Genomic DNA, 72,089 nt, shown 5'->3' with positions numbered 1-72,089 from the left:
GTGATGATGGCAGAGCAACTAAACAAACAACTCGTCGATCAAGATCTGATCCTCGAAAGCATTGACACGTTGGATATCGACTTTGATGGAAACACCAATCCCTACGTTCCCGAACCATTTGATCTCATTGATACCGATAACGAGTTCGAAGAGAACGAATTCAAGAAGAACGAAGATATCGATGATATCGGCAATGATCCCGACTATATTCCTGATCCCGAGCCAAGGAAACTTCGTATATTCAAAGAGACCTTTCCTCGATGGAAATGGGAGAAGGCTTGCCGCTACTGGACCAGACAGGACGATTATAGTAAGCTCATCATTATTTTCCGTGAATACGTCAAAACATTAGGAAAGCAAAAGAGAACCGAAATCAACGTCAAGTCCCAATTTCCCAATATAGTCGGCGATAGATTGCAATGTCTTCGCAAATGGGCTGAAAAAATTGAAGACAGTGGCTATGGCTCGGCTAGAAGCATCAATCTGCAAGTGTACGAGCTTTTCTGCGAAAAGAGAGATAAACATGGAATTGTCAACGATCTACAAATCAGAAAGTGAGGCATTCAAGCAAAAAATTAAATCAATCCCAACATGAAGTTCAAGGCATCCAGTGGTTGGCTGTTAAACTTCAAACGCAAATACAATATTGTGTCTCGAAGTATCACTCATAAAGTTGGCATAAACTTCTGGAAGAACTGATTGGAGTTGGAAGCTAAGGCAGTCCAATTCACTGATCTAGTCAAGAAGACCATCAAGGAAAAGAACTATGAGCTTCATGAAGTGATCAATTTCGATCAATCGAGATTTGATAAGGAACTACATAGTTACCGCACTTTGGCTTCAAAAGGAACCAAACAAGTTTTTGTAACTATGGGTTCAAAAAATGCAATTACACACTCCTACATGGTGATGGGCAACATGATCGACGCTTCGGGCACCGTAATAGATTTTCTCTATTTAAAATTTCAAGAGGCAAACGGTAGGTTTCCCGAGATCATTAAGCCTGTCATTTCAGATTCTATCAAAGTGTATGCGGGAACCAGCGCGATGATGACCAACGAAGATTCGAAGATTTATATGAACTTGCTGTTTCAATATTTAATTAGCAAAGGCATCAAAAAATGGCTTTTGCTTGCCGATAGTTGGAGCTCTAACAAGAACACCAAGCTGCTTCAAAAAACTCTTGCCAAGTATGAAGGCCAACTAACTGTCGAGAGATTGCTCATTCCCGAAGGAATCATTGGCATGATCCAGCCTCTCGACGTGTACTATTGTATTTTCGGCTGTACAAACAATTTGTACGACATATATCGGATCTTGAAGTATGCGATAAAATTTAGAAGCGAGACAATTATTTCAAATTACAAGCATTGGCTCATTTCCAATTCCAAGCGCCTAGATTTCGTAATATGATCAAGTATGCCTTCTATAAGGCTGGTTATCTAGACGAGCATCCGGAAGCGTTCAAAACACCAATCCAATTCTGTTTCTCATTTGAAAAATTTTCTATCTGCTCACATTCTAACTGCGGGAAATTTTCTGACTTCAAATGTGCACACTGCACAAAATGCTATTGTTTCAAGCATTGTTTACTTGAAAATTTACATATTAGTTGTACACATAATTTATAAACACACACACACACACACACGCATACACATACGGACGCACACACATACACACGCACATCTGCATATATACATACATGTGTTTTTTTTCTCTTAACTAGTAGGTCATTTTCATGTGATTTGACTGCGTATTAGTGTGTGTACACTGGTCTCCTAGCGATGGGCTCTGTAAAACTCACGCACGGGTAGCCAATTTAGGCAACTTTGGCGGCCCGAAAATCCGATAATAGACGTTACATTAGCAAATGGCTTTCATATATTACTTTTTGAAGGGTGCTTTATTAGATGAGCACAAAATCATTACCTAACTTTTGTATCATTGTATGACGGTCCCTTGTCAGCTTAACCTACTCTATCTGCACCTGACGGGTGGTCCGCGAATTATGGAACACCCTGTATATATGTATATAGATATATATATAGGGTGGACCATTTTAATCCATCCAGTCGAATATCTCGAAAACCAAGCTTGGGAGAGAAAAATGTTTCAGACAAAAGTTGTATGGTTTCGAGGGGCCATAAGATGGTACCATTGGTTTGACCTTGAAAAGTCATTTGAAGGTCACGTGAAGGTCACTTCAAGTTTTTTAAATGGAACACCCTATATATTTTTACATATTCTTGTAGCTCATATCGAGAGCTTTCCAAAACACTTATGACAAAGTATTTTTCATTAAGTATTTTTGAGTTATAAGGCTTCAAAGTTGCAGTATTTTGACATAAAATACAAGATATCTCGTAAAATATTCATTTTTTGATTATCTTACTCTAATACTTTTATGCACAGAATAACGAGACGAATCAATTGGCATAATTAAAACACATAATTATGTTAAAGTAAAAATCTGAATTTGCAACTAACACATTTTTCTCTCTCTCTCTCTCTCTCTCTCTCTCTTTCTCTCTCACTCACTCATTCACTTATTCTTACTTTGTAGAAATGCTTGATGTCTTCTGATGGATAATTGTATACGACTGGAGTAGACGTCTCGCAACAAGACGTTGACACATCGTGACATACCGAATAATAAACAAATTTTTTTTCTATTAGAAATTGTATCGACTTTGACAAATACACTCACGCACACAGTTAAGAGAATTTTCTCTTAGAATTTACCCTGAGAATCATGGTAAACGTGGAACAATATGGTATGAAAGAAATTTTATGAAAATGTTTTTGATTAATATTTATCACGATAAAAATAATAAGTAAATATCTAAAAAAGGTCACACCTCGCCGATGTTGACCTTGATATATGTTATAGAGAGAAAAGGGTGAATATCCTGTTTAGAGGAGGATGCTCCAATGTTCTTGATCTTGACATATGTTGTCAAGGTTAGGTTAGGTTAGGTTAGGTTATTTCCTTGAGTAACGCTTAAAAGGTTTTAGCCATCGCACGTTGTTTACTAAAAAGTTACAAAAACTTTTTAAAATTAACGTTTTTTGCAATTATTTTATCAAATACTGAAAATTAAAAAAATGTTTCAAATAAAAATTATAAATCCCTTCAATATACACATTTTATATTTTATTCATTTTTACTATACGAGTGATAGTTTTTGAGAAAAACAACTATAAAGACTATAAACCTTATACAATATTAATTATAACATAATATATAATATAGTCCCACTGTATCCTCGCATACACTTTCCTATCCACCCAACAAATGAGTTGGGTTAGGTTATTTTTTTGGAAGTGGAGCCCCCCGTAGGGGAGCGGAACTCGCTGTATCCGCGCATACACTTTCTACAAATATACTTTTCTACCTACATAACAAATGGGTTGAATTAGGTTATTTTTTTTGGAAGTGGGGCCCCCCGCAGGGGGGCGGAACCCATTATGCCCGCGCATAGACTTTTATACGTGAAAAGTGTATGCGTGAATAAAGTGGGACTATATTATATATTATGTTATAATTAATATTGTATAAGGTTTATAGTCTTTATAGTTGTTTTTCTCGAAAACTATCACTCGTATAATAAAAATGAATAAAATATAAAATGTGTATTTTGAAGGGACCTACAATTTTTATTTGAAACATATTTTTAAATTTTCAGTATTTGATAAAATAATTGCAAAAAACGTCAATTTTTAACAATTTTTGTATGTAACTTGTTAGTAAACAACGAACGATGGCTAAAACCTTTTAAGCGTTACTGAGGGTGATAACCTTGACAACATATGTCAAGGTCAAGGACATCGGAGCATTCTCCCTTAAACAGAATATTTACCGAGAAAAGTACTGATCAACTTTTCCTAATAACTTAAATGGCGGTCTCTTATACTTTCCGAGATATTTAATGGTAAAGGTTTATTTATAGGGAGCCACTCCCGATTCCAATGACCTTGACATATGTTGTAGAGGGTACACTCCCAAGTAATGCATACTTTGAATTTTGCGGCGGTTTCGTTTAGTTTCTGAGATATGCGACTTTGAAATATTATAATTTTCCTACATACATGTGCAATAGTACTAATAATTTTCATTTTTATTCGTATGGAATAATATACATATGACTGAGGGAATATTTTTATAACACACACACACACACACACACACACACACACACACACACACACACACACACACACACACACACACACACACACACACACACACACACACACACACACACACACACACACACACACACACACACACACACACACACACACACACACACACACACACACACACACACACACACACACACACACACACACACACACACACACACACACACACACACACACACACACACACACACACACACACACACACACACACACACACACACACACACACACACACACACACACACACACACACACACACACACACACACACACACACACACACACACACACACACACACACACACACACACACACACACACACACACACACACACACACACACACACACACACACACACACACACACCACACACACACACACACACACACACACACACACACACACACACACACACACACACACACACACACACACACACACACACACACACACACACACACACACACACACACACACACACACACACACACACACACACACACACACACACACACACACACACACACACACACACACACACACACACACACATACACACACGGGGGGGCAAGGGGGGCCTTTGGCCCGCCTCCCGCATTTACCCCATCCATCTCGTTTCGCGTAGAAAGTTGCAAACTCATGTGAACTTTGCTTTGTCTTGCAACGTACATGCGAAGCGAGGTGGACGGTGTGGGTGTGGGAGGGAGGGAGTCGAAGGCTCCCCTTGCACTCTCCGTGTGTGTGTGTGTGTATAGATTGTATCCTTTCGTATTGTTGTTCACTGAGAGTATGGTCGTAAAGAGGAACATTCTAATCATTATTTAGCAGAGTTTATATTTAAAAAGAGATTTGATTTTGAAAAACGATTAGATGCTTTCTTCGAAGTAATGGCTATTAAATATTCTCAAAGTGAAAATGTAAATAAATAAATAAAATAAATTAAATAAAATTGTACAATATACAATAAAAGATATTATATAAGTACTCCTACGAACGAATAATAATATCCTATTTGTCAAACTTTCTTTGTTAATAACTTTAATAAATTTGTTAATAACTAACTTTTTAAGAAATAACGAGTGACGGCTAAAACCTTTTGAACATTACTCAAGACAGTAACTTTGACAACATATGTCAAGATCATTGGAGCTGCCTCCCCTATAATAAATAATTACCCAAGTTAACTTTAAAATTGTTTTATTATGGGGATAAAAATTGTATAGCCAAATTTATAAATACGTATTTGTATAATTACATATTTACAATTGTGTTTCTACAATTGTATTTAAAAAATGGTAGTTTTAAATAAGGCATTCTTTAAATGCATAAGACATTCTTTAGTAAAATCATTACCTATTTTGTTTTGAATGTTCATTTTATAAAATATATCTATGAAAGACATATTTTTTTTATCATATGGTTACACATTTTTATGTGTAATTCGTAATAAGTATATAATAATATTAACTTAATAAAAAACTTTAATATAAATTTAAATATAAATTTAAATTTATATTTTTATCACGTTTTGGCTCTGCTAATTTCAATAATTATTGATAGTTCTCAAAATAGTTAAGCTGTATTTTCGGAAATATTTTTCCCGAAAATATGTACTATTTTAAATTTTATATTAAGTAAAATAAAAAAAAACTTTTCAGTTTTTTTTACTACGTTCTTTTTCTATTCTGTTTTCTATGTTCTTTATATTTTTTATATTTAATATCTGTTCTTTTTATTTACTTTAGCTATTCTATCCTTTCTACTATCCTATCCTCTGTTCTATCTACATTTTTTGGAAATGTAAGAAAAATGATTTTCTTTAATATTACTAAAGGACTGTGACTTGTGAATTATGAATGGTGAATGGTGAATGATTTGTGAGTAATGACTGCATCGTTCCCTAAAGTCTTTCTTTTTATATCAATTTTTGAAGACGTGTCGGGGGCGGGAATACGCATTAAAAATTGTCGATGGGCGGTATCTTTTTCCGCCTTATTTGATTGTTGCCGATTGGTGATAATTCCCGATAATATCTGATATAGTTCGTCAAAATGAGGATATTCTTAATATACCTAGTAATTCTATCGAGAAAAAATATATAGCAGTTCCATACATTAAGAGTCTATCGGAGTCGTTTGCAAAGTATTCAAAAATACTGCTTTTTTTCATGGGTTTTATATGTTTCAATCGCTTAAATAAATTCGTTAGAGTACAAAAAAGCACAACTCCAAAACTCAATGAAAATAAAGTTATACAGAGTATTAAAAAAGTGTCGCATACGCTCAGTGCCATTCGATAGAGAATGAGAATCTAAGAAAAAATGTCTAATACTATTTTTCGATTCGATGAATAATTTCGCCGCAATTAATTATTGCAACATATGTAGGATAGACAAAGAGACACTTAGGACCGGTTTTTCAATAATATTAAACTAAAGTTTAATAAAACGATCCTGGATCCTTAAACATAATTTTACTAAAGTTTAATGAAACGATTCTTGATCCTTAAACTTAGTTTTATATATACTATTCGTTTTTCCATTGTACAATGAGGATAGATTAATTAAATCTTAGTTAAATTTCTGTTAGCAACTGATCACATGCGCGAACTCGATGTGCAGTCAATATAACCTCAAAATAAGTCTATACTATGCGTATCAGTGCTTCAACCTCTACATTTATTAATTAATTTTTTCATTTCTCTTGCAAACTGTTGATTTGTTTGTCACAACTGATTTATAATTAACAAATATGGCAACGATAGTAGTGCTTCATCAAAACGTGCTTCCAATTTTACAAAAACCGAAGAAGAAATTTTGGTAAGCAACCTGATTTGATAAATAATTATCACTGAATTGTCTATAATACAAAATTATTGTTATATTAGAATTATTTCTATTGTGTAAATACATTTTTATGTTTTATACTATAACGGTCCTCCGTTAGTTGAACGGTATCTGGATAGTTCGCCAGGATCAGGGTTCGTGCAAAAAGGGAGAGAGACAGTAGTCGGTTATGCTGAAATGTAGTGTCGTTTATTTTAAATTGGATGAAAGTATTTACAGAATGTATTGTATGCGTGTGTGGTGAATGAAAGCGTGTGTACAATGTGTGTATGTGTGTGTGTTGTGCAAGTGCACCGGGCGGGAGATCGCACGCATATTCTAAATCTCGAATCAATCGAACCGCGTTCGACATTGAGCGCGACAGTTTCGATATGCGCGCGGGCGCACGTGTGTTGACGGTTGTTTTTGTATGACCGTTGTGACGGATTGAGTTCAACGGCTCGGGCGTGTTTATGTTGGTGCGCCGTGGCCCTTTAAATTCGCGTATAGTAGGATATCGCTTATTCTGTCAATGGCTAGGAGAGGATTCGCGGAGAATGGTCGGTTGAATACGAGAACCCTCGTCGGAAGCGGCTCACTCTCCATCCCGAGACTAGAATGTCTTCCATTTCTGGACGGTCGGAAAAAGAATGATTTTATTCGGTGCAGGTTTGACTGTTGAGAACGCTCGATCGAAGCGGAGTACTCTCCACTCGCAAATCGTTTCTGCCTCGATATCAGTGAGGATAATCGAGTAAGTGCCGAGAACTCTCGGCAGTGGTGGAGTACACTCCACCGCTGTTGCTTTCTAGATTTTTTTCGGGATCGGGAATGCTCTCTAAGGCGAAACCCATCTTGGATAGCCGGATGCGGAGATCTGGTCCTGATTTCGGCGTGTTTGCTTATTTTATACGGCTCGAATTTCTCCTTCCTCTAAGACAATAGCGCCTAATGGTTTTGACAGTTTTACTTTAGAAATTCGCCTTGATCGGGCGTCTCCGCGCTCGGTCGTCGGAGTTCGATTTCTCGGCGTGCTTCGAGACTTACACCGTTCAAATTGTATTCATGGAGGGAGCACTTCCAATCTCTTGCAGAGAAGCAGATCGATGCTGATTTGGTAAATTAAAATCTTCAATTAATATACAATGTGTGATCTTTTTAACAAATTATATAAATAATTCGTGAAATATATTTGAATATTTGTAGATACATGCCGAATTTTGCAAAGTACAAGCAGAGGCATCTAGAATGCATGCGGTTGCAATGACTGAAATTGCATGCTATACAGAAGTTAGCAGATACTGCTGCTGTACAGGCCGTTAATGACAGTGAACGGATACGAGTATTTGAAAAACTTACAAAAATTGTAGAAAACATATTGCCCACTTATTTGCATGAATAATTTTTGTAATATCATAGTTCATTATTTGATATAATTCCTAATCTTATCTTGTAACTATTATTAAATTTTAATATACTATACTTTTTCAGAGACCAAACAGTTCCTGGAAAATTCAAGACTGAGTACCTGCCAAATGTGAGTTATCCTACATGTGATTTATTGGTACCTTGTAATAACTATAATCTAATCTCTTATTTATAAAAATTATAACTTTTATTTTATTTTATTCTAAATTTTATTTTTGTTTTTTCATTTTAAATTTTATTTTGGTTTTTGTGGGAATTTGCGTACTCGTTATTAGGTAGAGGTACGATTATTTTCTTTGCATGCTCCCGCGCTCTTTCTTAGTTTATGATATCATGCATTGTACTCACGCTAGCGACATCTCTACTATTTTTAAGGGAGTTAGTTTAGTATGCGGAGGCATTTTGTCACACGCATTTGTGTATTAACCATAAAGTAGTAAAGACAGAGTATTAAAGGAATCCATATATTTTTGATATACCCAACATTAACGGTAGAAGAACGTGGTTGCCGAAACGGAAAAAGAAGCTGCCGAGAGAGCGTAAAGCCGAGAGGAAACAAATTCTGAGCAGTGATCGAAGTAAGAAGAAACCACCGGACAGGAGAGAGCAAAAAAAAGTGGACAAGATACCGATGAATTCTGTTCCGCTACTTACAGCTACAAACTACTATGTGTGGGCTATGAAATTAAGGAGTGTTAGGTCTGAAAAAGGTAAAATATGTTCTCACAACTAATCGACCGGAGACGGATAAAAAAAGAGAAAAATGGAATAGCGATAACGAAGACGTCGTATCCATTATAAAGTTAACCTTATCAGATGACCAGCTATGCAATTTGCCGACGAAACAAACGCAAGGAACCAATGAACAAAAATCAAAGAAACTTACGTAAGACGCTTTGAAGATTCTAAAATTGATGCAACTGTTGAAATACGTAGCATAAGAATGAATGATAAGGAAAAGGCTGCCGATTACGTTGGACGTGCACGAGATTTAGCGTCAAAATGTAAAGGTCTTGGTATTAATATCACAGATCGTGAACTTGTATACTATGTTGTGAGAGGTTTGAATGGTAAATTCAACAGAATAAAAGGTACACTTAAAACACAATGGGACAAAAAACTCGACGACGTATTAGAAGACTTAAGAAAAGAAGAAAGAGAGTTGAATAATCAAAAGAAACGTAACGATGCAGCCTACACAGTAAGAGATGGAAAACGCAGCACCGGAAAGAAATGTTATGTCTGTAAAAAGCCTGGACATCTAGCAAAAATGTATTGGCACAGAAAATCCAACAACGACAACGACGGCGAGAACAACGATCGACAACAAAACAAGGGGTACGGAAGCCAGCGCCGCAACACACAGCAACAGGATCGTTTACACCAAAATTGTCAGGACGGACGCAACGATCGAAACGAAAAAGCCAATGAAGCCACGGGAATATCCCGTTTGGACACGGAACGATTAAACACCAAAACACCAAACGATTAGACACGTAGTATTGGACACGTTCAGATTGGACACCGCACGATTGGACACACATTCTGCACGATTGGACACCTCGTTTCGCATGTACATTGCAAGACAAAGTAAAGTTCACATGGATTTGCAACTTTCCACGCGAAGCGAAATGGACGGGGTGGGTGCGGAAGGGGGAGGGCCGGAGGCCCCCCTTGCACCCCCCCCCCCGTGCGTGTGTGTATATTATGAAAATATTGAAAATATATATCAAGATAAAGTTTCCATATACGGTGTCCAATCATGCGGTGTTCAATCGTGCAATGTCCAATAGTGTAAAATGTGTGTCCAATCGTGCGGTGTCCAATCTGAATGTATCCAATACTATGTGTCCAATCGTTCCGTGTCCAAACGGGTGTCACCCGAAGCCACTGATGACTATGCATTCGAAGCATGCAATGAAGACTTTGTAAACGATAATTATAGAATAATTTGGATATTAGATAGCGGTTATAGTAGTCATATGATGAAAGAGAAATTTGTATTTAATGAGTTTAATCAGATAAGCGATGACGTTTTTCTAGCAGGTTAAAGATACAAAAGTCAAAGGTACTATGACAAAATTAAAAGGGATCGGTACGATTAATAGTAAATTTGAAATAGATAACAAATACGGTACTAACGTATGTTTTAAAGATACTCTATTTGTACTTGAATTGAGAAATAACTTGCTTTCCATACGAAAATTAGATGAAATGGGTTATAAAGTAATATTTGGTAACGACCGAGGGGTGTCTCACTGTCGCAATACGTGTACATTTCTTCTGGAATTACTTACGCATTACTTCGCATTACTTACGCGTTACTTCGCATTACTTCGAATTACTTACGCATTACTTTGTATTACTTCGAATTACTTACGCATTACTTCGAATTACTTCGAATTACGTTGCATATGTATATTATTTCGCATTACATATTGCTTCGTATTGATTTATAACAATTTTTCTGAGAGTTAAATTTATGATTATTTATTAATATTTCAGAATAAGAATAATAATAAGCTAAATAAGAATAATAATCGCAGGAGATAATTTTTTAAATTTAATAAAATAAGTTTTGTGTGTGTCTAAAATTAAAGTTTATTCCGAGGTTTATTCTTTTAAACTGCGTAAATATGCACTCATTGCTTCGGTAGTAGTGTACATGTACGCGTTCTCGCTTGTTTCATTCGTCATTTCTTCCACCAGGCTTGCGCATAATCGAGAAAGAGAGATAGACAGAAGATATGTCTGTCTTCTGCGCGAGTGTAGACACAGCACCGCGTAATTCGTCAGGTTTGTGCGTATACATACGCGTATTCCTTTGCGCATTTATGCTTAATTTGGTAACTAGTGACGACAGTTTCCTTACTTCATGATAATCGAGTGAAGTGTGAAATAAAATTGATCAAAATTCAATTTTTTAATTACTGAAGACCGATAAGAAGTTTATTATTAACTAAAGCTGATTCTAAAAGATAAGTTCTAATATTATGTGTTTATTCTATAGTCATATGTAATTTACATTTTTAATAAGACTTAAAACAGTTTTTACACAATAACAAGTATTTTTTTTTAAGTTAAACACACTAGTATAAGTATGTACACAGATTGTGTGTGTGTGCGTCTGCATATTCTAAAGGTAGATGTTGCATTTTATATATAATTTTATCTTAATATATAATTTTTATTTTTGAATTTGAAAAATCTCTACAATAAGTTTTATAGGTTTTACCTAAAAAACTTTTTAAAAATTATACTCAAATAAAAATTTAATTTACAAATTAACTACATTACATAATATAATATTATATAATATATAAAATTAATTATATTATAATTAATTTTTAAACTAATGTTTTATTTGAGTATAATTTTTAAAAAGTTTTTTAGGTAAAAACTATAAAACTTGTTGCAGAGATTTTTCAAATTTAAAAATAACAAAAATTATATATTAAGGTAAAATTATATATAAAACATCTATTAAATTAATTATAAAATCAACATCTATTAAATTAATTATAAAATTATTTATATTCAGAACAAAATTGAAAAAAATATTTATTAAATTAGGTAATGATTAAAAATAAAATTCTATTTTTCTTTTTAACAATTTCATATTTATTTTTTATTTGAAAAGAAGTAATAATAACATTACTAAATTTAGAAAAAATTAATAAACTTATAGAAAAGCTCAATTTTCAAGATATTGAGATTCCTGATTACTTAAAACAACTTTTTCTTTTCACTGGATATGATAATATCATATCAGTATCTAGAATTAATAATAAAAGTATAAATAACATGGAAATTTTTGCTAGACAAAAATTACCTTTATTATTAACTCCTGAACAAAAATAAGATTTTTTTGGAATATATGCAACAAAAAAGCAACATTTTGAAATTTCATTCGGCCATAAAGAATTATTATATGCATTAATGGAAAAAAGTAAAAAAATTATTGAATGTACAGATCAGGCTCAAGAGAAAACTGTAGAATGTTTAAGTGATGTTTCACAACATCAAAGTACATCTAATATTAAACGCAAATATGCAACTAAAGACACAAATAAAGATACAAAACGTAATAAAAATAATTTTGAAGACACCACCAGCACAATTACACCTAGAAACGAATCTTCCTTTTTAAGTGAGGATAAGAAATCTAAAGCTATTAATCATATTAAAAAGGTGATTTTAAACTATATCATTAAACTTTCAGAAAATATTGATTACAAGAAATCTAAAAAATCAAAAATTCTTTCTAACTTAAATAATATTTGCGTGGAAATTAAAAATCAGACCGCTTATATAAGTTGCACAGAGTGCAACTTTATTTCAAAAACATTTATACAAATTGAAAATAATAAACATAAATGGGTTCTTTCAAATTTTAATAAGCATTTTAAAACACATTTAAAAAATAAAAAGCCTCAAAATATGACAAAAAATTCTAGCATTCTAAATTTTGTTCAAGTAAATCCAAAATCTAATATAATAGAAGAAAATATTAATGAACCACCTGATTGTATAGCTAATAATGTCATCATAATACCGTATGACGATGTATTCGACACCACTCAAAATAATGTATCTCCAGAATCTGAAGATATACATGCAGAAATTGGGGTATCAAATCTCTCATTAAGTCCTTTGTTAAATATTGATAATTTGTTTCAAGAAAAAATTAATTTTATGGATAACATGCTAGAAAAAGTTCTATTTCTGTATGTACTTAACTTCATACGGACGATCAACTATCACAAAATACAAGTTTTTCCTTGGATCTTTCTTCAAATTTGTTTAAAGATAAAGGAATTACTGAGCAGATAATACAAAGCGATAATAATTCTGATGCAATTGTCCAGCTTCCACATGAAAAAAAATTTCTCAAACAGATTAGATCGAACAAAGACAAAAAGAAATCTTGCTCTGGATATGAATCAAAAGAAAATCACAGACTTTTTTGAAATTTGTGAACGTATCGAGCAACATATAAGTGAATGTGAAATAATTTCTAAAGAATTCATTTCTAATTTAAGATTTCTGGATGAAGAACCTTCAACTTTAATCGAAACTAAAAATCCATTAAGCTTTTTTGAAATGCTAAAAAATGCGGCTGTACAAAATTCTAACATTAAATATCAATGTAATCGTTTTTCGGACGAGTTGAAAAAACTATCTCTTTACATCTTTCTCACTGCAGGACGTCTTGCATACGAAACGTTAATGGCAAACATGAACAATTCTTTACCATCAATAACAATATTTTATAGAAAAAAGATTTTCCAAAAACAATAGAAGGAGATTTAAAATGTTCTGAATTAAAAACATTCCTGCAATCAAGAAACTATCCAATGAAAATATTAATATCTGAAGATCAAACTGCAATAATGAAACGAATAAGATATAATTCAACTAATCTAATAAAATGGTCGGCTTTGTTTGTCAAACTTCAAAAACATCAGGATTTCCATTGCAAAATCAGTATGAAGTTAATTCAGTTCAACATATTGAACACGTTTTTCAAAAATAAAGAAATTTCTCAAAATGCATATGTTTTTATGGCCTAACCATTAGTTAACGGAGCACCTGCATTTTGTTTGGCCATTTTTGGTTCAAATAACAAATTTTTTGCAGAAAATGTTTTAACACGATGGAATTATTTAAAAAATAAATTAAAAAATTACGGAATATCTGTAATGGGTTTTTCATCAGATGGAGATACAAGATGCTTAAAAGCAATGAAATTGAAAACAAATTTCCCAAACATGTCACAAGATATACCTTATGCGCCGTATTTTAAAGTAAGTTTATTAATATATATGTTTAACAAATTTTATTCTTTAAATAAAGTTATAAAAAGGCAAGTTTCTTATGGTTTCAAAAACATAATTAAAAAAAATAATGTTTAATCTTTAGAAATTTTGTCTCAAAAATGCCATATATATATTACTTATTTATATTTATTTTTATATTTACAATTTATATTTATTCAGTAATTTCTATTTACAATATTTTATATTTACTTATATTTTTTATAGATACTATTTTCGACAGAAGATTCAATTATGGTCCAGGATACAATACATATTTCCACAAAAATTAAAACAAGATTGTTAAAAAATAATATAATGCCAATGGGAGAATATTTTGTTTCGAAAGAACACTTAAAAGAATTAATAGAAAAATATCCGAAAACGTCTCATTTTTTAACTTTGTATCATTTAGACGGTGAGTAACTAATCTTTTTTTTAGCATCATTATTCTTTTTTAACATTATAATAATTTTTTTTATCGCTTTATTTTCAGAAACTGATAAAATGAATTTTGATACTATTAATAAAATGTGTGATCCAAAAGTATTAGAATTATTAAACAATATTGACAATGCAAATGCAACTAAACACCTGCTTTTAATAACGCATTATATTATGGATTTTTATATTGATAAATCTATAAGCATTGAATTAAGAATTTATTATATTTGGTATGCAACTTTCTTTTTGCGATTATGGAGAGCATGGCTTAAAAAACAAGATTCTTTTACCTTGTCCAAAAACTGGTTGACTTTAAATATATATACATGCATAGAGTTAAATGCTCATGCTATGCTATTGATATTAGAACTGTGTAGAAAAGACAATTGTCCAGAATTATTTTTATCTTGGTTATTTAGCAGCTAACATGTGAAAAATTTTTTCGTCAAACTAGAGCCATGTCGTCAACTTATTCCACAGTTACAAACTTTGACATGTTAGACTTGCTGAACAGAAATGCAATTCAATGTTTGAATAATATTTCAGCTGATTCAGGTTAGTACTTTGTCATATGCATATTTTTAAGTTATAAAATATTAAGTGTCTATTCAAAATTAATAATATTAATTTTTAATTATTTCAAGTAATCATTTCACATTTCCTAGAGAAGAAAATGTAAAGGTGGGAAAAAACAATTCAGAAACTAAAATTCCTTGTCACATTCCAAGAATTGAAAAAATTAAAGCCCAACTCGATAAAGCAAAATACCAAGCATTAATTGACGCAGTAAAATTAAAAATTAGTTTAGATGATCCAAACCATGTAATGGAAAATATTGATTTATCTGCGATACTGAAACCATCGACAGCAGTGAAAACTTTAACGACGACTTACAAGAAATAGAAATGCATCCAGAAGACTCGCAGGATATAGAAAAGATTTAAATATATTAACAGAAGTAACAGAGTCGGAAATCAAAAATAATACATTTGCGAAGGAAAATAATAAGTTTAAAGATAAGTTATTTTTAAAAGTTTATATTAAAAATAAAATAGCATTAGTATGGAAATCGACACTATGTTGGTTTTTTTTTACAAAATGTGGTCGATTGTCTTCAGATAGATTGTTACGAGTAAGAGGCATGCTCGGAGAAATTAAAACCAAAAAAAAATTAAATAAAAAGTGTGCTCACTTAAGAGTTAATAAACAAAAGAAAAAAACTGAAAATAATGACCTGTTATGCCGCGGGACGGCACTGAGTTCGGGATCCGCGGAGGAGAGCAGGATTCAAGGCGCGGGAAGGCTTCGTTCTTTTTAATAACGTAGAATCCTTGTAATAGTTATCGAAATATATATTTACTCCAGTACAGCAGTGTAGCGCAGTTTTATTGCCTATGAAGGCGAGGTCGGTTCCCTTCCTGGTGTTGCGTCGTAGGCAAGATGGGCCCTTCGCGTCGGTCGTCGGGAGGGTTGGAGGTTCCCACTTGGTTTCACTCGCGCACTTTGATTATTCTTTATGACTGCTCGTCGCAGCTACGACTATTACTAACTTACTTTTTTGACTGCCCCCCTGTCCGAACGCAGGTGGGTTTTTTATACCGTTGAGCGACCGTCCTAAAATTCGGTCGGATTGCTCAACTCGCGCTGAGTGCAAGCTCAGCGAGTCCAAGAGTCGGACTTCCTGGCTTGCACTCTTTTGCAATTCTCGCCGTGATATTCCGACTTCGTCTTGGGTTTCGCGCGTGGTTCGCTATGTCAGCGGTACGCGCGGTCAACGCTCCGATCGCGATATGCGGATATCGTTTATTCCGCAAGGCTTATTTCGTTAGTATTCCGCAATTATACTTTTATTATATTTTCTTAATTATTAATTGATTATTATTTCATATATATTATTTAATGTAATTAGTTATAGTTTTGGGCTATAACAGACCCTTTATTTGAAAGTACAGTTGAACTCGAATGTGAATTTGAAGACATTGATGAAGCAAACAAAGAATATGAAGTTAACTCGAAGAAACCCACCTGCGTTCGGACAGGGGGGCAGTCAAAAAAGTAAGTTAGTAATAGAAGCAGAAAAATACTATACTGTCTACTATGATAACACATTCTATATTGGAAGAGTTATTGAAGTATTTGAAAATTCTGCAAAAATAAAATTTTTTAAATCCGAATTAGACATTTATAAGTGGCCCAAAGAAACAGACATTCAAATAGTACAAAATGAATACTTATTCTTTGGACCAGTTACTCTAATTGGAACCGAACCGTTTCATTTAAGTAGACATGAAAAAACATTAATTGAAAAAAAATACAAAGAATTAAAGAGAATATATATTGATGGTTTCAATATCGCTTATATATATAAACGATACTGAAACCATCATTATATCCATTATATTATCCATTATATAATGACTAACTTATATGTAACACATAGTATATACAATATAATAAAATTTAATATAATATAATATTTAATAATATAAATATATATAATATATATAGTATATATAATAATATATTTAGTATATACAATAATATATATTGTATATATAATAAAATTTAATAATATAAAAAAATTTAATAATAAAAAGGAATATTTAGTTAAAATATCCAAACTGTGTACATTTGTTTTGAATTATATTATACTTTAGAATTACATAGAATTACTTTAGAATTACATAGAATTACATGGAATTACTTTAGAATTATATAGAATTACATGGAATTACTTTATATTGTTTAACATTACACGTATTTCCATCGCATTACTTATAATTGTACGTCGCATTACAAGGAATTACTTAGAATTCCCGGTAATTCGCAATACATGTACAAATTTTTGATGAGTGAGACACCCCTCGGTAACGACTTAGTATTAATATACGATAATAATAGAACACTAATAGCTAAAGAAATCAAAAACGGTCCTAAATGTATTATAGACAGCGAAATTACAGTCAATACTTGTTTTATGGGTACAAAAAATATAAGAAAAATGAGTAATGAAATGTTATGGCGTAAACGTCTAACACATTGAGTCCTAAGTATATTGACAAACTAATCAAAGAATCTCTTGTTGAAAATGCCAGTAAAATTTGCAAAGATGAAATTGATTGCGAATCGTGTAGTGCATCAAAGTTAACTAAAAAACCTCATAAAATAGTAGAATACAAAATTACTAGTATACCATTAGAACTGATATATATTGATTTATGTGGACCGATGCCAACGGATTCAATTAAAGGATCTAAGTATATGATGGTAATAGTAGATGATTACACTGGTATGTACTTTGTCTATTTCCTTAAATATAAAAGTGAAGCATTAAATTACTTCATTGAATTTCAAAATAAATTCGAAAACAGGCTAGAAACTAAAATTAAAAGCATTAGAACTGATAATGGTCGAGAATTTATTAACGAAAATTTTTATAAACATTTAATTAGATCGGGTATTAGTCCTCAAAAAACCGTGCTATATAATCCACAAAGCAATGGAAAAGTAGAAAGAGCAAATCATGTATTATTAGATAGGGCTCGAACCATACTCTATGATAGTAAATTGCCTCATGAATTTTGGGCAGAAACACTGGCAACGGCATGTCATGTTTCAAACTTAACTCCTAGAAAAGGTAAAACAAATACTCCATTTAAATTATTTTTTGGTCGTAAACCCTCACTGGAGCATTTAAGAGTATTTGGTTGTGTCGCATTCTTTTATGTACCAAAACAAAACCGTGACAAATTAGAACCTAGAGGTGAAATTAGCATAATGGTAGGCTATGCTAGGAGTCGTAACAGATCCTCCTCGATGGTGCGCCACCTTGACGTGGTGGGGAGGTTCTATCCCGAAGCCCCGAGAAACCGGAGTGGAAGGATAGCTAAGAACGCACCTTTAGCCGGATTTCCTCTTGGACTCCGGCTCGGGCAGGATGCATATCTGGGTGTCGGACGCGTACAAATCGGTCTCTGCTACAGGCGCGACGGTCGCGGCGGAAATGATGATGAACACCACATAGTACGCCGGGGGCAGAAGCCCTTAAGCCGAAGCGTGGCTGGGCGAGGGTCGAGAAGTAACGAAGACACTACGCGAGGGCCTTAGCGTGCCCGCCTGAAGAGCGTCCTCCCTTCCGGAGGAGTTTTCTTCAAAAGAGCCGATCGGATGATGAGGGAATTATGGCTTAAGGCTCGATGAGTCTCGATCCTGAAGTGAGGTTTACGCGTCGCAAATCCCAAAACGGGAAGCGAGCGATTCGGGGTACGGCTTCTTGAGGGGAGGCGGACCTACGGGTGCCGACGAGTTTCCTGGGACGGTCGTTGCTTCCGGGCCACCTCGGTGTCAAGGGATCTGTCGACTCTTCGGGGGCGACGGGTTTCACCGGCATCGCGTGGTTGTAGTAGGGTAGATATTCACCCTACGATGCAGGGTTCGGGTAGGACCTCGATCTGTTGACTTGACAGCAGGGTGAGGCATCAGGGGATCGCTCTCCCCTGATTCGGGTTCTGGTGGTGGGTGATGGAGAGATCTTCGGCTGGATTCGAGTCCAAAGTCACCAAACACCGTAACAGAGGTCCTCTTTCCTCTGTATAGGAATGCCGAAAGGATAGATTGGTTAGCAGGATGCCCGATGTAGGTTGAAGGACCGCAGTCTCGATGCTATACACGGTACGCACAGGGGTCCGCTTTCCCCCTTGTATAAAAACGCGGAGGCGGGGACACGGGTTAGAAAGCCCGATGTGGGTTAAAGGACATTACCGTCCCGATGCTACACACGGTTCGAACAGGGGTGCGCCTACCCCCTGTACAAAACACGGAGGCGTTCGGGGCAGGATGTTTATCGACAATGCGATAACACCCTGTGAAATGACTGGTGTCTGACCGGAAGAAACCGGTGCGTACTGAATTGGGGCGTCGTTGCACAAAAGACTCCTTCGGGCCAACTGCCGTTGGGGCTAGTACGTGTCTCGATTCTTTCACTGGGAACTCGCCACTCTGCTAGATCAAGGACTGGAAGCGGGAACCTGTTAGTAGTAGAACCCAGGAGAGGTTCTGCGAAACCAGGGCCCTGTGAAAAGTCCTCGTCAAGGTGAAGACCCATAAAGATTGCGGCCGGACCGCCAATACAGGAGTCCGCCTAGTGGTAGTTCGTTTCGCCCACTCTAAAAACTGAAAAACGCACGCGAAATAGAAACCTTCTGAGGGTGGACACCGGAGGCAAAGGCGTGGGCCAGGGGTGTCACCCGGGGGACGCCAAAAAGGATGGTGGGCCCGGGCGAGTTTAGGGCCAAAGAGGATATCGCCCCGGTTCGGTCAAACGGCACCACCATGTACGCACACCACTATGGGGCTATCTATCGGCCCTTTGTTTTATAGGAGGTGCACCCCATCGTGGCGTACCACCTTGACGTGGTGAGGGGGCTCTGGTCTTTGGTCGTCCCGGGTAGTACCCCTGGTCCAACTGTGGAGAGGGCTGGGGCGGGCGGGAACTAGCTAAGAGTACACCGTACCCTGCAGTCTGTGAGGTACACCTAGAGCACGGCGACTCCGTTAGAGGCTTGTCTTCATTCATCGGTAGGGGTTGGCGGCCCTGACTTCAATCGCCCGATGGTACGGCACCGATAGGGGAGGCTTGTTCCCCACCCGTGACACGGCTGGGTGCTCCCGGCACACGAGGGTTTCCGCGTAGTGGGTGCTCCCGCTGCGCGGCGTCCCTCGGGAGGGATGTGGGTGCCGGCTTCGGCTGGCGTTCCACGGTCGGGGACTCCTCTCTTGCGGACAGGCGGCTTAGTGGGCTTGCCCCTAAGCGCGCGGCCACGAAGAGTAGTGGAACGGGCCGATTATGTTCCGGAACTCCCGGGTCCATCGGCCTGGGCCGTTCTCGAGCCGCACGGACGTATTTCGAAGTCGGGGTCGGGACGGCGCAGGAGACCGGCGCGGGTCGTAGCGGGCACAGCCTGGCGACTCCGAGTCGGTCCGGGGTCGCTCGGACGTATTCCGAGGTCAGGGCTCGGCAGCGAGTGTGGGCGCCTCCGGCGGTGCACCGTGACCGTTTCCCCTTCTGAAACGGTGCAACGCCGGGTCCCCTCCGAGATCTCTCTTGGGAGGGACGTTAACACGGTACGCTGGCTGCTATGGCGAGTAAGGCTGGGCCGAGGAGCGGCGACTCAGGCCCAACTGTCCATGGGACCTCCCGGGTGGCGCCACCTGCTGCGGTATCCTGGAGGTCGAAGGTCAGGAATCCCCGAAAGCCCATGGAGCTGTAAAAATCTCCATGGGTGAGTAAGGGGCTGGGGACCAGTGCCGGGGATGTAACATTCCCTCGGCCCGAGTTGTATGTCACCCCTCCTGAGGGAACTCGGAGGCCCGGTCGTGGAGTGCTTCCGGGCTTGTTCTGGGACACTGCGGCCGGTGAGGGTACACTCTGGGTGACGGAGCCGCAGTGATGCGTGGGATTCTTTTACAATGAATTGCACGCCTTTTAACACTAACCAGGATGAGGAGAAGAGAAAGGAGGAGACGACATCAAGGAGACCGGGACCATGGTGTTCCAAGGTGAAGGTCGTGGAAAGTAAGTCGGTGCAAATTCGCTTACGCAGGGAGGACCCTGCAGTTTTTAAGTTCGGCTCGACACCATCACCGAGCACGAGCAAGAAAACTGAGGAGGAGCATACCCCGGAGTCGGAGGAGATGCCGCTTCCCAAAAAGAGGAAGCAAGGGCGCCTCGTCACCACCGGAGATTATGAGCGGAAAAAGGCAAGAAAAGCTGAGGAGGAAGACAGAAGGGCGGAAGAGGAGTAGCGAGACTTGCTCGCCACCCCCCTCTCTGAATCCCAGGCTTGGGAAAGGTACGAGGACGGCGTTAAGGATCTCCTTGAGGATATGAAAGAGTCCTCTCTCAATGAGATATCCTCGCGATGCATTGACAGTGCAACAGTCCTCAAAAAAGTTGCGTGCCGCTACAAAAGCATGAAGGGCACGGTCAAAAAAGAGGTTGGCCAAGCTGCCTGCAACAAGCAGGCAGCGATATATACCCTTGTGATGAGGGTACTCATCACGGGGAAAACAGAAGCCTGTTCGGAGAACAGGCTGAAGGGGATGGAGGACCAAATTAAAGAGCTGAGGGAAGAAAACATCCGCCTTAACTCGAAAATCATGGCCCTCACCGAACAAGGCAATAAGAAGGGGAAGAAGAAACCGGATCCCCCTCGCCCTACTACCAATAGAGGACCCGGTGAAAAGAAGGAAGTGCAGAAGATTTCCGCCGCCGCTCAAGAAGTCGAGTCAGACAAGGCCGACTTAATGGAGGTCGACCCCGTTATGACGGCTGAAGGCCTGCCCACCCAGCAGCCCCTTCTGCTACCCTCGATAAAGAGGAAAAAGGAAAGAGCTGGAGAAGAGGTACCCGCCCGGAGTCAAAACCCAAGAGGCCCATCGAAAATTTGATATTCTTTCGGCGAGCATCGATTAACTCTTGAAGAGGAGGGCAAAATTGTGTGGGGAGAGAAAAATCTCCTTAAAACAACACCCCCTCCCCGGGCAAGATCCCCCCTCTGGGGGCCCGCAGTACGCCGAGGCCTCGACAAAGGTCAAGGCCGTGGTCCTTACGGCCCCCGAAGGAAAGGGAAGAAAAGAAGAGGTCCAAGCTTGGATCCAAGGGAGACCAGGCTAAGAACTCCCCCCTGCCCGCTCCTCAAAACCCTCCGCCACCTTCCCTAGACCAGAGAACATCCTGGTCGAAGGTGGTAGGGAGGAAGGCGAGGAGACAAGAGGCGGCGAAAAACACCGCGCCCCTCAAACCCGCCGTTGCTGGTGGTAAAAAGGCCTCTCCCCCTCCTGGCTCTAGGAAGAAGGAAAAAGCGGCAGAGCCCACTAAAAAACCAGGGGGGAACAAAAACCAAAGAGTCCCGAGAATGGCAGCCATCTTAATCACGTGCCCAGGAGGGCAATACGCTGAGACACTAAAGCTGGCCCAACAAAATGTCAATATCGAGCAGCTAGGCATCCAAAGCCTAAAGGTAAAAAGAGCTGCAACAGGAACTATCATCTATGAAATCCCTAGGGTTGAGAAGGCCGAAAAGGCCGACAGATTTGCGAAGGAGCTTCGCAAGGCCCTCCAGAATAAGGAAGGTGTCTGGATCGCGCAACCCTGCAAGAAGGGTGAGGTTAGGGTCCGTGGCTTGGACTACGCCGCCACTAAGGAAAAGATAGTGGCGGAGGTGGTGAGGATAGGTGGGTGCCTGGCTTCAGATGTCAAAACGAGGGAGATCAGATTCTCTCCCAAGATAATGGGTACCCTCTGGGTACAATGCCCGCTGGCCGATGTAAATAAAATAATAGCGGCCGGTAAAATCAAAATAGGATGGGTGGCAGCAACGGTGGAGCCCTTAAAAGCCTGGTCCCTGCAATGCCACAGGTGCCTAGAGCGGGGCCACGTCCGGGAGTGTTGTAACAACGCTACGGACAGAAGTGGCCTGTGCTACAACTGTGGCACTGCGGGACACAAGGCAGCCAACTGCTCCGTACGGACCAGATGTGTCCTATGTGCGGAAAGTGGGCTGCCTAACAACCACAATGTTGGCAGCGAAAGCTGCCACCCAAAAAAGAAGATGAAGGGCAGCAACAACAAGGCTGCCCCCAAGGCTGGGGCGAAACAGGAGAGTGATAAAACCCCCTCTCCCCCAGTCGCTGCCCCTAGCAAGGGACAAAAGGAGAACGTAGCCCCCAAACTCCAGAAGAAGGCGATAGAGACTACGCTGAATAAGAAGGAGGTGGCAACAGCCACGGCTACAAAGGAGATTCCCGTTGAGAATCTCATTGTTTTAGAAGAGGTGGTCATGGAGAAGACCTAAGTCTCATGACATCATGAGCAGAATAGCCCTCCTCCAAACAAACCTGAACACTGCGCCAGAGTCCAGGATCTTTTCCTGCACACTCTAGCGCAGTGGAAATGCGGAATCGGGATAGCGGCAGAGCTATATAGAATTTCGCCCAGCCATCCCTGCTGGGCGGGAGACGACCTGGGCTCTGTCTCTATCACTTGGAGAAAAGAAACTGTCCCCCTGTCACAAGATTTGAGCGGGGAGACATGTCGCGGTGGAGTGGGGCCCAATATGGGTGGTGAGGTGCTATATTCCCCCCAGCGTAAGAGACCCTGCCCGGTTCGGGGATGTCCTCGACGAACTTACACCAATCGTCCTTGAGAAGCTCCCCGAACCCATCATTGTGGCCGGGGACTTCAATAGCCTGGAATAGACTATGGGGTTCCCGGCATAGCAACAGTAAGGGCAAGGTCATGGAGGATTGGGCGGCGGTGCTCGGTCTCGTTCTACTCAACCAGGGATCGAGCAGCACCCTGGTCAGACCGCAGGGGGAGTCCATTGTTGACCTAACATGAGCGTCTCCCTCTGCGGCTGACAAAGTGCGCGATTGGCGGGTGATGCCAGAGGAGACCCTCTCGGATCATCTATACATCCGTATGAAGGTGGACATCACCCGCCGAAAGGTGCACAACTGCTGCCCTGCAAAAGAAGGGGGGACTCACCATCTTTCAGTTGTCCGAACAAGACAAGAAGCAAAAGCTTGCCTTGATCTATCGACATTGTAAATGTCATCGCTTTGCCATAAGCATAAGGTTTCGAAGAAAAACTGGAAAAAACATGTAACACATCGGTCAAAAAGTCCCGAGGCTAACATATAGGTGGTGCTGTTAGGGACAAATCCTTATGATTTTCAAAGAGTGCCTACCTTTACATAATACATGTCAAAATTTCATCATATTTCGACCATTAGTTTACAAGTTACAGTTGTTTTAGTGACGCTACTTTTGATATTCCGAAAACAATGGAAAAAAAAGAATTTCGTGTGTTGATTAAACATTGCTTTTTGATGGGAAAAAATACCGTTCAAGCAAAAGTTTGGCTTGATAAGTGTTATGGGGATTCTGCCCCATCGAAAGCAATGGTCGAACGTTGGTTTGCTGATTTTAAACGCGGTCGTACAGACACCGAAGATGCTGAACGCTCTGGACGTCCAAATGAGGCTGTTATTCCAGAAAACATAAAAAAGTGCACAAAATCGTTTTGGAAAACCGTAAAGTGAAGTTGCAGGAGATAGCTGACATCCTAAAGATATCAAAAGGCAGTGTATTCACCATCGTGCATGAATATTTGTCTATGAAAAAGCTATGCTTAAAGTTGTTATAGCCCCAGAAAAGGCTACAGATTTGATAAATATATATATATACATATAATTATATAGATGCAGGAATGCATCGCGAGCGAAGCGATAATCGCGCGAGCCGCTGACGCAGCGAGCCACGCGCGCCCGAGACCGAGCGCGAACGCGAAACCGGAAAGCGCTCTCGGAGACGCACCGGAAAGGTGTCGCTGAATCGTTAAAAGTACAAGCGAGGAAATTCGACTTTGAACGTCCTCGTCTGCACTAAAACGCGAATTCAGCAACATAACCATATTTGGTCATGTTGCTAAGGGACCCCCTCCGAAAAACCATGCAGTTCGGAGGGAAGCTCAGCACCCGCCGCGATGAAGCCACGGGCAGTCGTTAATTAGAACCGAACGAGTAATAATCGCCACGAGCAGCTACTGACCAGATTCAACAAAGTCATACTCGCATGACTGAGAGAGATACGCGCACCTGAGATAAGCCGACGCGTATCAGACTACCGGTACGACGGCGTATACGAGAGATACCGCTCTCTCACTCTAACCGACAGCAAGCGCGAGTAGTATAACGTTCGCTGGGAGCAGTGACAAAATAACACACCATTGATTTCAATTAAATTATCTTATATTTTTCCGAGAGATAAACGAACTGTACATGTCGTGAAGAAAAAGAATAAAACGAATTATAATTAAAAGAGAAGCCGAGTATAACAAAAAACAAAGGGGGAAAACGCCCGACGCATCCCCGACATTCCCGAAACGATCTCGACAATCCCGTGCCCCTTCGCGGAGGCACAACAATTTTGGTGGCAGCGGTGGGATCCAGGGAACACCCCCGGTGGATGTCGCGGAGTTGGCACCCCGACCGTCGTGCAAGACCTGCAATAAAATAAAAAGTGCTCAAACAGGCAGGCACGTCAGAAAGTTAGCAAACACTGACGGACATCAAGAAGCCAAGGAAAAACTACATGCAGAGCAGACGACTACGGACTACGAGATAAACAGAGCATCGCAGGATTGGAGCAAGGACGCGAGCCGCCAAGCCGCCCGACCTACGACAACTCCATCGATGACGCATCGCCGCCGGAACGCGACCGCCAGCCTTATCAGCCGCCGAGCGAAGGACGCAACGTCAGCGAGAACCGAGACAGCGAGCGAATATGCGAGCGATACTACTACTGTAAGTCCGAACCAAATTAATTTTAATTAAATTTGCGTGAATGTCGGAAGGAAGAAACGTACCGAAACCGATAGCAAATAAGTCGTGGTTGCTTAGCGAGCGAGCAGATCGAGCTATAAAATATTGCGAATTAAGTCCCGCGAGTGTAGCCGTAGAAGCGCTCCGAGACATACGCGATAGTGTCCGACGGAACCTCGAAACTCGATACTCGAGTGATAGTGACACAGAGCTACCGAGCAATGTTATAACAGAACGCGAATTTCCATTTACGAGTTTCGACGCGAGTCTTGTTGAAAATAATCCGACTGACCCCACTGACGATTTACACGACTCAACCAGACGAACGAGACCGTATCTTAGTCGAACTCCAAGCCAGGTATCACTTCGGCGAGAATTTTCATTGACATCTTACGAGAGCGAGATTTTTGATCCCGAAGAAATCTACGCACGAACGCGCGAGATGGCAGAAGCTCAAAATCCCCGCGCGTCTACGTCCGCAAACGTGTCTAATGACGCGGTAGACGACGAGATCGCACGATTGCGACGAACAATTAATCAACCGGTACAACCGCGAGAAGAATCGACAAACGACTCTACGTCCGCCATGTTAAGAGAAATGCGCTATGCAATACAATTCTTAACAGAGCAAGTAGCTCAACTACAGCAACGCGATCAAAATACAAGCCGTCGAGAAGAACTTTCCGAAAGCATATATTACGGACGGACCGATCGCGACGTTAGAAGCCGACGTAGTATGGCACCCAATTTCCTGACGTTAAAGGAAGCGAGGCAAATGATTCCGGAATTTGACGGAATGTCGCAACACAGGTTGCAAGATTTCGTGAATTCATGCACATACGCAATACAAAATACAAATCCGGCAGATGAAGAATCTCTTATGCAAGCGATATTATATACAAAGTTACGCGGAAGAGCGCGACAAGATTTTGAAACACGCGATATACGCACTTTCGATGAATTTCGGACGCAACTCGAAGCTTGTTATCAAACGAAACAAAGCACGACACACTTGCAAGTCGAATTTAATTCATTAAAACAAAAAACAAGCGAAACCGCCTACGCGTTCGGACAGCGTGTCGATCTAGTAGCTATGAAATTATATGACTCTATGACCGAAGGAAAAGAGCATACTCTAGAACAAAAACGCACGATTCAGCAAACTATCAGAGACCAAGCGTTAATTAATTATCAAATCGGACTACGCGACGACTTGAAAGTACTCGTACGGTCACAACGCTTCTCGACATTGCAAGAGGCGATAAACGGCGCGAGCTCGGAAGAAAAACTTATCAAGCCGATGGGAGCGAGAACAAATAGTTATCAAAATAAAAATAAACTCGACTCGAATTACTCGCGACCGCCTCGAGATACTAATGCAACGTGTTTTAAATGCGGCAAGATAGGACATTATGGACGAGATTGTCGAACGAGCAGATACGCTCTGCCGAAACCCGAAAGACCACGCGTCAATGTGGTAGAAAAATTTTGCAAGCATTGTAAAAAGCGCGGACATAATCGCGACGAGTGTTGGTCTTTAAACGGCCGACCGCAAGGAAAACCACAGGCTCGAAAAAATCCGAACAACGCGAATAAATCGAGCGATATTCAAATTAATTCAAAAGGAACGCGTTATAAGACGCGAGGAAAGAGTTCCGACTCCGAGCGTAGTAACGACGAAGAAGAAAGAAGTGATAGCAAGGCAAAGCGCGCGCTGGAATATCAGGTGACCCACGTACGACAGACGCGAGATAAACAAGGACTCGACGTCGTAACGATGCCCATACGCGAAACGAAAACAGGGCGCATAAACATGCTATACGATTCCGGTGCGACCATATCACTAATAAAAGTAAAGCATTTAAAAGGCGAAACATTGATATACAATAAAAAATTAGCGTTAATAGGAATAACCGGACACAAAGTATATACAATAGGGAAGATGCATGCAACAATTAATCTAACCGGACAAGACATTAAACATGCAATTTACGTAGTAAAGGACGACTTCCCCATGGAATACGACGGGATACTAGGAATCGATTTCCTAAGGAAGCAAAAGGTATCCTGCGATTACAAAAATAAAGAGTTAAAAATCGGTACGGATGTACTCAAGATGCGACCATATAATAAAATTATCTTGAAACCACGCAGTGAAACCATTGTGCAAGCCGCGACTAATCGAAACGAAACGGGAATAGTACGCGCGAAAGAAACAGCCCCTGGAATATATATAGGAAGATGTCTAGTAGAACCGAAAAACTTTCTCTGCCCAATCAGCGTTATCAACACAACAGACGAGACTATTGAGATACGTACACCTGTTGTAACAATAGACGACATCGATAAAGATAACCCGCACGGTATCTACACAATAGCCGTGGGGACGGACGATAAAAATACCCCACGTAACGAGCGCATCTGACAATTGTTGCGAACACAGCATCTCAACTCTGAAGAACGACAGGCACTCTCAAGGATATGTGATGAATATAGCGACATATTTCACCTGAATGGAGAACCACTGTCGTGCACTGCGACGGTAGCGCACGAGATAAATACGCGCGTAGACGCCTCAACGGTAAATGTAAAACCGTATCGCCTTCCGGAGAAACATAAGACGGAAGTAAATAAACAAGTGCAACAAATGTTGGAAGACGGAATAATTCGTACCAGCGCGAGTCAATGGAACGCTCCGCTATTGGTAGTACCAAAAAAGACCGACGTATCAGGTAAACCGAAACTTCGAATAGTTATAGACTTTCGAAAGCTCAACGACTTGACGATCGGCGATTCCTTCCCTCTGCCTAATATTACGGATATACTGGACCAGCTGGGAAACGCAAAATACTTCACAACATTAGACCTAGCATCCGGATATCATCAAATACCAATGGCCGAAAAGGATAAGTCTAAAACTGCCTTTTCAACTCCGTATGGACATTACGAGTTCAACAGAATGCCCTTTGGATTGAAAAACGCACCGGCGACATTTCAGAGATTAATGAACTCTGTATTGACAGGAGTACAAGGACTCAAATGCCTGGTCTATCTAGACGACATCGTCATTTACGGAGCAAGCCTCGAAGATCATAACAAGCGACTCAAGGAAGTGCTGCAACGACTTCGAACTAATAATTTAAAACTACAGCCGGATAAATGCGAATTCCTACACAAAGAAGTAATGTACCTGGGCCATATAATATCGGAACATGGAATATCTCCTGACCCGTCTAAACTAACAGCGGTAAGAGATTTCCCGACGCCAAAAAAGGTGAAAGATATCCAATCATTTATAGGTCTAGCCGGTTACTATCGAAGATTCATAAAAGATTTCTCGAAAATAGCTAAACCATTAACGAAATTGACAAAGAAAACCGAAAAATTTGTGTGGACCGCAGAGCAACAAAATGCTTTCGAAGTACTTAAACATAAATTAATAACGGCTCCCGTATTAAAATATCCAGATTTCGCTGAACAATTTAATATAACTACAGACGCATCCGACTACGCGATCGGAGCGGTCTTATCGCAAGGAAAGATAGGCAGCGACCGACCGATAGCTTACGCCAGCCGAGTACTGAACCGCGCGGAACAAAACTATAGCACTACCGAAAAGGAACTATTAGCTATTGTATGGGCTGTAAAGCATTTCAACCCTACGTGTACGGAACACAATTTAAGGTCATTACAGATCACAAACCTCTAATATGGTTATTTAACGTGAACGATCCAGGATCACGATTAATTCGATGGCGAATAAAATTAGAAGAGTACGATTATGAGATCATACACAAGGCCGGACGTGCGAACGCGAACGCCGATGCGCTAAGCCGCAACGTAACACGAGACAACGACGAGCAAGAGAGAGAAAAGATTCTCACCGCCGAAGACGAAGAGATGGGCGATATCAGCGGCGAAGAAAGAGATAAAGAAGAGAACGAGAAAGATAGCAACGATGCGACACGTGCCTATAGCGCAGAAGAAAAGAAACAAATATTATATGAATATCACGATGCACCCACAGGAGGACACCAAGGTATCGAGAGGACGATAAACAGAATTCGCCTCACGCACAATTGGACCGGGTTAACGAAAGACGTCGAGCGATACATTAAAAAATGTGACACTTGCCAAAAAAATAAATTATCGCGACGATTTAAAGCACCTCTCGTTATCACCGACACACCGAGTAAACCGTTCGAAAAATGTGCATTAGATATAGTCGGTCCATTAACGATAACTAATACCGGAAATAAATACTTACTAACTTTTCAAGATAGTTTGACAAAATTTAGTAAAGCAATACCGATACCAAATCAAGAAGCGAACACCGTGAGTAAAGAATTTACCACGAAAATAATTTTAGAATACGGAATACCGGAAAAAATTTTAACCGATCAAGGCACAAATTTTTTAAGCGAAATCTTTAAAAATACGTGTAAATTATTAAAAATAAATAAAATTCAGACGACCGCGTATCATCCTGAAAGTAACGGCGCGTTAGAACGATCGCACAGAACATTAACAGAATATCTACGACATTATATTAATAATGATCAGACTGACTGGGACGAATGGATTCCGTTCGCGATGTTCACCTACAACACTACGCCACATACAGCTACAGGATACACGCCCTTCGAGCTAGTATACGGACACCAAGCCGAAATACCGACAGCATTAACGAAACCACCACAACCGACATACAACTATGACGATTACGCGCAAGAGCTAAAAGAAAGACTACGCGCCACGAATCAAGTTGCAAGAGATAGTCTCACAGAGAAAAAACTGAAATCGAAGGAACACTACGATCGAACCGCAAAAGAAACAAAGTTCAAAATCGGCGATAAAGTACTCATTTATGATGAAACGCTACGACGCGGAAGATCGAAAAAACTCGAATCTCTATGGATCGGACCATACATAATAATCGAAAAGCATTCGAATAACAACTACACGGTGAAGAAAGGAAGGAAAAACACCCGCTTACACGCAAACAAGCTTAAGCCATATATAGAAAACTAGTACTCACCTTCTGCAAGGATCCATGTCCTAGTCTTCCTCCTCCCCCCGGCGACATCTCAATTCGTAAAAATCAAATTGGTCATGGACCTTTCTCATCTCCAAGCGGACGGGATGCATCGGGTCCAAGGCCGGCACCACTGCCCGCACAAATCTCTCACCAGGCACCGAGAACGTAACGCGGAGGGACAAAGTACCCCCCGCGACCCGGGAACTTCGGAGGACGGCGTTCCGCGCCCGCACTACACGGTCCACAGGTGGCGGTAAGCCCACAACCGGTAGGCGCCCCCGCAAACACTCGCGGCAGATATCGGGATGAATACCATCCCGATATCCATCGCACTGGCGACAAATTGGCAGGCTCCATTGAAGCAAGAAGCGCAACATCTTTCTAATAAATCCGCTAGATCCACCTCAACCAAAAGTCGTTGAGAGACTAAACCCACATTATAATATTACCGGTGTATCACCCGCTGGATTAGCGCGAACCCCGCGAAGTCAGAGAAGGCGAGCGACACCCAAGAGATAAAATATAATAAAATGAAATATAATATGATATTACAGGACATTCGCCTGCTGGATCAGCAAAGGTCACACGAAAGACGACGAAACGAATCTCTCATACCAGATACAAGAGTTTAAACATAACCCAGGATTATTCTTCGAAGAAATCGGACAAATCCACTACGCAAAAGAAAACTGGAAACTAGTAATAAAATTAGACTTATCACACTTAGACGAAAGATACGAGCAAATAAACGAATATTTAAAACAGACCGAAAGATTATGCGAAACTATGAAATTTCACGCCCATTATCTTCGAGATACATGTGTGAACCTAGACATTCTAACAAAAAGAGAAGCAAAATATTTAAAAAATGTCATAATACAAATTAAAACGATATACAAAAAACAGACAAATAAACGACGAGGACTCATAGACGGAATAGGTTCCTTATCAAAGTCTTTATTTGGCACAATGGACGTTAACGACGAAAAACGAATTAACGAACAACTTAACATATTAGAAAACAGTCAAAAAACAATACAGCATGCCGTACAAAATCAAATTAAAATAATAAATACGACTATCGGGCATATTGATAAAATCGAAAATACAATACAACGTAACGAATACCTCTTACAGAAACGAGTAACTGAGTATATCGAACGCAGCAAGATAAACGAACACTTTACCATAATTACCGCAGTAATAGCAGAATTAATACGCGACGCGGATAACATTATAGAATACCTAACAGATACAAAAAACGGAGCAATGCATCCGAGATTAACACCGATCGATCGACTCCCAAAACCAATATTAAAACGTAGCCTAAGCACACGATTTTAGATAAGAAAAACGATTATATTTAAATATTGTAAACGCGAAAACAAACAAAATTGTAAACTAAAATAAGAAAATAATATAAAAGAAAATATATAGTATATATATATATAACTAAAACAGAAAACGTTGTACCTCCGTTTTCTTTTCCAACGGGGAAGGGGTGTTATAGCCCCAGAAAAGGCTACAGATTTGATAAATATATATATATATATACATATAATTATATAGATGCAGGAATGCATCGCGAGCGAAGCGATAATCGCGCGAGCCGCTGACGCAGCGAGCCACGCGCGCCCGAGACCGAGCGCGAACGCGAAACCGGAAAGCGCTCTCGGAGACGCACCGGAAAGGTGTCGCTGAATCGTTAAAAGTACAAGCGAGGAAATTCGACTTTGAACGTCCTCGTCTGCACTAAAACGCGAATTCAGCAACATAACCATATTTGGTCATGTTGCTAAGGGACCCCCTCCGAAAAACCATGCAGTTCGGAGGGAAGCTCAGCACCCGCCGCGATGAAGCCACGGGCAGTCGTTAATTAGAACCGAACGAGTAATAATCGCCACGAGCAGCTACTGACCAGATTCAACAAAGTCATACTCGCATGACTGAGAGAGATACGCGCACCTGAGATAAGCCGACGCGTATCAGACTACCGGTACGACGGCGTATACGAGAGATACCGCTCTCTCACTCTAACCGACAGCAAGCGCGAGTAGTATAACGTTCGCTGGGAGCAGTGACAAAATAACACACCATTGATTTCAATTAAATTATCTTATATTTTTCCAAGAGATAAACGAACTGTACATGTCGTGAAGAAAAAGAATAAAACGAATTATAATTAAAAGAGAAGCCGAGTATAACAAAAAACAAAGGGGGAAAACGCCCGACGCATCCCCGACATTCCCGAAACGATCCCGACAATCCCGTGCCCCTTCGCGGAGGCACAACAAAGTGGATGCCGCGCTTGCTCATAGTGGATCAAAAACAGCAACGCGTCGATGATTCAGAGCGAAGTTTGAAGTTGTTTAAGCAGAATAAAAAGGATTTTTGCGTCGATATGTGACAATGGATGAAACATGGATCCATCACTACACTCCGGAATCAAATCGGCAATCAGCTGAGTGGACAGCAACCGGTGAAAACCGTCCGAAGCGACCAAAAACGCAAATGTCGGCCGGTAAGGTTTTGGCCTCAGTGTTTTGGGTTGCGCAAGGAATATTGTTCATCGACTACGCTGAGAAGGAAAAACCATCAACAGCAAATATTACATAGCGTTGTTGCAGCGATTGAACGACGAAATAAAAAAAAATCGGCCTCAAATGCAAAAGAAAAAAGTGATCTTTCATCAAGATAATGCACCGTGTCACAAGTCAATGGTTACAATGGCCAAATTGCACGAATTGAAGTTCGAATTGCTTCCACAACCACCGTATTCTCCAGATCTGGTCCCCAACGACTATTATCTGTTCGCAGACCTCAAAAAGATGCTCCAGGGAAAAAGATTTGCGTCAAATGCTGAAGTCATAGCCGAAACAAATGCTTATTTTGAGGGTAAAGACAAATCGTTTTATAAAAAAGGGATCAAAATGTTAGAGCGGCGCTGGAATGATTGTATCACTCTAAAAGGAGACTATGTTGACGAATAAAATCGAATTTTGCCAAAAAAATGTGTTTTTCTTAGTTAGCCTCGGGACTTTTTGACCGATGTGTTATGCATAATTTTTTTTCTCTTAACTGGTAGGTCATTTTCATGTGATTTGACTGCATATTAGTGTGTGTACACTGGTCTCCTAGCGATGGGCTCTGTAAAATTCACGCATAGGTAGCCAATTTAGCCTACTTTGGCGGCCCAAGAATCCGATAATAGGCGTTACATTAGCAAATGGCTTTCATATATTACTTTTTGAAGGATGCTTTATTAGATGAGCACAAAATCATCACCTAACTTTTGTATCATTGTATGACGGTCCCTTGTCAGCTGAGCCGGAAAATCAATATATCGATCGGTCTGAGATCGTCGACAACAATGTGGATGACAATCGAAGGAGCGGTCGATGACAATCGAAAGAGCGTCGCGGCGCCGTCGCGGAGACGGTTATTTCTCTTTCTCTCTCTCTCTTTCTCTCTCTCTCTCTCTCTCTCTCACTTTGTCCCTTTCTTTTACACACACACTCAGCCAACACACATCGCGTGTAGCAATCAGCTGATCGCAGCGTCCGACGTTATTTTAAGGAACACTTATTCCTGACGTAATTATACGATATTTTCTTCTTTATCAAAATTTTATTTAAAGCATAATTTTATGTTATAAGATAAAATAGTTAGCGATTTTGACTCATGCGGCGGTAATCACTCGTTGGACAGTCAGCTGCGCCCGCGCTCGCGGTGCGGCGCGCCGCTCTTGCCTGCCTTCTGTACTCGACGTGTGATTTGCTAACTATTTTTGCTTATAACTCAAAAACTACGCTTCAAATCAAATTTTGGTAAAGGAAAAATGATCTTAGAATTGTGTCAGGAATACGCCATTTTACGGACGGAAGGTTGTTCTGGGACCCTGTATACATAGATGTAATATTTTATATTATTTTAAAATAATTATATACATAAAAAAAATATATGTATGTCAAGTGTATGTCAAGTGTATTATAATGTGTGTGTGTGTGTATGAGATCGTTTTGAAATATTTCTCATATTCTAATTGAAATTTTATAACAAAGTAATAATTAGTGTATGTTTCTATTTTTATATTATTATTATTATTTCCAATGGATATAATTGGATAATTTACATATAAATGTGAATTGCAAATAACAGTAATATACACACCAATTTAAACACACACCAGTTATTATTACTTCATCATAAAATTTCTTTAATTAAAATATGAGAATTATTTCAAAAAAATTGACACACACGCACGCACGCACGCACGCACGCACGCACGCACGCACGCACGCACGCACGCACGCACACACACACACACACACACACACACACTGTAATACACAGCAAATGAAAAAATGAGAAGAAATATACACATTATAATCAAATAAAAAATATATTTTTCTCATTTTTACTTTTTATTTACAAAATAAAAGCTAACCTTATTTTTCTGCACTCTTGAATATACGCTCGCAGGGTGGCGAGGGTGCGCCGTCGCCGTGGATCTTGTGTCCATGGTAAGCGGCGTCGTCGCCGTCGTTTTCCGCGGTTGTCCTGGCGGCAAAGTACTGCCTTCACTTTTCGCTACAAATAAAATAAATATTAATATATATACTTTTTATTTATTTATTTATTTATTTATTTAGCGAGAGAGAGAGAGAGAGAGAGAGAGAGAGAGAGAGAGAAGAAGAAAGAGAGAAGATTGTATATTTTATAATGACATTATCAGTATATTATAATTTATGCATCGTAATAAGTAAGATTCATAAATTATAATACATCAACTAAAAATGTTACTTTATAAATATTCTATATAAAAAAATGTTATTCTATAATACTCTATGTATAGAATATAAAAGTACTTACATCTCGCCATTGTCGCTGCTTCGATCACAATAATATAGCAAAACAGCACTGACTACTGACAACTCTATACGATACGATGTATACTGAAGAACTGAAAAATCAGGATTTTCTGGCCGCAGCACGTGCGCTCACTTGAAAACGAGAACGAATAAGGAACAAGTGAGATGGCAAACATTAAAGAAAATCGAAATCTCACTCGCGAGGCTCGCTTAGCTATATCTTTCATGTATACATATCATCGTACTAAATAAAATAAAAGTTTCTTATTTCGCAATTTATCAATATGAAAATAATTTTAATGAATTAATGACATATCCCCAATTAAAATGACACCAAATATGATATAAAATGGATGATTTTTAATTAACCAATTGTCATAATTACGATTATCTTTCTAATTAAAATCATCCGATTTATGTCGTGTTTAGTGTCATTTTAATCGCAAAAATCTCATTAATCCATTAAAATTATTTTTAAACCAATAAAATGCGAAATAAAAAAATTTATTTTCTGTAGTGAGATGATATATGATACGAAAAACAATACACAAAGGAATCCTCGCGAGCGAGACTTCGGAGCCCTCTAATGTTAACTATTTCGCTTGTTCCTTATACGTTCTCGCCCTCTCTTTCGGCGACTCGCCGGCATCAGGAATCTTTTCCTTATTCTAATAAATCGATTTTTAAATAAAAAGATAATCCTAATTTTGACAATTGGTTAATTAAAAATCATCCGATTTATGTCATGTTTGGTGTCATTTTAATTGGGAAAATATCATTAATTCATTAAAATTATTTTCAAACCGATAAAATGCAAAATAAAAGTTTTAGATTTTATTCAATAAAATGTTTATATTTGTAGAATAAGGAAAGATTCCCGATGCCGGCGACTCGCCGAAAGAGAGAGCGAGAACGTATAAGGAACAAGCGAGATAGTTAACATTAGAGGGTCTATCCGAAGTCTTGCCCGCGAGAATCCTCCGATTTTTACTTCGTATTTTATCGATTCGAAAGTAATTGGATGAGATTTTTCTAATTAAAAGATACGAAGCACGATATTAATCGGGTAATTTTTAATTAGGTAAATAATCATAATTTTAATTATGTGATCGTAATGATATTAGGATATAATTTTTATTTTTATTTAATAATTTTAATTCATATAATTTTTATTGCATTTTAAAAATTAGTCCATTTATATCGTGTTTTGTGTCATTTTTAATTAAAAAAGTTTCATTAATCCATTTTTGTGGAAACTTTTTATGTTGTATGGAATATTTTTTATGCTATAAGATTAAACGACGTGCTTTATATATAACATATACTGATGTTTGTGTAACTTATTGTTAGAGACGTGTATAGATAACATAAATAATAGTATCGACATATTAAAGATTGTGGGTACGATCTGTAGTGGCGCAGGCTAAGTGCGGGCTTCTCACCACGCGGACTTAGGCTCAAATCCACGTGGCAGCGACTTTTCGGCGACGGTCACCGCTCCTTACGGACATGATATTGACGACGATATGTTGACGCCGCTAGCCAAGGACACGAGATCAAGAACATTTGTTCTTCCACTGTACTATCAGAGTACCAAGATATACATGTCCACACTTGCCTGTGTACGCCAGGCGATCGTACATTTTGCATTTTTTAAATTATGAAAATTTTTTTAAATTATGCAAATAAAAAAATTTAATACAAATTGTATATCAAAAATTTTAGTAGTAATAATATACTAATAACGTCTGTAGAAATTTCCATCTTTATATACAAATTATAACTTATTATTTATATTCATATACATATATTTATATTCATATTTATATTCATATACATATATACAGTCTCACCTGGAAGTAATCACCCCCTTTTATCTTTTAAACTGAAAGAGATAGACCATAACAAATATATATGACTTGAACTGAACTTTATTGTGAGTAAAGTAATTGATTACAAAATAATTTATCTGTATTGAAGAACGGAGAAGTATGTATAATTTTTTATAATAATGTAGATATTTTCTGACTCGTGCAAGTTGACGTATGTCATATTGTCATTTAATTATGATATTCAGTGTACGAAAAATATAAATAGAAAGCTTATGAATCAATATAATTATGGGACATTTAATAAATTATATGACACATTGGCATAAACCACATAAACGTACACTTTTTAAATAACAAAGTTTAATTTTTAAATTTGTGAAATACTTTTTACTAAACATAAAATTTTGATAAATCATAAAATAAATAATTTTTAAAAATTGTGTGACTAACATACTTTCTATTAAATAGTTTAATTAAATTATTAAGATTAATAAACGCGTATATATATTTATTTATTTTAGACATAATATAATATTTTAGATATAACATTTTATAGAACACACTTAACGTTTTTATAATAATTATGTACACACACAACATTAAAATTATTAATAACAGAAAGTATGTTAAAGTCATACAATTTTTAAAAATTTTTTGTTTTATGATTTATCAAAATTTTATGTTTGACAAAAAGTATTTCACAAATTTAAAAATTAAACTTTGTTATTTATAAGGTGTACGTTAGTGTGGTTTATGCCAATATGTCATATAACTTATTAAATGTCCCATAATTGTATTGATTCATAAGCTTTCTATTTATATTTTTTGTACTGAGTATCATGATTAAATGACAACACGACATACGTCAACTTCTAATGCACGAGTCAGAAAATATCTACATTATTATAAAAAAATTATGCATACTTCTCTGTTCTTCAATATAGATAAATTTTGTAATCAATTACTATACTCACAATAAAGTTCAATTCAAGGCATATATATTTGTTATGGTCTATCTCTTTTAGAGAGAGAAACGCGCGATATCAGTACATGTGTATCGCGATTAAGCCGAGTCATGCGCATATGTGTATATCCTTACGCGATCATCTGATATCTGATCTAGTACGCGGTGCGCGGACAATCACTCTTGCATGTACTAAAAGTGCAGAGTCGTGATATCACTGGTTATAACGAGCTGACAGAAACATTAATGTGTTTGTGTAATTACGTGTGTTACATAATAGTATTATTTAGTGTAGTGATTTGTGATTAAAAACATGAGTCGTGTGCATAATAAAAACATTTATATCCCAGCGAGCGTAGAGTTTCCTTCAGGAAAGGCTGGATGAAAAAGGTTAGTGTATTTCTGTTTATATTTAAAAGGAATTGTTTTAATGCTAATTTCCCACTCGGCATGTAGTATTTCTGAAATATTGCTGTCATTGTTTCAGTATCTCGGCAATGTTACATGCCGAGTGGGTTATGTTATTTATTATTAGATGTCATATCGTTTTCGAATGAAACAGATTTCATTACTCAGAGAACGATTTCCCTATTTTCCAATAAATTGACATTTTCGAGCGAAAGTGAATTTTGATTCATGAGATATATAAATAATATAAATAACACAAAAAATATATATAGATAGTACTATCAGGATTGGTCAAAAATATGTTTTTTTCTTTTTTAACTAAACATTCTGTTTCTTTTGTTTAAAACATGTTTATAATGTTCTAAACATGTTTTAAACAATGTTAAAAAAAATCATCTTTAAAACAAGAAAAACGTATTTTAAAACATATACATAAAATGATTAACTTTTTAAAGAAACTTTATAAAGAAATAAAATTAAATTTAAAGATACATCTTAAAATTTAAGATAAAAATAAATGTTTCACACATAATTTTCTTAAAATTATATTTACAGATTTTTGAAATTTAATTTTGAAACTTAAACTATTAAATTAATCATTTTAATTTGCATATGTGAATTTACTTTATATTTGACATACACACAACATTTAAGTATGTATTAAATGCATAAATAAATGTAAACTAAAATTAATATAATATAAACTATAATTAAACTATAATTTATGTAACCTGACAAAAATAAAAAAATCAATTTTATAATAAGCGTAAAAAGAAATATTATTTCTAATTATCTTTAATTGAATTGTTTGAATTTAAAGTTCGCATAATAGATACTAGCTTGGACGCTTTTTCCGTTCCTAGCCTATTACGTATTTTAGTGTGAACTAAACCAAAAGTAGAAAATAATCTTTCAATTTCTGCAGAGGATGCAACAGTAGTATGCAGTTGCATAGATAGATCAAACATAGCATCATCATTTACGCTGCTTCGAAGAGCACACCACCATGATATCGGATTGACATTACTTATGTTTTGAATTGAAAATAAATATTTTCTATATGGTGAGCTTTGTGCTTGATATAAGATTATAAATGACATTGCTTCTGGATGATATGTAGCTGCATATTCTAATGCTTCCTGTATTTGATTCTGATTTAGATTTTGGCCTTTGTAACGATGATCTAATAAGTTCGCTAAGTAATGAAATGGTGTCATTGCCATTTAAAGCGAGTTTTAAAACAATCTAATTCCAAATTACTAAAGTTTTCTTTTTCGACATTTTGCAATAAATCTATCCATATTTCAGTAGCCTCTCCAATAGAACACGTTTCTTTTTGAATTTTATCCAACGCATTTGAAATTTTTTGCAACTTAAATAAATATTTTTCTACATTACTTTTATGTAGGCGACAAAATGCAATTTGGCAACATTTTATTAAAGTGCAAGAGGACGACAAATCGATAAGAGCCAAATGCAAACACTGTAAAATAGAAATGTGCTCTTTAGTAGCACGTATGACGGTGCATATACAGGAGAAATGTAATCCTATAAATAAAAACGCAGAAGACGATGAATTTGAAGCGACCGATAATCATAATGATGAATCGGAAGGACAAAGTTGTAAAGTATATACATATATCAACATTGCATTACAAAATAAAATAGTAATACTATATATTATTGTCATTAAAAGTATCATAAAATTATCATAGAAAAATTAAATTATATAAAAGTAAATTACATACACATTATAAAAATAAATTACATATATTTTCTAATGACTGACTAAATTGACTGAAAAATATAAAAGTGTTTGTAATACAATTTCCAATGTATTTTCTAATTTAATTATAGATTCACAGAACAAACGAAGTAAAGTTTCTGATTCTATTGGAAATATTACTGTATCATCTTCAGCGTCATCAAACTTCTTCAGGAATATCAAGCTCTACTAAATTGGATTCTTTCGTAAGAAGAACTACAAAAATTGAAAGTAAAAATATTGATCTCCAAATTGCAAAATTTATATATAGTACAAACTCATCGTTTCGGCATGTGGAACACAAAGAATTTAAAAAAATGATTAATCTTTTACGTCCGGGTTACAAGCCACCAACTCGTCATGAAATTGCAAACGAGTTATTAGATGAGGTTTATATTTCCATAAAACAAAATATTGAAAAGTAAAGTAGTATGTATGGCTATGAATGGCTAGAGTAATATTCATGTTGAACCAATTGTTTGCATCTCAGTAACTGACATATCAGAAGGAAATATTCATTTAATTGATACAATTGACACAGAAAAAAATAGACATACTGCAAATTATTTATTAGAGTTAGCGGTAACAGGAATCAAAAATTGCCAAAAATTTGGTTGCTCTATTAAAAGTTTTGTAACTGATAATGCAACATGAGTAAAATGCGAAATCAACTCTCAGAGTGCAAAGATTTAGGCATGCCAGACATAATAACATACGGTTGTTCTGCACATATTTTAAATTTATTGGCAAAAGACAAAGATATAGATGTGCCAGGTCTAAAGGTTGAGATAAAAAAAATTATAAAATATTTTAAATGTACTCATTTTCCAGCGGCTAAATGTAAACAAGCGGGCGGCATTTCTCTTAATTTACTTATAGATGTACGTTGGAATTCTTTGTCCGATTGTTTTGAATCGTATTTAAAAAATTGGCATATTCTTGTAAAAGTATGTACAGAAAACCGTGTTGCAATTGATACAGACATATATGCCAAAGTTCACAATCTTGATTTGAAAAATAATGTAGAAAAATATTTATTTAAGTTGCAAAAAATTTCAAATGCGTTGGATAAAATTCAAAAAGAAACGTGTTCTATTGGAGAGGCTACTGAAATATGAATAGATTTATTGCAAAATGTCGAAAAAGAAAACTTTAGTAATTTGGAATTAGATTGTTTTAAAACTCGCTTTAAATGGCAATGACACCATTTCATTACTTAGCGAACTTATTAGATCATCGTTACAAAGGCCAAAAACTAAATCAGAATCAAATACAGGAAGCATTAGAATATGCAGCTGCATATCATCCAGAAGCAATGTCATTTATAATCTTATATCAAGCACAAAGCTCACCATATAGAAAATATTTATTTTCAATTCAAAACATAAGTAATGTCAATCCGATATCATGGTGGTGTGCTCTTCGAAGCAGCGTAAATGATGATGCTATGTTTGATCTATCTATGCAACTGCATACTACTGTTGCATCCTCTGCAGGAATTGAAAGATTATTTTCTACTTTTGGTTTAGTTCACACTAAAATACGTAATAGGCTAGGAACGGAAAAAGCGTCCAAGCTAGTATCTATTATGCGAACTTTAAATTCAAACAGTTTAATTAAAGATGATTAGAAATAATATTTCTTTTTACGTTTATTATAAAATTGATTTCTCTGTTTTTGTCAGGTTACATAAATTATAGTTTAATTAATTTATATTATATTAATTTTAGTTTACATTTATTTATGCATTTAATATATACTTAGATGTGTGTGTATGTCATATATAAAATAAATTCACATATGCAAATTAAAATGATTAATTTAATAGTTTAAGTTTCAAAATTAAATTTCAAAAATTTGTAAATATAGTTTTAATAAACACATTTAAAAAAATTATGTTTTAAACATTTGTTTTATACATGTTTAAAACAAAACTGTGTTTAATTTGAGATGTTAAAAACATATTTTAAACATTTGTTTTAAACTTAAATGTTTAAAACATAACAACCCTGAGTACTATGTCCCATTTGACACTCTTACTTTTATAAAGTGCAAAATTCTTTATTCTAAATTAAAAATTGTCAAATTAATAATATAATCAAATAATGCTGCAGTGTTCTTAAAATGTTTGGTTTGATTTAAAAATCCAAATACCTACTTCTATTACATAAGACAGATTTTTAACTTTTGAGTGATGACTTGTATCATTTGAAAACGATAATATTTTGTAATTTGACTTCCATAAAATCCATAAAACATTACTAGTGAGAGTCACTATGAAAATTGTTGTATATTTTTTTTTATAAATTATATCTTTAAAACAATTCCTAAAAAAAATATTAATAAAATATTAAGTATATTATGAAAATATTAAAATATTTATAAATATATTATAAAATTTTTGTTATATGTTACTATAAAATCTCGAATTTCAGCTAAACCTAAAATTTACTGGTAAAAAATCAAACCAGCTTTAAAAAAAGTCAAAAAATATTCAAAACAGTTTTTAAAGTTTTATAAATGTTGATAGTTGTTAGTATTTACTTAGAATTAGTAAAAGTCGAGATTATTTTCTTGTGTTTAAATGTTCTAAATATGTTTTTTCTATTTCTTATACAAAATTGAATAAATATCACAGTAGGAGATCATATGTCGCAATATAAAATTATTCAAAAAATAAATAATATTTATATTAATACAATAATTTTTTTTACAATTATAACATGTATTATACCAATATGTAATAAACATGTAAGACGTATAAACATACAACATATAATAAACTTACTTTTATAAAAAGTTAATAATTGACACAAATAAAATATTCTATGCATAAGATCTGATTAATTTTGGTTTACGAAATAAATTCTACAATTTAATCAATTAATTATTTTTATTTTGATTACATATTATATTATTATTATTATAGTTTTTTTATTAAAAATAATAATTATTAATTATGGGGCGGCCCCTCGGCCCACCCCGACTGTCTCGGTCGCTTCCTCGGCCACCTCGGCTGTCCCTCACATCCGCATATTTTAAAGCTGGGATTCGTCCCCGTTGGACATACCAACGGGCGTGAGAGTTTCCGCACCCACATCCTCATTTTGTAACAAATAAACATATATATAAGTAAATCATAAATAAATTAAAATATTATAATAATAAATATTTCATAATGAACATACTTTCTTTATTCTTTTCCGCTTCTTGCGGCTGCTCCATTATTTCCTGCTCCAATTTTTGGAGCTCCGGTTGTTGCGGCTGCTGTTGCAACAAATGCAACTGTTCTTGCAATTGTTGTTGTTGTTGCAGTTTTTGTTGTTGCAACAATTGTTGCATCAACAGCTCCATCGGTGAAAGATTGCAAGGACATATCTTTTAAATTTTGTAGAACTTCTATAAAAAAATGTATTTATTATTTATTTATATGTATTTGCATTTTTATATATATTTTTATAATTGTCTGGTAGTCTACACATACAATTTTTCGTAAAAAATATAAAAAATAATTTAATGTATTACTTACATGACAGTTCCAGATCCGCCATTTAAAACTTTATTGCCATCTATGCGTCCTCTAATTTGATAATGTATTTACTTTTTATCCTTTTTATTCACTGCGCGCCATCTGACTGCGTTATAATATAACGTATCATGACATCTTAATTTCTTAGAATTGACTAAACCTCCCGTTTGAAAATTTGTGGCGTATTTGTTCTATGATGTTTCTAATGTAATAATTCACTGAATTACCGATAAAAAATTTATGATGCATTTGTTTTATCACGCAATTGTAATATCCTTTGCTTTGTCACTTTATTTAGTGCAAGTAAAGTAGTAATACGTGTACTTGTGTTAAATATCTGTTCAAAAATTTTTATCTTTTATCTCTTTCATTCTTACAGTCTTAGCTTTTACCAATCTTTACGTTCTGTAAAAATGTGTGATATAATTAAAAAGAAGCGAACTAACCGAAACTTTTCAGAAGCTTGGCTTAGTGTTGACTGATTTAAATCTTGGATTCGTAAAGTATCATTAAATGAAAGCCTTTTCCATTGTATTGTGTGCAATAGAAATTTTTCGTGTAGTACATCACACGTTTTAAGACATGCGGATTCTGCGTGTCATAAAAATAATATTAAAGAAAACACATCGGTATTATCGAATAATGATAATAAAAATTTAAATAAAACAATATCCAAAAAACGTTTTCAACAACAATGGTTAGACATCGAATTGTTTAAACCATGGCTACGCGAAGTATCGGATGACATAAATTCATCTTTTTGCACATTTTGTAATACGTCTATTGCCGGTGCAGTGTGTCAGCTCTATCGTCACGTAGAATCCAAAAAACATCAAATAATGTGTAAAAAAAATGAAACAAATATGCAATAAAGATATAAATATGAATGAATCTCTTTTGTCATTTGAAGAGCGGAAGAAAATAGCAGAAATTCGCTTTGCTGCATTAATCTCGAACAAAAATATATCGTATCAAACGGCAAATGAAATTCTGACTCTTTTTCAAGAAATAGTAAAAGATTATAATGTTTTGAAAAATATGAGTATGGGACGAACAAAATGTACTAACATAATTTTAAATGTGATATGTCCAGTTGAGACGGATCGTGTTGTTAACAGCATTCAAAATACTAAATTTTCAATTTTTATAGACGAAACGTCTGATATTTCTAATGAAAAATGGATGACGTTTCTTGTTCGGTATGTTGATCAGGAAACATTAAACATTCACTCGCAATTAGTAAAATTAATAAATAATGATGCCAAAGATTGCAGCGCAGAGAAATTATTTAAAGCATTTAAATATGAAATGGAAATTAAATATTCCTTTTTAAAATATTGTTGCCTTGTGTCATGCGACAATGCGTCCGTAATGACAGGTAAACATCTTTCGTTTAAAAAAATTAGAAGAAATTTGTACAAATTTAATAACACTTGCATGTCCATGCCATTCGGCTGCATTTGTTGCACATGCCACATTTGCTAAAATACCCGATTATTGCGAGGAATTTATAAAAAAAACTTACAAATTTTATTAATTCTAGTCCGAAACGTTCGGCTATTTATCAAGAATTTAGCGAATGTTTTCAAGAAACAAACCGAAAAATTTTAAAATTGTCTGATACACGGTGGCTTTCTCACCACTCATGTGTTGAAAGACTTATTGAGTCTTGGAATACTGTCAAGCTATTTCTGAATGAAAATACCGTAAGCGAAAAGACAAAGATCGGAACATATTTATTGTCTATAATGCAAAATATAGATACAAAAGCTTATTTATTGTTTTTAAAATATATATTGAATTTTTTAAATTCATTTAATGCATTTTTCCAAGCTGTAGAAACTAGAATATATTTATTGCAGCCAAAATCATTACAATTTTTAACCACAGTTTGTAAAAACTTTTAAAAACTAAAGCTTTTGGATTGTTTATGCAATTATAGTAAATTTGATGAAAAAGAAAATCAAAAATTTTTAGAAGAAATTTATTTAGGATTTGATTGCGAAGATACCTAAATGAATTAATTAAAGAAGGACACACAGATACAGTTATAAACGTTAGACAGAATTGTTTACAATTTTATGTAACTGCCGCTGAAGAAATTAGTAAAAGATTGCCAATTAATAATAAATTTTTGTCAAAATTAAAAGTTTTTCAGCCTGACATAGTTATATTAAGTATTGATAGAGAAATCAATTCAATGATATTTCTTTTATAGCTGACATCATTAGTAGTGTTATAGTGGGGATTCTAAACCATGGAGCGCCGAGGGGGTTGCGGGGGCGGGGGTATCTGGGAGGCGCGAGGGGTCTGGTGTTACGGAAAGGGGGGTGGGGTGGGGGAGTGAAAGGTCCTACACACGTTCGAAAGTAGATGTTTATCTTTGCGGTTGATTTTATAGCCGGGGGCATTTTAGAAGTCAAAAACTGTTTTTTTCTAATTTTATGATCATTTTATGGTCATTATATCATTAGGATTTTAAGCGCCGACGTTCGGCAGCTTTGCACCCTCGCGGAAAATCTCCCATAAAACTAGAGCGAAACATCTTCCATAATTTTAAGGAAAGAATGCAACGCATCAGCGCCATTATGGAAAAAAAGATTTTAATCGCTGGCGTTCGGCAGCTTTGCACCCTCGCGGAAAATCTCCCATAAAACTGGAGCGAAACATCTTCCATAATTTTTAAGGAAAGAATGCAACGCATCAGCGCCAACATTCGGCTGCTCGAATTTGAGAATCTGTCTCCGCGTTAAAACGTATTCAACAGTCGTCGAGTGTCTTTCGATTTAGTGCTAAAATGAATATAGAAGATGTGATTGTCATCGAAGACAATGAAGACAATGAAGATGTGGTTATCATCGACGACAGCGATGAAGAAGTGGAAATAGTGGTTGACTCTGATTATGAGAGTGATCCGGAAGACTATTTAAATGAGCAAGTAGTGCCGTTAGTGCGTGAAGATTTACGAAATATAACCGAGCGGCAGGAAATGTGTAATATCATATTTTATTATGAAGTGAAAAAGTACGATGACGACGAGGAAAATAGTGAAAAATTTTGTTCTGGGTGTTTCATTGAAGTTCAAGATTCATATACACAAGGTAAAATTGTGTATAAACATGAAACTGGACAATATATTTATCACGGTTGGAACTCGTGCAATAACTGTGGACACACTGTGCCAAGTAATAGCATGTAGTGTGTGCCGTTTTTGTGCGCAGCAATAAACTTTTGTAGACACTTGCTAGGACTAAGTGCTGTGAAAAATGGTGACCGAAAAACTATTGAATGCGGTGGTGAAGTTTCAACGAAATCGCGAACTTAGCATAAAAAATTCCTCAACAGTGATCTTCAAACTACAAAGTTATATATAGACGAATGAAAACAACAGACTAAGGGGAAAGCCTTGCGAGAATTGCTGTTTACCAGGCGGAAATCGGCAAGCATGTCCTGAACAGTTACAAGAAATCCATCGGGAAATAAGTCAACTTATCGATGACATGTTGTATCTACAACATGTCATCGACAATGATCCAGATTCTGATACTGATTCTGATCAGTAATTGTAAGTAATCCTTGATGTGTAAGTATTCTTTTTCAAATTATGAAAATATTAATAAATTTTTTTTTTCTGTTATGCAGGAGCCCTACCTGGACGCCACCACCACCGCCATCATCCCCTCCAGCGCCTCGCAGCAGCAGTCGCCGTCGTGCCGTACCGCTCGACCATCGTCATGCAATCTTTTATATATTTTTTTATATCTTTTTTTTTATTTTTAAATTCACACACACACACACGCACGCACGCACGCACGCACGTACGATGCACGCACGCACGCACAGATTTTTGTAAATAAACACACATACACTTTTTAAATAAAAAAAATTATGTTAAATACATATAATTGCTTGCTTGCGCTTCCTTCATCTATCCCATCCTTCTTCCTTCATATACTAGATATAATTAGATATAATAACTTAATATTTAATATAAAAAAAATATAAAAAGAAAAAAAAGAAAAAAATAATAAAAAGAAAAAAATAATAAAAAAAAAAAAAGAAGAAAGTTATAAAAAGAAAAAAAGAAAAAAATTATAAAAAGAAAAAAAGAAAAGAAAAAAGAAAAAAAATTTCTGTTTGCGTTCTCGCTCTCCTTCGCCTCGCGCTATTTCTTTCTTTCTTTCCTAGCACTTACTCTCTCGCTCTCCTTCGCCTCGCGTTATCTCTTTCTTTCCTAGCGTTTATTCTCTCGCTCTCCTTCGCCTCGCTCTCTCACGATCCCTAAACCTTACGTTATTTCTAATGTAGCGCTATCTCTTTCTTTCCTATCGCTCTCCTTCGCCTCGCACTATCTAACTTTTAGGTGTTGGCTCTCTCTCTCTCTCTTTCACGGTCCCTTCGCTGGAGCAGGCATAAAGTTTAGAATAGAAATTTTTGGTTGACACTGCGACGAACAGGTCAGGCCGTTTTTAAAGGTGCAAAAACGCATGACTGATTTATAGCCGGGGACTCCATAAAATTCACGTTAGCTTTTATTTTTTTTATTAGTTGTGAAGAGTAGGCATTCGTACTAGCTTTTATGCCATGCTCACCCCCTACCCTTTTTACCGAGACGTTACTCAGCTCTCGCTGGAGCTGGCATAAAGTATCTGACTGTTGACGAGTGAGCGTATTTTGTCCAAACAAAGAAAATGTCGCAAATTATTGCGTTCATGCATGCGACGTTTGAGACGGGATTCCGTCACCTACGGCTTCCGGAATGGATCGACCATCGCCGGTACCATCGCCGCTGCTCACTTCGAAGAGCGCGAAATCTAGCCCGCGCCCTATTCCAGGCGCTACTGGAGGTCCTGTTTGGAAATGTAAGTAGTTTTTATTATTATTTTTATACGCTTTTTTATTTATAATATATTTATAATATATTTATAAATATATTATATAAAATATATTTATAAAATATTTATATATTTTTTTATAGATTTTTGAAATAGGTGCTAATCCGATCCCTGGATATATAAGCGTAGCGCACATGGAGTATGTGCGCTGGGTGCGGGCTAATCGAAGGAAGGCCGAAGAATGGCAGGATTTATGGCATGATCGCTTCCGTGGCCGAGAAATAGTGCACATAAAGGGGGACATATTTGACCTCCGCAGACTATTCGGAAAGAAGCCCTATTTGTAAGTATCTCTATATATAATATGGTCAAATTTTAAATATATTTTAAAATACTAATAAAAATGTTCCTTTTTCTGTTTCAGAGATCCCTGCTTCCCCTGATTTTAACTTTATTTTATTTTTATTCACACGCACACACACACACACACACACACACACACACACACACACACACACACACACACACACACGCACACACACACACACACACACACGCACAGATTTTTGTAAATAAACACACACATGCTTTTTAAATAAAAAAAATTATGTTAAAACACATATAATTGCTTGCTTGCGTTTCCTTCATCTATCCCATCCTTCTTCCTTCATATATTAGATATAATTAGATATAATAACTTAATATTTAATATAAAAAAAATTCTGTTTACGTTCTCGCACTCCTTCGTCTTGCGCTATCTCTTTCTTTCCTAGCGTTTACTCTCTCGCTCTCCTTCGCCTCGCGCTATCTCTTTCTTCCCTAGCGCTTACTCTCTCGCGGTCCCTAGCTTCGCATTCTCCCTTCCCAGCATGACGTCATCCCCCGTAACGAGCTACGTATGAGAACTGGGACTGTTTACGGGTGCGAGGAAGCACGGATGGGAAATGCGTGCGAATAATATATGTATATCATGATTTAAATTTTAAAAAAAACTTTATTCTTCTCTTTTATATTTTTTTTTATTATTACATATTGTGACTAAAAACTAAAGCTACCAGTTCGCAATCGACGAGTTGATGTTTATTGAAGGCGTCGCTGGCGCGTATTACATTTGATACTTCTTTATTATCCCTTATAGTGGACGCGATATTGGAGAATTGTGTAAACTTAGTATCGACTGTCTCGGTGATTCTAACCAATCGATCAAAGGTTACATCGATGCATTGATCGAGATCAAACATACGGTGTAACGTCGGTTCAATCATCATCATGCGTACGTTTAAAGATTTGAGACTTATAAGTTTAGTATCGTTAATCGTATGAACTCGCACTGTTAGTGGTCCAACGCTTATAAAATTATAGGTATCTTTAGAGTCCTTTCGCAGTAAATCGTGAATATTGCGACGTTGCTCGTAGAGTCCCTTCCACGTTTCGAGAGATAATACCAGTTCCTTTCCTTGTTGATCTCCTATGACAATTTCCACATAACTCGGTGTACCCACGTTGATACCAATTTCAAGGAATTTGAATTCCGTGGTTGTCAATGCGTATCGTCTACTTAATATACGAATCGCACGACGCTTCAACGAAATGCTGTAGAAAAATAAAATAAAAAAAAATTAGTTTAAAAACAATTTGTGAAAAAATAAAAAAAAGTTAAACAAAAACTTACTTGTCACATTTGTTCTCAAACGAAGGAGTTTCATAACGACTCGGTACGTAATTATTCACGCTTCTGCTGGGGCCGCCACTGCTTCTTTGACGTAGTACATATTTCCAGATTTCAAAAGGGGACCACTTTCACGAACGGTTAACGCAACACTGACCGTATGAAGAATCGAATATGAAGAATCAAATATACGTGACACCCCGTTTTTTCAAAGTAGTGGGGGGAGATTAGTGGTAAATGTGGTGGGAGATTCTAGAATACTTTAGTGCTCTGAAATTTTTAGGAGAAAGGAGAGACGATACTCGGATAAAAAGAATTCTTAAATGACTCGTAAGGCAAGGAAGGAATGAGGAGGGGGAATAAGAAATAAAACATATTAGTGTTTAAATATTTTATTTTTCCAAATCTTGCAATTCTTTCTTGCGTTGCGACCACCAGTTAAATATTTTGAATACATTTTGTAATGCGCAATTCTTAACATGTTTTCCACATCGTATAGTATTTTTAACATCTAGATTATTTAGAGATTCGATATCGTCGTAATCAGCATCCAAGGTCTCAATGATTAAATTTTCTCTCGCATCGTCGTCCAGCATATTAGCAAGCCATTCTCGTTTCTGGCAACCTTTAACGTATACGATACACTGCATTTTATCATCTTCTTCTTCAACTACAGCTGTTGTAATCAATCGTTTCGCCATGCTGTACGCAACGATTCCATCCTCCCATTGTAGTCCATGATGATTCGCCATCAACCATGAAGCTTGACACTTTTCGGATTTTGTAAGGAGATGCCATGGTATAGGACTCCGAAAAATGTAATGTTCGAGAACAGTTCCTCTTCTCAGCACCGCCACCTCCTTTGCGATGAATTTATTCGAAACGATAAATCCTTGCAAATCGACAAACGTTGGTACAGACATGATGAGATCTCTTTTCGTCCGTTAAGAAGAATGACAACCATCTCGTAACACTCGGCTTTATATCCTGCTTCCCCTCTCTCTAAATTATTGTCGCAAACACTTAGGTAATTTTGCGCACAACGGGTTGTACTGGATCACGCGATCGTGTATGATGAGACAGTACGCAGTCGTATTATTAGACACATTCTCCTTACACTCAAATTCTAATCGCACATCCACGGTTGCACTCTTGACCGATTCGTTTTGTCGAGAACAATCGATGATCACAAACGGACCGTACTGTAGAAACAGTGAGACGGTGAGACTCGGTTCGAGGTACTCGTATCCGTAATAGTTTTTGCAGAAACGCGCGTACGTGTCGTACAGAATCGACCATCTGTTTTTATCGAAATCCAGATTCATGTCATCGTACGGATAACATTCCGAGTTCAGATAAAGTTTCACGTTTGTTAATTTACAGTCATCGAATTTACTCGCATCCTCGGACATAACATTCTTCCGGCCTGTCTGCAGAGCAAAGATAACGTATCGTGGTTTCTCCAGCTGAGTCGCGGTCTTAATGGTCACGAATGTTTGGTTTTACGCTGCAAGAGCGGAAATTCGTACAGATCACACGAGCGAAAACCTATGCTGAGGTAGCGTCCGCTTTCCAGCGCGCAGCATAGACAGCTTTTTAATTTCACTCAACAACACATGTGGCATTCGCCATTGTATCTTGAATATGTTGATCACAGGCTCCAGCGTCAAAGCTCCAAGCAGACAATTGTTGTCATTGCGCGATCGTATTAAGATCAACTCGTGACGAGCGTTAATTACTATGCATCTGTAATCCTCGCAAAATCCCAATAACATGTAGAGCGGTACGCAAAAATTAAAGTGTCCATCCACAATAGTTGGCTCACTCCAGCCAGCATTTCTCATAATCACGCTTCTATCGGATGATATTGTTACATAGTTTTTGAGCATACTTGTTATTCCCACGTTTCTATTCCGATCAATCTCCACACCATCGAGTTCGTATCGAATCTCGTCAAACATGAATGCAACGCAATTATTTTGCAGTACCACATTGGATCCGCCAGCTGGTTTTTTTATCTTTAATTCTCCCTCGATGTATAAGAAACTCTCGTACGGCAATGTATACAGATCCTGTCGTTGTATGGGTATTCTTATCTCATCACTGTGTCCGAACGTTGTGTTGGCGGATGGGTTATAGGAGTGAGTCTCAATCTTGACGATGCGATCGTCAAAGATTGGCTCGTCCGCGATGTTGAGAATGTAGTCATCGTTCAAATGTTTCGCACCACGAATCCCAAAGATTGTAAAAACGCAACGTTTGATGCGTTCAATTTCTTTTTCTTAGTGCCGGATGATTGGAGGATATTAGCAAATGTCGATGTTGTTGTCGCTGGCGTCGTAAAGATTGTGTTGTCTCTCACGTCTTTCGATCCGTTCAACACGAGCATCACACGCTAATTTTGCCGCCGCCGTACATGCAATCTAATGCTGATCTCTTCTCCTCGAAAATCGAGTAATCGTCCTTCCTGGTCGACAACACGTAACGTTAAATCCGTAATGCACCGCACGATGATCGGTAGGTAAATGATGTGCGCCGGTGTTTCCGATATCTTATATCCTGGTGGTACCCTCGGTGAAAATTCGTGTATCGTATGAACAAGTTTGCCGTTATTGTACGCACCCGCGGTCACATTACATTCGACGCGGATAATGTTCACGTTGATAATGTTAATCGGCACGTCCGACTCGTACCATTTTCGCGGCTGCAGTATACGGTTCGAGAATCCTAGCAGCGATCCAATATTGTTAGGCTTGCTAGAATTTAATTTGCAGGCGCATTTGATCTCGCTCCTCATCGTATTGTAATTAGCGCGGAGCACTATAGGCCATTCTCCAGCCTCAAAGTCATCGTCGTCGACAGTGTGTTTTTTATCACCATCACGAACTGTGTGTTGCGAACGTTTTTGTGAAATTGTATGTTTCAAAAATTCATGTATCGCTTGCAGCTCGTACGATCCCTCGTAATTTCCGCATCATCTTTGCCAAAGTAAAATTTATTATTCGAGGAATTCACGTTCGATATCGTGTGATAACTTTCAAAATCCGCTAGACCAAGCTCGTATTCACCGTTGCTTAAATCTACGTTGGGAAAGTAGTTTGCCGCAAGAACGCTGCTTTTTCCAGTCAGCGTGAATGTCATAGACATGTTGACCAAACTGTTTAACGAATAATAAGTTAAATAGCGCAATGTATGTCTTTAAATTCGCGTGCATCGACCGTTCGGAGAAACTGCAAGCACAATTGTCCGCAGATGTTTTGATTATAAGTTTGATAGGATGTGTGATTATAATCTATTTTTGCCACATTTAAATATCGCACCAATTCATTCGGCGGTCGAAGATTGCCAAAACTTTCAAAATATATAGCTCGATTCCCCCTCTTTGCATACGCTACCCAGTGAGTACCCGAGCCTTTAGCGTTATCCAAATTTATGATGCCGCTCTCGTTTCGATATACCACCGATCGGTAATGAGTTACGCATAAAAACACCTCTAAACTATGGAATGTGCATACGTTTTGCTAGTTGCAGCAATTGTATGTTGGTAGTTACGCTCTCTGGCATTTTTAGCGTCTCTTTGACGTTTTTTTTTCTTCTTTCTCATTGAGACTCCTCGTCCGTATTTGTATGGCGCGAGATACAATCCGCGACCTTCCATGGCGCGATTGTAACGTAGCAGCTCTTGAAACTGACGTTGTGTAGCATCGTTCACCATCTTTGCTACACCAGCCGCTCCACCAATCAGAGACCTGAGAGCGCCCAACACTGATAGAATCGGTAATACACCCCCGGGTTTCGCTACCGGAAATATTCGTTTTTTCACCGTCTTTTTCTTCGTTTTCGACTTTAGACCCATACCGAACTTCGTTTTGGTTTTCATTGCTGTTCAGACACCTGTGGCTGCGGCTCTCTCACCGAGAGACGAATCTTTCGGAGTGATGCGAGTTTGCGCCTTTTTGGCGAGCATCCTATCCGCCGCGTGTCTTTCGGCAAGATCGTTTCTCCGAAAGTACGCTATATCGTGTTCACAACACGCTGCGTCCAATGGGTTGATACCTCGTTCACCTCTATCCAATCGTTTTTCTAGCCGCGTGTCCGGACTGCAAAACTGGTATCCAGGAATATGCAATTCGATAGGAAGCGCGTTTATCGCACGATTTAATAGACCTCTGCCTATTTGCTGTGACATTTACAACAAGTTTATCGCACGATTTAATAGACTTTTACTTATTTGCGTTGACAATCACGACAATCTTTTATCATTGGCGCTGGACCGTCAATGTGCGTTTGTTGCCACGGTTGATTGTAATGTTCGAAACAGCGACGATAGGTCTGAACCTCCGAATCCGCCTTTATGTATTCCGGAAGTTTGTCCCACACGTAGTGAACGTGATTGCCACACATTCGCAATAAAACTGCTTTAGATACAAACTGTAGCTGTTTAGCACTCAAATCGAGAATATCGTAAGAACTTGATAGCAGGACAAACATTTTTTCGTTACTGAACACTTTGTAGTTCCGCGCAGCTATAAATAGACAGGCGTGCGATCCGAATCGGAAGTGGGAAAATAAAATTCGTGCGACAACCTTCCGCGATACGCGTGACAAATTACGACGCCAGATTACGCTCGATGGGGGACAACACGGAGATGCGTAGACACGGTACGATGCTGCCGAATACTATACGCGCAATCGTTTGCGGCCCCTCGAATTGCGGTAAAACTAACGTGTTGATTAGTTTGATAGAAAGCCCGCACGGCGTCCGCTTTGAAAATGTGTACGTGTATTCAAAGTCACTGCAACAGCCAAAATATCGATATCTGGAGAATTTATTAACGTCGATCGATGAAATCGGCTATTTTACATTCTCCAATAACAGTGACGTCATTCCACCGAGCGAAGCACGTCCAAACTCGATTTTCGTTTTCGATGACGTGGCGTGCGACAAACAAAATACAATAAGAGAATATTTCTCAATGGGACGCCACTCGAACGTCGATTGCTTCTATCTCTGCCAGACATACGCGAGAATACCGAAACATCTTTTACGCGACAACGCGAACCTGCTAATCTTGTTTAAACAGGATGGCACCAACTTGAAACACGTGTACAACGATCACGTGAATACCGACATGTCATACGAGGATTTCAGTGAGTTATGTCGTACTTGTTGGCAGCAAAAGTATGGATTTCTCGTGATAGATAAGGATAGCTTGCTTATAAACGAGCGATACAGAAACGGGTTTAACATGTTTGCGATACCACAAAATGATTAGTCGTTGCCTACATTCTGTCGTGAGGGGTGAAACGCGAGCTTTCAACATTCTCTATCGATATGGCTGGGAGCGATAATATTCGCGAGCGTGAAAAGATGGCGAAGGAGATTGCGAAAACGAGGGAATCGATCCGCAAGAAACATCGCGCTTTGAAGACCGGTAACATCGATGACGATATCGCGGTCAAGACCCATTTTAAACCTATTATCGAGCCGTTGCAAAAGATTGTCGACAACTCGTTCGCGGTGAAAAATAAGTCGGAGAGTAGCGCAAAGATTAAAATCTTACCCATCAAGCGATACAAGGAGGATTAGAAGGAAGAGGCTAAAGATGAGGAGGTAGAGGAAGAGGAAGAGGAAGATGCGACACCGAAAAAAAGGAAACGATCGGACGTTTTACTGTATGAACCGTCGATAGCTTCTACGCCGTTAGCCGCACCAACAAGCGTAAACGAAGATGTTTTCGAAACCTCGGACAACATGCTCGAATCATCGTTTGTTCGAAACAAGTTATAAACGTCAGAAGGTCAAGAAACGTTGCGGGAGTACTTTGGACCACTTGGGCAAAAGTACATAGGCGCTTTGCTCAATGGCGACAAAAATCACGAGATTGATCATGTGTATGGAGTCTATTTTGACAGAAAGAATGAAATGCGACTCGGCAACAAATGATTCAACATCAACAAAGATGACTCTATTATCATAGATGACGTGCGGTACATTGGAACCCCAGGATTGTACGAGTTGATCTTCAAGAGAATTCCCGATGATGAACTTTACACGAGGGGGGACGATTTGGAAAAATACAAGAGCATATTATTGGTGACGAACGCGCATAGACGCGATTATGATGCGCAGGGCCATTTGAAGGGTAACAGGGGGTACAAGTACAAACATATAATTGCACCGTTGATGTCGCTCGAATCGAAAAATACAAAATCTGGAGGGGAGATATCTATGCTTCGCGCTATGACGCTAACCAACAATATGATTGATTACGTGCACTGGGACGATCCCAACGAACTAGTAGATCGGCTACGATTGCTCAACGCTTCGCGCTTAGCTGGTCACGACGCTCACGATAACGAGATCCAGTCGATCATCGAGAAACTTCGTGAAGCAGGAATTATTATAAATTAAATGGTGTCTCGACAAAACTAATCAGTCGATCAGCGTTGCGTGACACTTTACGAAACTTCAGAAAAAAAATGCCTATCAACAAATTTGGATTATTCGATTCAAGAAATGCAACCGGTACAAACGGCTCTTGGGATAGATTGGTAAAAAGTTATGTGCACGAAAACGCTTTGTGTCGCGTCGTTACAGACTTCGATGCGAGGTCGCGTAAGATTTGCCGTGTAGCGCAACCTGAGGCTGACACCGATGCCGTCAACAAATTGTACGTGCAATCCTGCGTTAAAAGATTAATGAATCGACAGAAAAAATCAGGCGAGAAGCTTACTTCGCTTGAGAAGAACGTGCGAGCAATACAGATTGTGCTAAACGAACTTCAACGCCCGGTTAATGCTAACTCAGAAACAGCTATCAACCTAAATGAGTATCAGTGAACGGGTTAGGAGCGGCTATCAAACGGTTATCGAACAGCTACGAAGGATTATCGAACGGCTGCGAACAATTATCGAACAGCTACGAAGAATTATCGAACTGCTATCTAACTACAATGAGTGGCAGTGGCAGTAGCAGTGACCGACCTAGCAGCTGCAACAGCTTCGAACGAGGCTATCAGCATTTCAAGCAGGGCTGCGAACGAGGCTACGAACACGTTCTTAACGGTTACACTCAAGGTTACAAACAACTCAAGAACTCCTACAATCGGTCAAAAGACGTCTGTGAACGAGGCTACGAACGGGTCAGAAGCGGCTACGAACGAGTCAAAAACGACTGCGGAAAAGGCTGCGAACGGGTCAAGAACGATTTTCGAATGGGTGAAGGACGGCGGTGAACAACGCAGGTCCAGAATGGCTACAAACAGGTCAAGAACAGGTTAGAACAGGTCAAAACAGGTCAGAACAGGTCAAGAACAGGTCAGAATAGGTCAAGAACAGGTCAAGAACAGGTCAGAACAGATCAGAAACAGGTTAGAACAAGTCAAGAACAGGTTAGAACAGGTCAAGAACAGGTCAGAACAGGTCAAGAACAGGTCAGAACAGGTCAAGAACGGCTATTAAAGGCGATAAACGAAAATGAGTGAAAAAAAGCGAACAACAAACGGGCATCGAGGAAAACTGACAAAGCAAAGAATCAACATAGTTTGGAGAGACGACAGTTGGTGAACGAACTGCACGCGCCGGCGAGAAAAAATTTTCCCCGAAGACACATCATAGTGCGGGGATACGATGATCTGTGGCAAGCCGACATCGTCGAGATGCGTCCGTATTCTCGTTTCAACAAAGGTTATCACTACATACTCACCGTCATCGATGTGTTGAGCAAGTATGCATGGGCTGTACCACTCAAGAGTAAAGGTGGAAGGGAGACGGCTGATGCAATCGCCAAAATAATTCGAGATAGCAAGAGATGCCCGAAAAACATACAAACTGATAACGGAAAGGTATTTTACAATACCGATGTGCAACGGCTTATACGGAAACATAACATTAATCACTATTCCACATATTCGGTATTGAAGGCGTCTGTCGTCGAGTGATTCAATCGCACGCTGAAGAACGACATGTGGAAGATGTTTACGCTGAACGGAACTTACAAGTGGATCAACGCGCTATCCCGACTCGTTGCAGAATATAACGCGCGAAAACATCGCATTATCAATATGAGACCTATGTTACTCCCACGATCGCTGATAGACTTTTAAATACGGTATACAACAGTATAAAAATTGCTGCTCCTGCAAAGTTTAAAGTAGGTGACCTGGTACGCGTTAGCAAATACAAAAAACTTTTCGAAAAGGGTTACACACCAAATTGGACAACCGAGGTGTTTAAAATTGTTAAAGTGCAACATACTAATCCCGTAACGTATCTACTCGAGGATTATCGCAAAAAATCTATTGCTGGAGCGTTTTACGAGCACGAGTTGCATCACGCGAATTATCCAGATGTGTATCTCATGGAGAAAGTACTGCGCAGGAGGGGTGACGAGGTTTACGTGAAATGGCTGGGATTTGATAGCTCGCACAATTCTTGGGTACATAAGGATCATGTAATTTAATTTTATATGAAACACAATGTATTCAATATAAAAATATATGAAATATTTGAAATATACAAAATCTTTATTAATACATCCTTTCCAATAGTCATTATAATATATAAAATATGAAATATACATACAAGAAAAAAAATCACACACACATTATATTTTATAAAGATATCTTATAATGTCGCCACGGTAACGTATCAGTAGTTGTAGGTACGATATACCGCTTGTCGTCGTACGGACTTAGAGCAATTTTTGTTTCGCGAATGGTGTATACCTTGTGTAATTTTGATCTTATACACGATTGACTACGCATTATTTCAATCTCTTCGTTCAAACACCGCGTGTAATCGTCAAACGTTATCGTTCTCGCAACAATGTTAATCTTGACGCCTTTTACCTTTTTCGTATCCTTCTTACCATCCACGCGCAACGCATACATTTTTGCTCTAAGTCCGACAAATTCGGTCATTATGGTACCGTTGTTTTCATCCTTCATTAGACCCGGTACCTTTTTATTCACGAGCGGTATACCGTACGCATTGTCTATCGCATAGTACTAGTCGCTCGTATCAAATCTGCTGATGTCGCGTTTCAGATTCTCGTACACATCGTCGCACTCAATGTGATATATAAGACTATCCGTATCAGTGTACATGACTTTGCATCTCTCCCGATACATTGGTACCATATAATCGTGGTGAAATTCGTACAAACATGTCTTGGATATATCGAGAATACACATAAATTGGTACGTAAATTGGTTTGTAGAATTTCACCTCGAGTTTACGTAATTCTACAGCGATTAGATTTTCCGAAAAAATGCTTCTGCTATGAAAATTTGGTTTTGCAATCAATGTCTCTGCGCCGTACCTTTTGTCCCATTTTGTTAAAAATTTAACATCTACGCGATTGCGCACATTTTCCATCGTTTTGCCAAACACTACATTATTCATTAGTTTGTACAAATTTTTTTCAAAGTCATTTTTTGCCAGTGTTCTAAATTTTGTGTTGAGTTCTATATAAGTACGGAGCCACGGAGATTGAGTGAATTGTAATATACGATGAATTTTTGTAACGCGAAGACCGTGACATGAACATTGCTGCAGGTTGCGGTAGTGTAAGTAACGCTTTTTATCGTATACGGTTGCGAGAAGCTTGTCCTCGCGCTTGCCAGGTGGTTTGTCGCGTGTCGGACAAAACGATAGGTCAGTGTGCGAATCGTGAAGATGCTGCGGATACTCGAGATCGGCTTCGAGGATGTAGCCTGTAGACGAGTCGAGCGCGATCGATGATACATCAAAATTGGAAACATTATCGACCTACTGAAAATCGGCGTAGGGCAATGGTTGACACATTGCCCATCCGTATAAATTATTAACATCGAAATACATCAAGTACGTTGATGGTTTTGATGAGTCATACGACTGCATGTACTTGTTATTAGCACGCGCGTACCTGTTGGAACATTGACTCAGACCACCGCGTATACCTCGTTCGATAAACATAACCATGTCAATGTCTGTGAGTAATTCAAATATAATTTTCGTATACTTTAACATGGCGTCCCACGTGTAACCGGGAAGAGTATAGTAATACGCGGGGTCGAGCCCATAACTCTTAATACATCTCTCTCGGAAATTTTCAAAAATGTCTGCTAATAACAAAACATCGATTTTTAAATACAGATCGCTATATTCGCCTAGCGTTCGAATGGAGAATCGCTTCCACACAGTCTCAGCGTGCGCGTAATCGCTCTCAGATACTGTGTTACCTGTCAAGGAACTGTAAAATGATTCTCGTGATGGTAAACACGCATCTTGCAATTTATCTACGCAGTCAATGTACTCGTACGTGAAGACACCTTTTCATGTTAATAAATTGAAATCTTCGGCGAATAAATTTTTATATTCCGATTGTAAAATTTTGAGTTTATTCTTGCTCAGAAAAGATGCCAATTTATCGAGACTTGTGAAAAATTTATATGAATTTATGAAACGTAATTTAATGTGATTTCCCGGTTTGTCTTTCGTACCTTTAACATGTTTTGTAAATGAAATATATTTTTCTTTTGTTATCGGAAGTAAATCGATTTCCCCTTTGAACGCTGTGGCTATTTCCTCGATTATAAAGTAAGAATCATAACCAGATAAATTGTGAAATACTATTGGAATGCAAAAAGATTCTTTGTAATTTAGATTGCAATTTGAATGCGCGGGACCTCTGTACCGCCCGGTCAAATGACAATAATCGCGTACGCGCGTATCATCTTCTACGAATGGTTTCTCATATATATGACACTGAGTCGCACTTCGAAATTTTTTCCATTCATTTTGCGTTAAATTTACCATGGGGACATTGGTTGTTAAAATATTTTCTACACGTTGCGCCAAATTTTTAAGTTCGTCGGTGAACTATGCAACGCAATTGGCTTCGCGACGAGAATGATACGCGGATAACGAATTATCGTACAAGCAATGTACATAAGCCATACTAAATACTTGGTGATGTTGATAAAAATTTTCTTCTTTTTTCACCAAAACTCACTCCAGATCGGCGTACACGACGAAAGGTAGTCGCTCCTTCCTGTTGTAGTTGGTGAATGCGAGCCACTTATCCTTATCGCTCGGTAATCGGATAGCACAGTCGTTCATCTTTCCACAGTCTACTGTATGTGATTGCAATTTCTCGACCGAGTGAAAATAGTGCATGCATCTGTAAAATAAAAGTTAAAATTTTTATATCCTTGTTTTAAATATTTTTAGACAGTTTTATTAAATATACATACCGATCGCAGATATATTTTTTAGTCTTGTGTTTGCTAAGTTGCATACTAATAAGTCTAGATAGATTCTTGATCCATGCAAAATGTCTGATATCTTGCACATCTTGCACGTAGAGCAAGTTGACGTGCTTGTCTCTCTTTTGCTCCGTAAGGTGAATAGGGACAATGTTTTCGTTTTCAAAACTGTACACGTTGATTGAAATGTCATTATAAATTTCAAATTTTTTAATTTAATTAAGAGTGACTGGAAACTCAATATCCTGGAGATTCATTACTGTTGTATAATGCGGGTACGATGATTGTCGGTGTGTGCATCTTTCAGCTGGATACAGAGCAGCCACTATCACCCACGCAAAACATGCATTGTCTTTAGATTGCACGTTAACCACTGCTCGTTTCATTATTATCTTTCGCAATAATTGCACGTAACATCCGGCGCGCATAGGATTATATTTATTTATATTTACAGTCAAATTTAGTATACGCGATAATGCCCATCCGCTATCGCGTTCCTGAAATTCTTCGAGCGATGCAAGGATTGGCTCGACGACTCGCCGCTCATACCACTCGCGTAAATCGGATGTATGTAAGAGTTCACAGTTTCTCGTATTGATTGATTTATTGACATGCTTATCGCCCGCCAACAACTCGCCACAAACTCGCCGTTAAACACTGTATTCACTTTCACACTGTTATGTTTTTGCATAACGTCTCGCACGTGCTCGAGCACAATGTCACTCGCATCTTCCAAAAATTGACGAGGTTCGATGTGATTATAATTTATAACCGCACCAGTCAAGATGCGTCTCTCAAACGCCGTATCAATCTCTCGCCATATGAGTCTCTCCGCGTTATTTTCACTACTATAATCACCACCACTGGGTATAAACTGTCTCTGCAATCGAGTTTTTGCACCCTCGAGTCGCGCAATTCTTGTCACCAAAGATTGTCTATTTCCGATTGAGAGTCGCGGACGCTTGACACGGCTGCGTTCTTCAAGCTCTTCGATAAACTCCTCGCAATGCTGCAGCCATCCAAAATATTCACCCAATGTGGTGACTTGGTGGGAACGCTCCAACAAGTCACGTTCTTTCTGTTGCACATTTTCCATTTTTTCTCTCTATTTTTGTGTGCAAACATAACACATATTACGCGACATTATTATATGTAATAAAATTTGACAGCTGCTGCACCATTGCATATCCACCTCATCGGGCGATGTAACTTTATGTCTCCGTATTTCGTATATTAATCCGATGTCATCTCGAAAGATGTCCATACACGAAACACAGAGAGCTAGAGCACCACCCGTTGAATAATAAAAGTGTATGGCGCAAATCTTACGTTGATTTTGCGCACGGAGTTGTTCATTTTCTACTACGTTGTCGTTAAAATCGGTATTACTGCAATCACTAATATAATTACTATCGTCCGACAACGCATACTCTTTGTCTGACGACTCGTCTATTATCGCTTCGAAATTAATATTTTCCATTTATTCACTATTGTGTCACTAACAATTCTAATTAAATCTGGCGCTTGACAGCATTTCAAATAGATGGCAATTTTTAAGCAATAACTGTGACTTTACCGAAGCAGAGTTTTTAAATGGGATTAGGATGATCTTAAACTGTACGTATTTTACATTTAATAAAGTCACATATAGACAAACATTCGGAACTCCCATGGGCTCACCATTATCACCCATTATAGCTGACATAGTTATGCAAGACTTAGAGACGAAAGCTTTGAACACGTTATATTTCAATCCCCAGTTTTATTTTAGATTTGTGGATGACATAATCATGGCTGTACCCTCTGACTCTATACATTACACACTTAATAGTTTTAATTCTCAACATGACAGATTACAATTCACTATAGAAATAGAGAAGGATAATAGAATTAATTTCCTTGACTTAACATTCATGATTGAAAACAATATTTTAATATTTGACTGGTATCACAAACCCACATATTCAGGAAGATATCTAAACTATTTCTCACACCACCCACTACAACAAAAAAAGGGTACAATTATTAGTTTAGTGGACAGAACAGTCTTTCTCTCAAATCCTAAATATCACAGCAAAAATTTCGATTTGATCATCAGAATCCTGTTAAACAACAATTATCCATTAAAACTAATTTTTAATGTCATCCAGTCACGTTTAAATTCTATTATTAACAATAAGATTCTTATTAGTGACATACCAAATGCTGTGAACCGGTTTATTTCACGATTCCATATATACAAGGAATAATAGATAAATTCAGGGGTATAACTAAAAATTCGAGAGTGAAACTCGCATATTATAGCATAAATAAATTAAATAAAATAATTAGAACTCACAAAGACACCATTCCATCTGAATTAAAAACGAACGTCGTATACAAAATTAATTGCAACCAATATGAGGTCTCATATGTTGGTCAAACATCCCGAAAGTTAAAAACTAGAATCACAGAGCATAAAAGACATATACACCACAATACTAACACAAACTCTGTAATTACTAATCATAGAAGGGAGCTTAACCATGATTTTGACTGGGATAACGTTAAAATACTTGATGAGGCTCCATATTATACTAAAAGGCTAATCTCTGAGATGCTATTTATCAAAAGACAAAAGAAAGGTCTAAATTTACAAATTGATACGGATAATTTACCAGTTGTCTATCACGATATTGTTGGCGCTCTTCCTAAAATTTAGTGATGGGAAAACATTACATATACATATAACTTGTAGTATACCTTGACATTTACGATCGAACTCCACAGTACACGAGTCAACAATTTGTTCACCAACCGTCACTAATATTGTTAAAGAGTGAGTGAGCTTCATAACAGTTTTTGAACAGTGATTATCAATACATAATTTAATTAATTATATTAAAAACATCACCCATTCTTACAGATATCAACGAACATTGATATTCACACACAATATTATCAGGTCAGTGGTTTCTTTTATTGTTGACTATGTTCGTCTGTAATAAACATCTATCGGAGTAGGTTCACACAACTAAGACAATAGCGTTTTACATTTATACTCATAACACGTTATTAAATATTCTCGTTTTAATTTATAAATTTTTATATTTGTGACTTAATTTTTGCACTGATGAAGACTCAAAGATTGAGCTCGAAACGTACGCATCCAAATAATTATATTATTATTGAATTGTAATTTCTTGTTAACATTTGTCGGTTTAATATCTTCGTATGAGTAGAGTTACGTAAATGCGATATAAAGATTCTCTTAACATTTGTAATTTTTGATATGAGGATTGATTTGCGTTATGATAATGCGATATAGAACACCGCTATTAGTAATTTTATTATTGAAGATTATGCGACATATGTAATAATTATTGTCATTTCTGATATTATCTATAATATATCTTATTATTGTGTTTTAATTATTATATGATAGTTTAATTAAGACCTAACTCGTTTAACACGACTTAATTTTTGCTCTCTATGGCCGTTTTTAACTTATTTAATAATTTATATTTAAGAGAGCACTGTGTGACTTTATTATTTATTGCTTTATTATTATATTATATTATATTTTATTATATTTATAATATTATATGAATAACAGACATTGTTATTTATATAATATAATAAATATAATAAATAGTAGGATTTTTCATTTATCTCAGATAAATGTCTGTAATAGACACCATGTCTGCAAAAGACACCATGTCTGTAATAGACACCATGTCTGCAAAAGACACACCTCATAAATAAAAATATAGAAATGTAAAATATATGTGTAAAAATAAAATGTGGTACAATAGGGCTCCAGGCGAAGGTCCACATTACAAAAACCTAACGCGCCAATAGTGAAATCTCATAGATGGTGAGGAAGTCCACTATAACATTTTAATTAAAAACTTGCATGGTTAAATTTTTTGGTTAAAATAATTATAATATTTGCATTAAATGTTCGACACAATGTTGTGTAAATTAATTTAATATATTTCTATATTATAAAATTGTGCAAATTTATATTTCCATTAATTAAAATGTAAAGTTATAAAAAAATTGCAAAAATAATAATACAATAATACAAAAATTAAACGTATTTTTAAAAGTAACTATACTAATTTAATTATACTATTAATTAATTATATTAATTAATTGATTCAATTGTAGAATTTATTTCGTAAACCAAAATTAATCAGATCATATGCATAGAATATTTTATTTGTGTCAATTATTAACTTTTTATAAAAGTAAGTTTATTATATGTTATATGTTTATACGTCTTACATGTTTATTATATATTGGTATCATACATGTTATAATTGTAAACAAATTATTGTATTAATATAAATATTATTTACTTGAATAATTTTATATTGCGACATATTGTTTAACATTTTAAAATATGTATGACAATATATATGATTACCAAATACATAATAAACATGTAATAAAGCTTATAAATATGTAACATATAATAAACTTACTTTTATAAAAAGTTAACATAAATAAAATGTTGTACACATATGATTTGCTGAATCTTAACTTACGAAGTAAATTCTATAATAATAATAATAAATAATTATATATAATTCTATAATAATTCTATATTTTTTTTGCGACAGGGGGTAAATGCATTTACGCATACCCCACCGGCCGGTCCGATAGGGTTATGTTGGACTCACCACCCTAGATCCCGCGTGGAATACTAACTAAAAACCCCCTGTTCATAATATATATATATATATATAGTCGGACCTCTTACCCTACGACATTTTCGATCCGAAATCTTCTCCTTAAACCTCTGATTCTACGACAAAAATTTGAGAGTGGGGGTATAATTCCCCTTTCGCGGTCATAGCATGAGAGGATTTTTTGTCGTAGAATAAGAGGTTTCGTAGCATAAGAGAGTCGTAGGATAAGAGGTCCGACTGTATATGTATATACTGTTACGTGCTGAACGCGACATAATGAATAAAAAGGTACAGTTATCTAGTTACAAGACTTTATATGGCGCAATGCTACAAGTCGAAGATGTTTTCTCAGAGAGAGACGACTTAGAACTGACTACTTTTATATCGCTGGACCTTCATTCTCGGAGGTCCAGCGATATAAAAGTAGTCAGTCCCCACATGCAGATAAAGTCGTGTGGCATCTCGAAGTGATGCGCTTATCGCTTAACCGAAAGAGATATCTCGCGAAGAGATATTAAGAGTGTCCTGTGGCTTATCCACATCTAGCGTGAGAAACTGCTGTCTCTTAATAAGATATCTATTCGTGAAATATTTGCGTGGGAAAGTTGCGGTACGTAACATCTTCCCCCTTAAATTACAGATCATCCTGGATCTGAGATTAATTCGAATATTTTTATAGTTATAAGTTTAACAAAATTACAAGTGACTATATAGTAACTTAATCTAATGTTACAATGTAAAATACATATATAAAGAAAATAAGAAAAAGCGGTTGCATTGTAAAAGATCTTATGTACTATGATCGCATATTTTCGCAAATGTATTTATATCAAATTTACAATGCATAGATGGGATATATGTATTAATTTAGATTTGATAATCGGTAATTTGAGAGCGGGGACGCTGTCTTCTCGCGCCCTGATCATTGTTCTCGCTACACTGAAGTGTTTCATTATCTTTGACGGGTATCGATGCAAGAGTAATTTCCTGTGGTGTGGTTGTTACACGTAGTTGTGCGTTACTGTTGGTTACATTATTATTAAAACAGTTATTGAAATAATGAGTACAGCCTTCTCTAGGTATACAACATAGTTAATGCATTTACTAAAAATGTTAATGCATTTACTTATTAGTGAACATTTTATGAAGATATATATGGTGACTAATATCAAAATGCCATACATTATATAATAGAACCAACTCATAGTACTTCCATATAGATTTATTGTTCGATGATGCTTACTTATTTCGTCTGCTTCCTTATATAGTTCATTCAGGCTAGAGCTTGCTGCTTTTAATAAATTAATGTCCAAATGAGGTACTTTACCGATATTTAATAATTGAAGTTCCAAAACATGTTCTTCTTTTTGATGTCCTCGCATAATTTTTTTGTGCTTAGATTAACGTTTGGGATAAAATCTTTTTCGATAGTGTCTATTATATTAATGGTTCGACTATGTAGTAAAATATTATCTGAAATAGCATCGCATTTTTGAGATAATATAATTATTCCATTCGAATGCAACTGTGTCCGACGTGGTTTGTCATCTGGACATAAAATGTGAAGAATTTCCTCATGTTGTGCTGAATGAATCCAAGAATTCGCGGATTTCAATTGGTACCAAACAGTATTATGAAGTTTCATTAAACATATATCACATTCTTTTAATATGTTATCTAATTTGGCTGATCTTAACAGTTCTGACGCAATTATGAATACCAGTAATCTGCAATAATAAATTTGTTTGTTTACAGATCATCGCGTTGTTAACCTTTTTGCATTTCGCTATGTCTTGATCTGTTAAATGTGTGTATTGCAGTTTATCGGTTCTAAGTCCCATATATGTGTATGTTGGATTAATAAATGCGTAAACATTTTCTTCATTTTGTTTGATAGGTAGTGAAATTGCATTATATAAGGTAAAGTCAGTTTTGTCAAGTAATGGAATTTCGATGATATAAACTAACCTATGGTTTTTATAAAATACATTTAAGTTGCTAGAATCAATTAGATTATTAAATTGATTAGGTACTAGTGTTACAGGTAATCTTCTGTTGTTTATCATATGATGCGAATCTTTTAAATTATTAACAGTTCTTTGGGAGATAGGAATTTAGGATGGAGTAATCCTCGGCGTGCTAATAATATAGCGTCGGTAAGTATTTCTAGTTCCAATTCATATTCGAGCATCATTTCAGCACATTCTAGTAAATATGAATTTATTTTTATATTTATTTCCGTTTCCGTTAGTTTATTAGAGTTTTGTAACATGTGTGCCTTTAATGTGTTTAAATTAAAATCGATTTCTTTAAATTTTTGATTATTTGCTATAAAAACATTACTAAAGTTATTAATAGTTGATTGTATAATATTGATTTGTTTTTATATAGATTTCTTAATTGTTTTGAATTATTATAAACAATATCTATCTATTCGTTATAATAATCAGCATTATACGAATCTAATGTGCCGAATAAAATCTTCGAAATTTGTCCTATCATATCATTAAGAATTTCTCTGTCTGCTTTTATTGCTGTTTATTTTCGTTCAATGCGTTGTAATTCTTGTAAACCTGAACATGATATGTTGTTTCCGTAGAGATTGTAGCATAAAATCTCGATCTTATATACGTAAAATTCCAATAGTCTCTAAAAATAAGAAGATTACCGACACTTTCAAAGTAGATTCCGGGTAGGTGTGCTAATGGTTGATTGGTAAAGGCCTCGAAAGAGTTTGAACTAATTGGCATCATCATTCTGTAATAGGAAATATGCGCGTTTCAGTTAATTAACATGTAAAATTTGATTTTTGTTACCTCTCTTATATTCATAATTAACGTCATTTATTTTGCGTATAACTTGAAATGGTCCATTATATTGATCTGTCAATTTTCTACTACCAGTGTAGGGATTTGAATCTTTCCGTTGTCTCCGGCGAGATAGACCGTGGAACAATATTATTGATCGCGTAGGACTAACGTGCGAGCAAGAAGAAAAGGAGACTGAGTGCGAGTCAGTCGAGACAAAGCCGCTCCAAAAACAAGACCGTTTACTCTCGATATCAGGTCGCGATTTTTGTCAGTCCGATAAATTACCTGTTGTACTTTTTTGTAATACATTTTAATACTGCATTTTATTTAAAATAAAGACAGTCTATCTTATTATACCACATAATTTGGGGGCTCAGCCGGGATCAGTGAGCGGTTGATAACGGAAGACCGGTAAGAGACGAGGTGGAGACAAAATATCAGCGAAGAGGTGAAGGTTCGTGGGTGCACGGCGATCGTTGGGAGTGATTCACGAGGTGCATAGCGAGTCGCTAGACGGGTGACGTACGCACGCGGGTGACGGAAGACCTCGGTGGATCAGGCGTTGACGAGTGCAATCGTGGGTGTGGGTGCGGACCAGGAAACGTGCAGCGTGGTGATTGGCTGAACAATACTTTGCCGGAAAGCTTTGAAATGTCCGATCCCAACGGTTTTAAAGTGACTGAACTGAAGGAAAAATTGAGCGCGCATGGTTTGTCGACGGGAACTAAGATCGAGCTTATTACTTGTCTAATGGAAAATGATCCGTCGGGATCGTGGGTAGCCGGAGGAGGTGAGGGTGACGTGGAGGACCACATTGACGACGGGGAAGAGCGGACCGACGGATGTAAGAGTGAATTGCGACGACGAGAAATGGACTATATCAGACGAGAAAAGGAGCTCATTGAACGAGAGCTCGAGCTAGTCCGTCGTGAAATTGCGATGCTGCGTGGGACGCGGCGGGAGGATTTTGCGAATCGCGGCAGCGGAGCGAGGATGGCAGTCCTCGGCAATGACCGAAGAGATGAGATAGCTGAGGTGCCACGATTGCAAACACGCATGAATCTGACGACGATAGCAGATCTTCTGAGCGAGTGCGACGGCGTCAGCGGCAATTTTAACACATGAGAAAAACAGTTACGGTTCCTCAAAACAACATATTAACTAGGAGACGATCACGTCAAGGTTCTGATTGGTATAAAACTGAAAAAGAAAGCATTGGAATGGTTCCATTCCAAATCGAAATATCTAAATATGCTAGTTGAAGAACTCCTCGACAAACTGAGAGCGATGTTCCTACGCCGGGAGAGCAAAGGTACGCTACGGAAAAAATTCGAGAATCGTGTGTGGAAAAAAAATGAAAGCTTTCATGAATATGTTCATGAGAAGGTAATTATAGGCAATCATGTCCCAGTCGACCAAAACGAACTGGTCGAACAGATCGTAGACGGTATCCCGGACGTGGCATTGCGCGATCAAGCGCGCCTACAGGGGTTTACGACGACCGATGCGCTTTTGAATGTGTTTGAAAAAGTGAGCTTGCGTGACCGCAACGTGCCGAACTGTGACCGACGGGACAAACGAAACGGTGGAGGAGTAAGGAATGAGCAGTCTTGACGATGTAATGGAGCAATAAGGAGCGACGACAAGGAAAGAAACGCCCGTGACAGACGCTGTTTTAATTGCGGTGCGCGTGAACACATAAGTGCGAACTGCCCCGTAAGGGTGTTAAATGTTTTGAGAGCCGCGGGTATGGACACATCGCATCAAAATGTCCAAAAAAAAATATTGAGTCATAAAAACAACGGTTGCGTCTATCTCACGTACGGCTAGTAAAAAATATATAAAAGAAGTAACCATCGGCAATCGGGCTATCACGGCACTGATAGATACCGGTAGTGATATCTCTATGATGCGTGCGAATGAATACGCATTGTGCGGATCACCCGGATTGCGAGCATCCGGAATAGAATTTCGCGGATTCAGGGATTATTGTGTGACGACGTTGGGATGTTTCGAGACGCGGGTAGTAATAGACGGAAATCTGTATGCAATATGTGTGCACGTTGTTCCCGACGCGGTAGTGCAATATAATTTGTTAATTGGCGCCGATTTTCTAGATTCGGTAGAGATCAATGCGAGGCGAGGCGTAATCTCCATAAAACCGATATGCGAACAGACGACCGACTGTGAAGAGCGACCGGAAATTGTAGCGATAGATGCAATACAATGTGCGACTGAAATAGATATTGCGTATGTACAAGATGCAAACCATAGACGAAAGATAGCGAATCTGATTGAAAATTATAAACCGAATAAATCGCGGGAATTTGATG

The 72,089-nt window shown here is 37.5% G+C and overlaps 2 protein-coding genes and 1 pseudogene across 2 annotated transcripts; 1 reads left to right on the top strand and 2 right to left on the bottom strand.

Annotated features, from left to right (window-relative positions):
- Positions 1 to 50,356: 50,356 nt before the first annotated feature.
- On the bottom strand, positions 50,357 to 51,121 carry LOC140672723 (uncharacterized). The gene is made up of 2 exons (XM_072905105.1): positions 51,081 to 51,121; positions 50,357 to 50,942 (listed from the first exon to the last, which is right to left on the bottom strand). The coding sequence occupies exons 1-2, from the start codon at positions 51,119 to 51,121 to the stop codon at positions 50,375 to 50,377; spliced, it is 609 nt and encodes a 202-aa protein (XP_072761206.1). The 3' UTR covers positions 50,357 to 50,374.
- A 5,629-nt stretch (positions 51,122 to 56,750) lies between these two features.
- LOC140672722 (uncharacterized) lies at positions 56,751 to 59,482 on the top strand. Its single transcript, XM_072905104.1, has 3 exons — positions 56,751 to 56,862; positions 57,000 to 57,164; positions 59,268 to 59,482. Exons 1-3 carry the CDS (start codon positions 56,751 to 56,753, stop codon positions 59,480 to 59,482), a joined length of 492 nt encoding a protein of 163 aa, XP_072761205.1.
- Positions 59,483 to 68,279: 8,797 nt separating this feature from the next.
- LOC140672721 (uncharacterized) lies at positions 68,280 to 69,702 on the bottom strand (annotated as a pseudogene).
- Between the last annotated feature and the right edge of the window lie 2,387 nt (positions 69,703 to 72,089).

The sequence above is a fragment of the Anoplolepis gracilipes genome, chromosome 13 (assembly GCF_047496725.1).
Source record: "Anoplolepis gracilipes chromosome 13, ASM4749672v1, whole genome shotgun sequence".
NCBI classification, from domain to species: Eukaryota; Metazoa; Arthropoda; class Insecta; order Hymenoptera; family Formicidae; genus Anoplolepis; species Anoplolepis gracilipes.
This window is presented reverse-complemented; position numbering and strand designations above follow the sequence as displayed.

What these genes read in the sequence shown, in the direction of transcription:
- LOC140672722 (XM_072905104.1), top strand. Translation starts at nt 56,751, where the DNA reads ATGTTTTCGAAACCTCGGACAACATGCTCGAATCATCGTTTGTTCGAA. An exon ending in TTTGGACCACTTGGGCAAAA is followed by an intron (nt 56,863 to 56,999) that starts GTACATAGGCGC and finishes CTATTATCATAG; the next exon opens with ATGACGTGCGGTACATTGGA. An exon ending in TGCGCAGGGCCATTTGAAGG is followed by an intron (nt 57,165 to 59,267) that starts GTAACAGGGGGT and finishes AAATTGTTAAAG; the next exon opens with TGCAACATACTAATCCCGTA.
- LOC140672723 (XM_072905105.1), bottom strand. Translation starts at nt 51,121, where the DNA reads ATGTACTACGTCAAAGAAGCAGTGGCGGCCCCAGCAGAAGC. An exon ending in GTGGCGGCCCCAGCAGAAGC is followed by an intron (nt 50,943 to 51,080) that starts GTGAATAATTAC and finishes ATTTTTCTACAG; the next exon opens with CATTTCGTTGAAGCGTCGTG.